The 72,089-nt window shown below is 33.6% G+C and overlaps 5 protein-coding genes and 2 long non-coding RNA genes across 11 annotated transcripts; 5 read left to right on the forward strand and 2 right to left on the reverse strand.

The window, feature by feature from the left end:
• Positions 1-6,192: 6,192 nt before the first annotated feature.
• On the forward strand, positions 6,193-11,330 carry LOC131938672 (uncharacterized). Of its 2 annotated transcripts, none has more exons than XM_059296798.1 (4): positions 6,193-6,245; positions 6,737-9,293; positions 9,711-9,800; positions 10,327-11,330. In XM_059296798.1, exons 2-4 carry the CDS (start codon positions 6,866-6,868, stop codon positions 10,455-10,457), a joined length of 2,649 nt encoding a protein of 882 aa, XP_059152781.1. In that variant the 5' UTR covers positions 6,193-6,245; positions 6,737-6,865; the 3' UTR covers positions 10,458-11,330. The 2 variants fall into 2 exon arrangements, with proteins under 2 accessions (XP_059152781.1, XP_059152780.1); XM_059296797.1 differs by lacking the exon at positions 6,193-6,245 and adding an exon at positions 6,337-6,497.
• A 1,230-nt stretch (positions 11,331-12,560) lies between these two features.
• LOC131938677 (uncharacterized) lies at positions 12,561-16,017 on the forward strand. 3 transcript variants are annotated; one of them, XM_059296805.1, is made up of 4 exons: positions 12,561-12,658; positions 14,527-14,784; positions 15,181-15,220; positions 15,354-16,017. In XM_059296805.1, exons 2-4 carry the CDS (start codon positions 14,554-14,556, stop codon positions 15,662-15,664), a joined length of 582 nt encoding a protein of 193 aa, XP_059152788.1. In that variant the 5' UTR covers positions 12,561-12,658; positions 14,527-14,553; the 3' UTR covers positions 15,665-16,017. The 3 variants fall into 3 exon arrangements, with proteins under 3 accessions (XP_059152788.1, XP_059152789.1, XP_059152790.1); XM_059296806.1 differs by lacking the exon at positions 12,561-12,658 and adding an exon at positions 13,694-13,754; XM_059296807.1 differs by lacking the exon at positions 12,561-12,658 and adding an exon at positions 13,763-13,781.
• A 1,147-nt stretch (positions 16,018-17,164) lies between these two features.
• LOC131938676 (uncharacterized) lies at positions 17,165-19,374 on the forward strand. Of its 2 annotated transcripts, none has more exons than XM_059296804.1 (2): positions 17,165-17,229; positions 18,206-19,374. In XM_059296804.1, exon 2 carries the CDS (start codon positions 18,430-18,432, stop codon positions 19,267-19,269), a length of 840 nt encoding a protein of 279 aa, XP_059152787.1. In that variant the 5' UTR covers positions 17,165-17,229; positions 18,206-18,429; the 3' UTR covers positions 19,270-19,374. The 2 variants fall into 2 exon arrangements, with proteins under 2 accessions (XP_059152787.1, XP_059152786.1); XM_059296803.1 differs by lacking the exon at positions 17,165-17,229 and adding an exon at positions 17,291-17,466.
• Positions 19,375-20,536: 1,162 nt separating this feature from the next.
• Positions 20,537-22,949, forward strand: LOC131938680 (uncharacterized). Its single transcript, XR_009386337.1, has 4 exons — positions 20,537-20,581; positions 21,284-21,348; positions 22,251-22,356; positions 22,640-22,949. It is a non-coding gene; the product is annotated as an uncharacterized LOC131938680 (long non-coding RNA).
• A 5,099-nt stretch (positions 22,950-28,048) lies between these two features.
• LOC131938678 (uncharacterized) lies at positions 28,049-30,071 on the reverse strand. The gene is made up of 2 exons (XR_009386336.1): positions 29,898-30,071; positions 28,049-29,641 (listed from the first exon to the last, which is right to left on the reverse strand). It is a non-coding gene; the product is annotated as an uncharacterized LOC131938678 (long non-coding RNA).
• Positions 30,072-30,552: 481 nt separating this feature from the next.
• LOC131938707 (uncharacterized) lies at positions 30,553-31,615 on the forward strand. Its single transcript, XM_059296837.1, has 3 exons — positions 30,553-30,783; positions 31,072-31,117; positions 31,269-31,615. The coding sequence occupies exons 1-3, from the start codon at positions 30,553-30,555 to the stop codon at positions 31,586-31,588; spliced, it is 597 nt and encodes a 198-aa protein (XP_059152820.1). The 3' UTR covers positions 31,589-31,615.
• Positions 31,616-44,409: 12,794 nt separating this feature from the next.
• Positions 44,410-53,946, reverse strand: LOC131938675 (GTPase IMAP family member 7-like). Its single transcript, XM_059296802.1, has 3 exons — positions 53,844-53,946; positions 52,516-52,597; positions 44,410-46,272 (listed from the first exon to the last, which is right to left on the reverse strand). Exon 3 carries the CDS (start codon positions 46,262-46,264, stop codon positions 44,702-44,704), a length of 1,563 nt encoding a protein of 520 aa, XP_059152785.1. The 5' UTR covers positions 46,265-46,272; positions 52,516-52,597; positions 53,844-53,946; the 3' UTR covers positions 44,410-44,701.
• Positions 53,947-72,089: the final 18,143 nt, after the last annotated feature.

Genomic DNA, 72,089 nt, shown 5'->3' on the forward strand with positions numbered 1-72,089 from the left:
ATTCCATGCTTGCCACTGCCCATGTGCCGACTTTTTTAAATATCGTTAAATGGGGAATGTTATTTTATTGAGAATGCATTTCCCTATCTGCCAATTAACATTAATTTGACATATGTAACGTTATTTTTTGTTTAGTTAATAGCTTCCTACTGTTGAGCCGGGTACTGGACGGTGGGTTACGACTTTACCCTGTGTTCAGTGGGGTGGAAGATAAGTCTGGTGAGAACCAAAGGACAGAAGCGACCGATACACGGTAATCAAACCGATATCCAAGCCAGTTAGTCGAAGTTAGCCGTGTTGAGGCTTGCCTGGCTAATGGCAAACACCTTCTGTGCCGTGGATATCCGTCAAGAAAGAAAAAAAAAGTTAACAGCTTCTAAAGAGGATTGATGTAGTCCTGTATTTATATTATTTGATTACTAAGTTTATTATTCTGGCGAAACTTGTATGTTTTTATAATAATAAATATTATTTTATATTTAAGGGTATTTATTTTAAATACAATTACAAATACAATTTATTTACCTAATCCTAATCAAATACCAAATATAGGTGGGGGGGGGGGAGTTGGTGGCTCTTTAAAAACTGGGAAATTTTGAAAATTGTAACTTTTGGCTCTTCCGTCTAAAAAGGTTGCCGACCCCTGAACTATACATATCCTCAGCCATCTCAATATCCGTATCCCCACACTTCTCCGTGTCCATCTCTGTATACCTAACACCAACACTAACTCTATAAATTACCAATTCCATAACTTACATTTAACATATCGCTATCTTGATCAATAAATGACTGGGAAGGTAAATTGACGGATAATTATAAAACATAGGCTTAGGACAAAAAACGAACATAAAAAAAGCCGACAAGGATCAAAGTCAGACATAGACAACAGACCACTACATATGAGGGCTCTATTTGTAAAAAGCTAAAGACTAACATTAAACTCCTGTTTTACATAAAGATTGATGTGTATTTGTTACTACAAGAAAACACTGTTCAAATCCTTATTGCAATATTAGATTACCCAACTTTCTCGTTTGTTATTACAAGAAATGGCTACGTAACCTTATAATTTAATGGAAATGTATTATAAGACTTTATTCACCTTGTAGCCTATACAACTAATGTGGAAGAATCAAATACAACACATGTAACGATGATTATGTGCTTACAATACTATTTCGGATTCAAAACGTTTTCCTTGTTCTTTAAAACATATTATTTGAATTTTGTTTATTAGTGTAATTTGCCTATAAATAAATCATTAAATCTAATCTTTCAAATGATGTAAACGATGTTATTGATTTTGAAAAAATTAACTTAAGATATATGATAATTAAGAGAGTTATGTTTTATTCCAGACAAAACACTATCCAGAACAAGACTCTATACACTTAATCAGAAAGCTGGCGGATCAAGGACGAATAGTTTGAACACGTTTCTCAGACGTTGATAAGTTATAATTTATAATGTTTGGGTCCACATATAAAACACATTTTTACCTGAATAAATCAGATCAATAAGAAGCAATTTTCTAGCCCCAACTGTCTTTTAACTTTTGAAATGAATAAAAAAGCGAAAGGTGTGCAAATAGCACCTGACATACAAAACCAGCTCACAAAATCTCTTACGATAAACGCTGCATCTCAGACACATAACTCTTATTCACGGTCCACAAACATTGCTACACAAACACCAAACTTTGACACTCTAACGATCAACGCAGCAACGCAAACACATCACTTTGACACAACACTAAACACACAAACACACAAGGATGACACTAGACAAGGCAAGCCACAAACCCTGAAACCCAAAGATGGTGCTGTTACACAAGCCATTGTTGAACACACACACAAAGACAACAGTATCACAAACGCCCATGACACACAAACACCACCAAACACGGAGACACAAACAACCAATACAAAGACCGACAAAAGAGACATCGTCATTCAAACAGAAAATAAGATAGTAAATACAAACAACACTACTACTAAAAAAAGAAATGTTTTCACTTCTGTCGGTAATTTTATTTTCCAAGCTAAAAACAATATAATAAAGAAAGAAAACGTAACAACGGAGACGGGGAATCAAACAATTCAAAGTGGAAACAATATTATTCTCATTGGAGTTAAGTCCATAGAATCAGGAAATAAGGTAAATAGCCGTGAAAATATATTTGAACAGAGAGACAACACAGTTATTCAAATAAACAACGCTAGTGACTCGACAGCAAATGACAACCACAAAGGTATTCTTACGGGAAAGGGTAATATTAAAGATTTGAAAAAAACATTAGTGAAATATGCAAGTGACATTGTAGAAGACGAAATTGATGAGGACAGAAGCAATGATGAAGACAAAACTGAATTTAATTTACTTTTGGAAGCACTAGAGGAATCAATAGCTCGGTCTGAAAGAGTTATAAGCGAGGAAAAGGATGACGACGATAGCGATGAAGACGAAATCAATGACGACCTGTGTGACGAAAATACGTATGTTGAAGCGGACAGTATTAAAGAATTCGTTGTGGGTGAAAATATTCACTAATGCACAATTCATTAAATTGCACTAAAGTTATTTTCAATGCATATTGTTTAAGTTTAACTAATTATTATATTTTTATGCATACTATATCGACTTTTATATAAGATATTTTGCTCTTAATGTTTTTTTCACAGTTGTTTCATTTCGATTTAAAGGTATCTCTATATTTACTTTAACAAAAATGTAGTAGATGTCTTTAATAAATCAACAAATTTAAGAAAATAGCGCTGCTTAATTCCTTCGATGATAAAAAACTACACACTATGTTTATGGTTAGTTCTTGAATGATGAACAACACAGATATACTGTGGACAAATTACTTATTTCTGTCAAAATAACAATATCTTTTAAACTTTGATATGTTAACGTATTTCGAAAAAAATAAAAATAAAATAAGGGACGCTACCTTAATAACGTTATAGAAAATGACTGACATGCTAAGTTCCCTTGCATATTTTACACATAATAGCACGACATATATAAGTTAATATTAAAACAACACTTTTGACTTGGTACCTTAATCTACCAACTTAAAATAAGTTTTTTTTTGTTATTGTTAATTTGTTAACGTATCTATCACACTATGCATAATAGAAATTATTCTGCTCAGTTGCTATGTATGATCTCCACAGCTCTAGTATTATTGCTGTGGTTTTTTTGCTCAGAAAATATATGTATGCATTTAAAAGATAGTGTGATTTGTAACTTTATTTTATAATACAACTCTTACAATTGTGTGTTTATGTGTTACGTACTGAGATGTAAGCATATATTGTTATAGTTTCCAAATGTTAAAAGAAAAAGAAAAAAACGTGTTTTTGAAAATTAATATTTAGAATAAGTTAAATACGTGTTTCGTTTATTAATGTGTGTGTATTTCGTAACATAATAAAGTTGAAAGCAAATGCATTTTAAAATACTTTTTACCGAGTCATTTACAACCACATCGTTGGATAGTTTGCTGCCATCTTCTGTATTGCCTTTAACGGATTTTAACATTAAGAATGGCAGCTAATTCGCTGTTTCTTCAACTCGCAAAGAGAATGGCAGGGTTCTACTGATGTCAATTTGTCTCTTTGTGATAAAAACTTTACAGCAATAGCACTTTATAATTACAGGCTGTGTTATTTAGCAATACATTTGGAAACAATAGCGCTGCATTCAGAAATATTGTATAAATTATTATGGTAATAGTTATAAACTTACAAGCCTTAACCTAGATATATACGTAATTTTTTAAAAGCACAATCCTTATGTGTTCCCTCTTTTTAAAATTGTGTTTTACATAAATAAAAAATATGTACTGAATTATTTCCGTTGTTCCTTTTATAAATGTTAAGGAGCGATAAAAGTGCATATTTTAAAAAAGCTAAATAATTTTTTTTTAAACTTCCAACCTCCAAAACCATATTCATTTAATAAAACGTAATATAATATTTTATGGACATAAGGTGTTATGTAATCATACTTAGCGCGGAATATAACATCGAGTAATTAAATATAACTCTTAGAAAATTTTCTTGATTAGCCTTGTTGCATGTATAATTTTACGGTTAATTTCAATAAAATATATTCGTTAAACCTAAATACAATCTGCAATTGGCTAAAGTAGTCTTAATCAGCATGAAATTAATAAGAAATGATCAATTAATATCATATCATATATATATATATATATATATATATATATATATATATATATATATATATATATATATATATATATATATATATATATATATATGCTTTCTCATCGTTTGCTTTCTCATTATGATCGATCTAAAATAAGTATAAAACAATCGTGTTTTGAGAAAAAAATTGAAACAAATCTTACCGATTGTTTAGGACTGTATATACACAATTAGGAAGCACTAATAGGTATTGCTGAAAACAATGCAGCTCACGAAAAAATACCTTAATTACATTTTGGAAACACATTAAATAATACCATCAACAAAACAAACACGTCACTAAATAAATAAACAAAATGCATTAAAACAAATTGCATTAAAAAATTCCTGTCCAACATTCAATTAAAAACGGAGCATAAGAAAGAATTTTTTTCAAATGATTACCAAACTGTGGATTATACACAGGCAGGAATTGCAGTGGTATATAGTGACATCCATTTTGCACACCTAATTCTTACTCTTTCTATTTTTAGACATGCCCCATGTAAACGAGTAATGTTTGAAATCTTGCTTCAATTAGTTTTTAACAGCTATCTAAATAATCGATTTTTAAAAATTGATTTTTTCCCTAAAGTTCCAACTAAACAAAGAAAGCTCAAATATTTATTTATTGATGAGTATTGATTATTTTGCTTGGATCAATACAGTCAATTCAATGCTTGTTGTTTTCCAAGAAATTTAGATTTGTAATGAACAATTGTGCTTTATTTTAGTTTGTTTCTGTATTTGTTTGCTTAAATAACTCAAGAAATATATGTTGTGTCGAATCTGTTAGGATATTTATTCTCTCTGATACGATGTAGAAATGTAGAGAACGACGATCTTTTAAACTGTTTACGGGTAATTTATAACGTTTGTTTACGTCAGGCGTTACCTTTAGTTTCCGGGTTATTTTATACAGAGAAACTCGTTGTATAAACTACCACCAGTTCCGCCTCTCTATACCCCCCCCCCCCCTACCGATCTCCTAAATCGATCGTTTATGCTAGGCATCACGTTACACTTTTGGTACATGTATTTCTTTGTTAATTACTTGTGTTTAACGGTCATATAATTCAAATTTGTTCAAAATTGATCTTCACTAAGTGTTATACACCATCGAAACTTTTGTGGAAAAAAATGTATGTGCTTGTGGTAAGTTTTAAAATTATAAATTATCAACGAAGAAACAAATATAAAAGAAACCGCAAATAAACAGCATACAACGTTTAAGTGTTAATAAAATACACATTAAGGCGTAAATGCTATAGCCTTTTAAATGTTGGTTTATTTCAAGTATGCCTAAATATAGAGATCAACACATACAATGTGTCGTGTTCTCGCAAGGTCTTGTTCAAACATATTCAACTGTCAGATTCTGAATAGCTTGTCAGATTGTACTTGATTTAGTTACAAGTGTCGACCCTCGTCATTTTATAATAAATAAGATATAAATAGAACATGTAATCACGTTTTATTGATTTTTTCGGCAAAGTTCTAAATGTTAATTACGATTTACTTGAGTAAATGTACACTAATCAATATTTTAATTACTTCTTTATTTTGAAACTAACTAGATAATGTTTTTAATAGGCGTTGCTCTTTAATAATATGATTTAGTCAGTAATGCGTGTCTGTGTGTCTGAAATAGCGCAAGGTCAAACAGTTTGTGTTTACTGTTAGATTTACTTACATAACATATATTAGTCTAAGGATCTATATTTAGAAACACATACGACACATAAACCAAAATTTTCCAACTAGAGCTTAAACGTTAGACTAAAATGCAATATTATTCTGCTTCTCTCTTTTTATATTTTTAACACAATTATTATTTGTGTTTATCATTTTCACCCATCACAGTTAACATATAATGCATGTAGGCGTGAAGTTGGAATGGGGCTTTATGAACATACCTGATCTATCAAAACAATTATTGATTTTTTTTTTGTTTTGTTGTATCGAGGTTGTCCTCTACTCTTCTTCAGTGACGTCACTCAGTAAACATAACGTGTTGGGACGTAGGTTCGTATAAAAACAGACGCAACTCTTCATATTTATATTTATAACTTACAACTCCATGACTGATCTGAAGAGTTTTCAATGTTAAAGCTTCCAAATCGGCGTAAGCGTCAAACGATAGAAGAGTGTTGACACAGTCGCTAGGTGTGGAAAGTTGTTTTTTTAATGGTTTTAATGTAGAGTTAAGATTAAGGATTAATGTTTTTAGTATCGATATTTCAATATAGATGATATCGTGATATTAATAATTGTTGCGTAAGTAACATTTTATTTTTGATTTTTTAGCCTAAAAGACACATTTTAAAAAAGTGAAGAATTTATATTAATCTAGCAAATAATTATCTAATAAACATAAAATTGAAAAATTCGTACTTATAATAAACAAATGCATTTTTTGGGGTATTTAATAATTATTTGAATCATAGTTGTAATTTTTTTTTCATTGTACTTGTAGCTTATGAAAATAAAATGAATCTTATTTGCTTTTTAATAAGGCAAAGTTCAGAACTTAATATAAATGGACGTTACCTTTTATGGAAGCTAAAACAAAGATCGAAATATATCCTGATGTGTATGACTAATTTATCTCACTGATACTAAACAAAACTGCGTTTATTCTGGAGATGGAAAGAAATAGCAAAGAAAGTAACCAGTCACTGCTAGGTATGACATTAAACAACCTCCTTAAGGTTTGTCTCTGGGTGTATGGTATAGCAGCATGGATGTACAACGAGATGATGCAACATAACGTTCACAATGTGCACACAGAGGATGACGCGGACCACCAAGAAGAGACAAGTTCTGACATCATACAAAGTGACGGGACTCATGCAAGAAACAGGACGAATAGAGGAGGTTTTCAAAGCAGTGGGGGTGGGTCAAGTGTAACTGACGACAGGTTTAACAGTGGGGTCAGTGTGCCAGGTGTGAGTCTAAATGTGGTTGGAGGCCGAGGAACGGGTCCTACGAAGGGGACCGCAAGCGGCTACTATGCTCAAGGCGTGAATGGTAGCCAAACGGAAAATTCTACAGAACAGGGAGATAACACATACGGACAATCTGGACATTGTGTAAATCAAACAGGAAATACTTCAAATAAGATTGACTTGGGGAATGGAATGTCGGGTGTTGCAGTCAGTCAAGAAGGGAACATTGTAAATCAAAAAGGAGACACAATCACTACAGAAGGAAATACAGTAGAACAGGAAGACAATGATGTGGAAATGTCGGGAAATTCTATCTCTCAGTCAGGGCATACGATAAACCAAATAGGAGATACTGTCAATAAGGTAGAAGGCGGGGAGGGTATGTCTGGGGCTACTGTAAATCAGAAAGGCAACACTGTAAATCAGACAGGAGATACGGTACATCAGAGAGATAATACTGTAAAGCAGAGAGGCAACAAAGTAAAGATGAAGGATAATAAGATAACTAAAACTGGACACACAATCAATCAAATTGGGGATACAACAAATGAGATTGGGGGCAGTTCGAAACAATCTGGACTGACAGTAAATCAATCAGGTGATACAATCAACCAGACAGGTAACACTGTAAAACAATCGGAAAACAATATAAATCTAACCGGAAATACGATTATTGAATCCGGAGACACACTGAATCAGACCGGAAACGATGCTAGTAAGACCGGAAGCGAAATCAACCAGACAGGGGACACGATAACACAAACGGACAACACTTTAAATCAGGCAGGTAACGAGATAAATTTAACCGGAAACACAATACACCTGTCCGGAAAATCTTCAGATCAAACCGGAACAGAGCTAAAAGTATCGGATCAAACAGTAAATCAGGTCGATAACACCGTAAATGTAACTGGACAGAAAATAAACGACTCCGGAAATGAAAACAATGTAAAAGAAAATAAACAAAAAAGTACAGAGGATAGTGTTGATATGAGCGGAGTTGGGGCTTTTTCAATTCCGGACATACCACTAGGCGCGTTCACGGCACCGACTACAGGGTACAGAATGAAGAGTTTCTTTCCTGAATCTACCCGCTGGAGACCATTTATATTTAATGACAGTGATGTCCAACCAGCGTCTGAAGGACAACTCCATTACGTTGATGTCGGTAAAGTGGCAGTTGATGGTGGAAAACATCATTACGCTGATGTCGGTAAAGTGGCAGTTGATGGTGGAAAATATCATTACGCTGATGTCAGTAAAGTAGCAGTTTATGGTGGAAATCATCATCACGCTGATGTCAGTAAAGTGGCAGTTGATGGTGGAGAACATCATTACGCTGATGTCGGTAAAGTGGCAGTCGATGGTGGAAAACATCATTACGCTGATGTCAGTAAAGTGGAGGTTGATGGTGGAAATCATCATCACGCTGATGTCAGTAAAGTGGCTGTTGATGGTGGAAATCATCATCACGCTGATGTCAGTAAAGTGGCAGTTGATGGTGGAAATCATCATCACGCTGATGTCGGTAAAGTGGAGGTTGATGGTGGAAAACATCATTACGCTGATGTCAGTAAAGTGGCAGTTGATGGTGGAAAATATCATTACGCTGATGTCGGCAAAAAAATTAAAGAAACCGTTGATGGACAGTATGTATTTTTTGTTATCAATAATGAAACGAAATCAGCCATCGACAATTTAGAGCATCAGTATGTTGAAGTCGATTCTAAAACTAAATCATCAGTGGAGAATTTATTAGTTAAAACATGGACGTTGGGAAATATGCGTCCAGTGGTTGTAAAAGTTCTGAAAATCAACAATGAAAAAATTAAACTGATGTACCAAACAAAGAGAGCAGAAATACACCAACGGCTGAGTACGTTACCACTTCACCAGCGTGTAAAACTTGGTGATGTCATGACCAGTAGACACCTTGAGACATCCATGAGAGCCCAGCTGGATGACGTCATCAACGAACATTACCTGTTCCATGGCGTCAGTTCCTGCCTGGTCGATGCCATGTCAACTAAAGGACTGGACCCAGCAATTAACACCAGCGCTAAAGACGAGTACGGTAACGCTGTGATCTGTACGGAATCTTCAACAACATCGGACAAATACACGGGTAACTGATTAGTCTATTATGATAACATTTTTCTTGTAATGATAGAATCATTGGGTAACAATTGTAAGCTCATATTACCATTGCCTTTTTTCCATTTCACTGATTATAACTATATACTGTTTGTTGAGTTATCACATATCTATGTACTGTCTTTAGAAAAAATTAAATTGCAGTTGGTTTATTTATTGCTATTACAGACTTGACTGCATTTAACGTTTTTATTTTACTGATGAAGAGCTAACTACAAAGTAAAAATTAACTTAAGAAAAACGATTTGCACTACACATTTAAATTTTACTGTTTATTGTGTAGTTTTTTTTTCTATACATATTCCCTCTAGTAGAATGTGTTCATTAGTACAATAATGCCAGTAAATAAAATAATTCTTTAATTGTATTTTTTCTAATTATTGTTTAGATTTTGGCGATGAGATCCGCACGATGTTTCTTGTCAGGGCTATACTTGGGGAAGCTTGTGAGAAAGATGGAACAATAACTTCAAGTAAAGGTGCTGACTTTAAACTATGTCTCTTTAAAATAAATATAGCTATGCTCACCTAAAATGCATCATTAAAAGTGTTTTAATTTAAAAAATTAAAAACTTAAAGTAGGCTCAAGAAAAAAAAAAACCTCAGTAAATAATACGTTTTATTTATCTGTGTATATCTAAGTTGGAGTACTTAAAGGAAAATATTTGCAAGCAACAGGGACTCATTTGAAAATATGTTTGCCATGGCAACATGGCCTTCTTAAAAAAACTTTTCATAGAATTCTAAAATTTCATACACTAACATTTATATGGGCCATATAATCATTTATCATTATTTTACTAACTAAAATACAGACAGCTGTGTAGATTTTGAAAAAAAAAAACTCTAGAAATATTTTATAATTTTAAAACATACATGGAAATTAGGTCCAGAAAAACACACACAAAATTAAATTAATTGATGTTTTATAATCAATAGTACTGTACCTACACAACAGAAGAAAAAGCCGAAATATGCAATGTATTGCACTCTTGTATCTTGCAGGGCCTGCAGATGTGCCGAGTGCGCCCCAAGGCTCCGTATTGTCAGACGGAAATGGAATTTTCCGTAAATTCGCCATCTATGATAAAAGACTGTGCTTGCCTGAGTACATCATTGCGTACAAAAGACTTTAAATGCTGATTCAAATCATTTATAAGTCTGTTGTTTTTATTTCTTCAGATATGTGTGGTATTTTTTAAATGAAATGTATCGTATTGGTATGAGTTTTATGTGAAGTATTGTTTCTAGCTTTTATACGATAATCAACTGAAAACCAACATTTAATAATTAAAAACTAAAATAAAATAAAAATTCGCTATCATTATGACTTTATTTAATGAGTTAGTCATTGTAATTATTATTATGAATTAGACTATATTTCATTCGTATGTTTTACAACAATACTTTGGTATCAAGGAATATTTAAAATTTAGCTTGACCTATTGAATTTATAACTTGTTTATACTTAGTAAACAGCCTCTGTACTTGTCATATAATCTTATCACGGTCTCCTTTTTGTGCCGCAAAAAGCTCTCACCATTTATGTTGTTTAATTTAAAATAAAATCATACTGGTTTTTAATTTGCATGGTGCATAAAAGCAAGTTACTTGCTATTTATAACATGCTATATTGTAAAGTTAAGTTAAATAATAATGCATTTTTATACATTTTCTGTAGATTAGACATTTTAAATTGAAATAATTATTAAATTAACCAACAATTACTTTGGACTAGTATTTTGTTTTGCGTTGATGACTGTATTAAAACTGAGTTCCCATTTTTTTTCTCTTCTACTGTTTCATTCACATTTAATTTCTTTTAATGTAAAAATTAAAATGGGTTAAGGTTTACATTTTCAAGACAATAATCATTCAATCATTAGCAGACTAAGTAAAGCACATATGGCTATGCATTGCTTATTAAATTCTGCTGATGTTAATGTCCAGTTAAACATACTTTGTTATGAATAAACATGAATGGGCAAACTATGATTGAAATGATCGCAATGTAGTTTTAAAAACAAAAACGAATTAAACGTCGATTTATTGGTTTCCTTTTAATATATTTTGTCTTTCATTAGTTTTTGTCATTATGTTGGATCAATATATTTGACATTCAATAAATCAATTACTACTCTCTGGAAACATGGCTAGCCAGACCATTTGTTACAGAAAAAAAGAGTACTTAATTTCTGGGTGGAATCGCTTGTAATTTCTAAACTATAAAAATGCTTTCCTGTTAGAGTCTGTTGAAAATATCTAAGTCTAGTTAGTACTGATCGTTTTCTTGACTCACGTTAAGGAAACCGACGCTAATGAGCATAGTGCAGACACAACACTTCATATGATGAGATACTTTCTATTGTATTTGTCCCATTTGTCCGATAGAGCTTTTGCTGATTTTTGTTACTAGTTTAACATATGTTTAGATTGAAGTTTTAAAGTTCGCCTTTGCTATAAATTCAATAATTTTTGCCACAAGAACATACAGGCTAATTTAGAAAAATAACACAATCACACACAAACAAGTCAGCTGATACAGTCGGGTGAGAAAATTATGCATGACTGATTTTGCAGTGTGTAATTTAATCAATAGTTCAGACTAAATCTAGCCGAGGGACGTTCGAAACTGGTTTGACGGGTAGACGCCTACAGCTAAAATGTCGGTGTTGTTGAGTGGTATGTTAAATTTATTCAACTGCCAATTCTACATGTATACAGTAGGCCAATGGTGTTCGGTCAGAACTATTTTTAGCTAACGGGAATAGAAGAAAGTCTAAGACACCTTGTAAGTGTTTGAATAATAGATTGAATTGCATGTATTAAATTTTCATTTTCCAAAATTATATTAATAATCGTCGATATGTCCATCAAACAAAATAAAAACAAATGTATCAACGTTTAAAAAAAAATTTAATTGTGTCTGAATCTTATTTACATTTAATCTTTTAGCCTCATTATTTCCCTTGACAAATTAGGAAAACATAATTGCTTCCCTTTAAAAAAAACATTACATGGGGGGGGGGGGGGGGGGGGAATTTGCTTTTTATTACTTTGTTTTGGTTTAGGAAAAAAAGAATAAGCTGGCACGGAGTTTTACGTAGAAAACAGCTAGACTTATTACAAAATGTGTAACAATTATATCTAAGAATAGAACGTGGAATCCCCCTAAAAAAACAAATATTCCTACACATTTGCTCTCATTATACATTTAATTCTATGTCCACTCCACCCTCCCGAAGCGTTGCCTGAAAGAAACTTTAAATGCGACTTTTGTCAAGTTTGAGCTTAGGTGCAAGTTTAGGGGCATGACTGACTATTGTTTCTCGATTTGGTACGTTAAAATATTTAAATGCATATAAATTTTTTTGTATTTAATTCATTGTTTTGTTTCTAGGTAAATAATGACATTAATAAATTAACCAACGTACAAAACGATTATGGTAAATATATATTTACTATAGTATTCATATATTTTATATGATTTGTTTCGCCACTGGCTCTGAGATTGGTTATGATATAGCTTGTCAATTAAATGTTTAGCCAAGACAATAGCAGTTTGCATTAGAAAAAATCACGTTGATTTCAAGCCCCGAAATGAGTTTGGACATAATTTTGTCTAGTTTGTTGTCTCAGGGTGGTTATATATTGCAACGAAACAGATTAAACTACTCATGAAATAGATTATTTAAAATTTATTGAAACAGGCTACTAATATATATATATATATATATATATATATATATATATATATATATATATATATATATATATATATATATATATATATATATATATATATATATATATATATATATATATATATATATATATATAGGGGGGCCCATTTTTTGCGGGGGAGCCTTTTTTTCTAGTTCCGCCACTGGTACCCAGAATAAAAGTACCAATATTTTCAATAGTTTAATATACATCACAGTAATACACACATTATAATGATGGTTATTTAGACAACTTAAATTTATTTAAATAATACCCAATTGACAACCACATATAAATTATTACGTAATAGATACTTTTGACTAAAACAGCAGATCTGTATTATAATACATCTCCGTTTATTCTAACGGAAATTGTATTATGTATTGTCACATGTATTTGTAAATTAATATTTTAAACGTAATGTAGTAAAATGAGCAGAAACGGAATCTTCAAAACGTCCAGTTAATTCTAAAAAAATAAACATGATTTATATATTTAGAAAAAGAACTTCTTTTTCACTGTGACGTTTCCTTTTTAAATCCCAAAAGGGGCTAAATAATTTCCAATATATATTGGTTATTTAACACAGAGTCTCGTGTTTTGGTCTTCCTTGAAATGCGGTATTTAAAATAAATCGATACTCGTTCGACTGCATTCGCTTGTACAACGTTCATGTTTTAATGATTAGTTTAGATTCACAGCCAGACACAGTAAGTAGAAATGGTGATTCTTTATTGGTATACAGAGCTATTTCTTTTATTAAATTTAATTTGATTTTACGGGCTTCTAGAAAGGGGATAAATCAATCGATTCCAAGGTAACCCACAAATTGCATAGAAACCCCAAATCGCCACTACTAATTCGAATATTGCTGTTACGTACTGTGTATGTTAAATCATGTAGATATTATTCGCTGCTACGTGGGTGTTATTTCGCTTATATCACTCGACATTCTTCATTTCGAAGTGTTAGCCAAATACTTTTTGGAATAACTATATTAATGGTTCATATTTAATGTGTGAGCTTAAGTTTTTTGAGTTGTTTTACACTAGCCATGATTACGCTATATTTCATTAGAGTTATAAGTTTAGGAATTTCCTGTATGTTATTTGCTTATTTAAATTTTTTGAGATGTTGCCAATGCAGAAGCAATATTATTTGCTTCTACAAATCCAAAATAAACGGTTTTTTAAAAAAAACAACTTATCTAATGTATTTTTAATGATTAATTAACTGCAATAGGTGATGATTAAAAAAAACAATTATAATCTTAAAAAGCAAATTTTTGAAAATATTGATATATTTATGCTTTGTTTTATAGTTTACTTAGAAGCGTGAATGTAAATGGGTATGTGTCTAATAGTTTAAATATCCACAAGAATTAAGTATATTATTTTTTATTTTCAAGAGTTAAATCTATTAGAGTTTGCATTTTTTTTTTTAAAAATTCTTGCCACTATAAAATGGTTTGTGAAATTTCAGGCTAAAAGCCTTAATTGAGGCTTTAATATGGCGGCCAACAAGTCAGTAGAAGATGAATACATGCCACGTCCGAACCAGAGAGGTCGAAACATAACACAGATAGGCAATAAGATCACAAAGAAGGGAAACACGGTGATAGAGATAGGGAACACTTCAAATGTTGCCAGTGGTGATGTGTATCAGAGAGATAATGAAATTACTGAGGAAGGGAACTTTACCTATCAATCAGGAAATGTAACAAATGAGACAGAATACGACGTAAGTTAACCAGTTATTTTATATACGTATAAGGGATACATATATGCATTTAAAACAACACACATATAATTATAGCAAAAACCCAGATACAGCTGGTTTTATGATCTCTACAATCTGTAGTTTGGTTTGGCTTGATATGTTAAAATGTATATTTGAGTAATGATTTTATAGAAGGCAAGTTTGACTAAATTTATAAAATATCCACTTGTAAATAGAAAAAAAGCTCCTGACACCACAATTAAATAATAATTTTTAAAAAAATGACATCAAATAACACACGAAGTGAAAAATTATATATATATTACCGCTTAATTTTACATTTTTCTATGTACACGTTTATCAACTTTCATACATGATTTATATTTATATATTTTTTTTTTTCTTTTTAACATCTAGGAACATCATGATGAAGCGACAGAAGCATCGGGTGTTGACGGTAAAAACAAATTCGTATCTTGGAAATGTTATATACAATATCTTAGCTCTCTCCCCTTCTTTGCATCTCTCTCACACTCTCATTCTCTCTCTCATTCTCTCTCTATATTGTTTTCTTTCTAATTTGTTGACAGATTCCACTGACCAAACTATACCCATTCGAGGAAAACTGAGAGACAAACACAGAAGTATATTAACAAAAGAGTATAAATTCTTACTTGAGGAACTCGATGCTAAGCAATTAACAGCGCACCTGTTTTCTAAATGTATCATAGACTTGGATGCTCAAAACGAAATTCTGGAACAGAAGTATAGAAAGGATCGCACACGTGTTTTACTAGATAAATTATTAGACTCTGGACCACGGAGAGCATTTCCTGAGTTCATAAATTGTTTAGAAAGTGAATACCCGCATGTTGCAAAGAAATTAAAAGACCAAATGTAAATTTCTACAGCGGATACTTAAGTTTTAAAAGCTTAGCTTTTTGTAAGCAAGTTTAATAAACCAAGGTTATTAAATAACTTATTTAGTTGGTAATGTAGGTCTATGTTTTTTTTAAATATTTTCTTTTATTTGTTTTTTATAAAAAAGATGTGCAAGATGTATTCATTATTAAACATCTACATCATTTACTTAGCTTGGTGTATATAATTTCGTTTCCTCTTGATAAGTGTATATTGTAATTCACTTATAAATAATTTTTATTCGCTTATATAATTCACAACCAGTACTTTCTTTTTTGCTCTTTAAAAAGATTAAAACTATTGAAATAGTATATATGATTTTTAGCATAAATAAAATGTGTGTTCTTTGCAAACTGTAGTCGGCCTATTATATAATACTTAATTGAAGTACTAATTTGACTTGTTGTTGTAATTCATGTTTACTTGTTGGCCTCTAATTCAAACGGAGGAATAACTACAAACTAAACAAAAATATCCCTTTTTCAAGAATGCTTACTTCATTGCGATTGATACAAACGGTAATTGCAGTGACGTTAATGCAATTAGTTATTAAGCAGATAATGTTAGCTACCTCACAAGTTAAAGATAGTTATAGGTAATTGTCTTTAACTTGTGAGGTGACTAACAATATCTGTTTTATTGAGATTACTGTAGCTAGTTTGCAGTAATTTTTACACACACTCCTCATAAGACGACAATAATATGCTGACAACACTGTATCGTCGTGCCATACAGAGTTTCTATCAGGGATCATCTCTTCAGTCGGGAATGGGTGGGGGAGTCCCAACCGAAGCAAGTATATCACACCAAGAGCGAAACTGAAGAAATATGTTTTAAAGAGATAATATACTTTACTGTAACAAGTGTTTGACTCCCTCCCCCCGAACATTTAAGTGCCCCCCCCCCCCGCCCTCAAGTTTTAAGTGCTTTCAACCGGAAAAAAAACTGAAATAAACACTGTATACAATTGAATGTGTGTTAACAACAGTCTTATTCAGCTTTAGCTAACAGTGCTAGCACAGACTTGTTGTGCAACCAGTTATAGGTGGTATACATTTATTCGTTTTTAACATGGTATATTATTGTAAAAAAAAAATCAAGTACTCTCACAAATATTCTTATACGTCATGCTTATTTCAATGACCGTTGTTTGTAAATAAGTGAGGTAAAGAATGTGGATTGTAAGTTTAAATACTCCCAGGCGCTGTAAATAATCAGTTTCTTCAGAAATCTAGACGAAATCTGAACTAAGCATATGCAACAAGTGTTATTTTTATTGTGCAAGAAAGAACAAATCACTTTATTGCAATTTATCTAATAATCATTAAAGTCATAACAGGTATTGCTGCCATAAATTGCTAAACAAACTTGTGTAAAATATTAAATCGATTTCGCTTAAATAGTACAGCGCGCTTTTAATGTATAGTTAGGATCATACTTAACATTCAAGTTATTCAATCGGTTGAAACAAAATCGATACGGCTTAGTTTACACTTACGTCTTTATTGCACCTGATCGGCGTATGTGGATACACTAGCCTGACAGGTAAAAGGTTTCAATTTATTTGGAGACTTTAATATAGGCCTACTTGCTTTTTAAAAAAATAGATTTACCTAAAGCCTTTTAGACTGATATTTCTAACGGAAATGTTACACACATTAATCGATTGGCAATCTAAATGTAGAAACTATACACTCACAAATAAGAATTATTTCGACAAAAAGCAAAACAAAATATTTCCCAGTTAAAGTAGCGAATTTACTACAGTCAGTATAATTGTATGTAAGTAAAAATAATTTTGTTTAATGATTATTTCATTATGTATGTACATTGGTTTCATTTTAATTCTTTTTCCTATAAAATGAAGTTCAAAATAATTTTAGTTGAATTTTAAGTTCCGGGGTATGTATGTAATAGTAAGCAACGAATGACAAAATGTAAATATTATGAGGTCCGATGGGACAAAAGATGAGAGACATTAATATTCACAGACAATAGGGACGAAAAATTACATTAAGAAACTATGATAATGGCATAGGTATTTCATTAAATGTAATGATGATGAATATTGATCATTTGAAAATCATATGCCAACCATTTATCTAATAAATATTGTTTGCTAAATTGTTTAAAAAAAAAACAAGTAATTATTCATCTTAGACTTAACGATCCACTCGGCAGATGAAGTAGAGGTCATATGTTTCTTGACCTCTGCATATGAATGGATGTTCCTGTCAGCACTATGCTTAGTGCATTTTTTCGTTTCGCTTTTATTTTTTAGAACTGTGCGAAACTTTACTTGATATTAAATATTGGTAAAGTGTGTTCAACGAACAGACATCAACGCACATGCCTATGGAAATCCGAAACAATGTATAGGGCGTTCTATTGATGGATTCTAACTCGAAATTTTCGGGTTGCCATTTTAGCACTCGACTGTCGTCCCACGAAATTGATAGTATGTTGTAAAATATGCAAGCTAAAATATAAATTAATGGAAATGCCTTTGTTTTACTTTTAGATTAAAGATAGTCCAGAACAAAATAAAACACCTATGCCGCTTCATTCGGGAGCTGGAAGATCGAAAACTTAAACCAAAATAAATTCATTAGACATGGACTTTATATAACCATGAAAAATATTTTTAATTATGTGTTTAAAAAAACTACGAGATTAAGTACAATTTTTAAAAAAAGACAAAGACAGTTGGATTAATTATCCTACACATTTTTCTGTATTTTCAAAATGGATACACAAAGAGAACCCGTACTACGAAACAAACAAACTGACACAGGAATTCTTACAATTAGCGTTGCGTCTCAAACGTATCTCTGTGGCACAACAACCATCAACAGGGGAACCGACACTCCAAACTTTGACATTCTAACAATAAACGTCGCCACGCAAACACATATCGATGACACGACTACCAAGATCACACACACGCAAAAAGTTCCCAGTGAAACATCACTCGACTTATATAGATCAAACGCTAAGTCTCACCAACCAAATAGTAAGATAAAATATGGAAATATTATCACTCAAAAACAAAACAGTGTAACGCGAATAAGGAATGTGGAGACAAGAACAGGAAATCGGTCAAAGCAATGTGATAACTTTGTGTTTCAATCACGAAATACAATAAAACAAGAAGGAAACGTGACTACGGAGACAGGGAACGAAACAAACCAAGTAGGAAACACTGTCATTCAGATAGGAAACAAAATCACCGAGTCAGGAAACACAATCACTAGCTGTAACAACACATTTAATGAGAGTGAAAACACAGTTATTCAAATAAGCAACTCTAGTGGGGCAACAACAAATAAAGACAAACACAGAGAAAGCCGTACGGATAAAAGTAATGTTGACTGTATACAAGAAACAGTCGAACATGCAATTGAGTTGGCGCTAAAGGCGAATGATGAGGAAAGTTGCAATGACGAAGAGAAAAACGATTTTGATTTACTGATGCAAGAACTAGAAGAATCAATTGCTCTGTCTGAGAAAGCGATACACGAGGAAAGTGATGAAGACAAAAGTGATGTAGACAAACGCGAAGAAGGCCAAACTGAAGACGACTAAAGACCAAGTAATTCGGATAAGAAAGGTTCCATGGAATCAACATATCCAAATGAGCAGAAGATATTGAAAATTTTACGGGATTACTTTGTCCTTATGCTTAGTGCTTCGTCTATTACACAATTATTGTTTTATTTTGGTTTATACGTTTGTTTTAGAATTGACACAATTTTTTTTTAGAAATCATGACACTATCTTCAATAAATACTTTATATTATTTTTTCTTGCTTTCTTCTTTCTTTTTACATTACCAATACGTAAATACAACTAATAAATAACAGCAAGTATTACTGTCTTTTTGGAGCAGTGATTGCTTTTTATTGATTAGTATCTGAAAATATCGATTATACGCTACCTGGCCTATCGATAGAAAGTATTGACCTCAAGCACGTTTATGATTTATACAGATTTGTTCATTGTGTTAATCGTAAATGTTTGTTCAATATTTGTAAATTTTAACTTGTTTTTTTTTTAATATCATGCTACTTAAAGTTAGGGACAAAAATAATGAAATATCAATCACGTTAAACTGAAAATTAAAATCTTCAATAAAAATCGAAAGCATACATTCTTTTTTGTTAGAGGTCGTTTTACATGACACAAGTTTGTCAATGATGTAGCCCAAACTAATCTTTTGTTTAAAAAATGTATTTATTTGCATGGATAAAAGTTAATTTTTGTTAAGAAACATGTAGACGGCCGGAAGTATCGTCTAATAAAAATGATATGTATGCCTTTGAGTTGAGTTGTGTGTGTATGTGTGTATTCATAATAAGTAAATTTCATACCGATATTTTTGTAAATTAATGAATGCCGCCTCCCTATCTCAAACACAAACACACACACATTGCGAGAATCCTCTTATATATATATATATATATATATATATATATATATATATATATATATATATATGCGTGAGACTTTCTGTGTACTTAAGTTTTCATGTGTTCTGAAATTTCTCTTTGCACATTTTTCTGTTTGCTTACATTCTGTCTTGGTATTTTTTCTGGGCTCTTTGTAAATTTATATCAGAGCAATTTTTTCGTAGCGTAAGTGTCACAGGCCTTTTCCCTACCTTATATAATACACACACAAAAACCACAAGTCAAGCCTTGTTCCTATTGTTTTTCATACTTTATTTTGGTTCATACAGGCATCGTGTTCATTATCAGACTACGCCATCTTCTTACTCGCCTTCTCTCCTCGTTCCTTCCTCTCGCGCATGCGCACAGTCACCCTGTCTCCCTGATCCAATATCGCCTTTCAACACACACACTCCCAACATACATTCCACTAACATTTCACCGTTACAGTAAGTATTTTGTGCTCTGTTATTAGTTGCGCATTTTTCCGTTTCATTTTTGTTTTTTAGAACTGTACGAAATTTTACTTGATATTAAATATTGGTAAAGTGTGTTCCACGGACAGACATCAGCGAACATGCCTATGTTTATCAGCGCAATACTAGACTGTATAATTGTACTCAAGGTGATCTTAACGAACTCACGTTCTGATAGTATTAAATCTATTTAATACGTTTTAAGCGCTGGTTTGAAAATCACAATAGATAGCAGACAATGTATTTAACATTGGATTACATTAAACATATTGTGAACACATTAGAGATGGTATAGTAGAACTAGAGAACACCTTCATTTGTTCCATTTCAGGAGTCACTTTTTGTTTATAAGACCTTTACATAAATAGGGTCTTACGTTCGCACACCACCATATATAAAAAAGAGACATTTTCTTTGTAAATCTACATCCATTTAAAATGCTGCTTTATTTTGTTACCTGAATATATCTAGTTATAGCGATACAAACTCAAGGCCGCTCTCATAGCTATTCTAAATGTATCGATCATATAGCCCGTGCACATTGTTACCATTGTTGTGTTATGTTATGAATGTTTCAGAACTTGTTTCGCTCGTTTGCTAGGATATTCTATTTTTAAAAGAAAATCAATTGTATGAGAGCTAACTGGTGAATAATTAAAATGGTACTTTCAAAAGGAAATCTACTAGACACATTGCTTTGCTGAATGAAACATTGCATTTGCCGATGATTTCTCCATAGTGTAAGTATAAAAATATATTGCACTAAAAAACCTAAAACATTTTATGAAAAGTTTTTATTAGTTTACAAAATAATGGTAATACTAAAATTGTTATTTTAAAAAAAATTCTCTTTGAATTTTAATTAGGATTTTTAGTACGTTGTTTATGCTCTTATATATGTTAAAAATATAAGATTTGTTTTGAATATTTAGAATTGTTAGCTATAATAAAATAAGTAACGTGTCAAAGTATATACGTATGTCTAATTATATAACTAAATATCATTAACATTTTATAAATCTTTATCACCTTCTATCATTGCTGTTAAATATTTCAATAAGTATGCTGAAAAGCTGGCATGCGCTTTGACAAAAAATAAATAAACAAACACAGAAAGGGCATAACCTCCAACAACGCAAACCCATCGATTCACTGGCTGCTTAATCGGCATGTGCGATAAAGAAAATCACTTTGAAACAATGATAAATAGTTGTATATATACCTATCATAACCTCGCTTTCAAAACACTATGTTCTTGTTATTTCAATATGTTTTAGAAGCGTTGTATAATTTACAAAAATTCGGGTCCTACTGTAGTTTACAAATCTGTATAAGCTTTAACTATATGTAACTCAAAAAAAAAATTGAAATTGAAATTAGAAGCGGCGGCGAACGGGTCATAATGTGCGGTTGGCACCCTGTGTGCACCGTCGGCTATCTTAGCACCTGACATAGGAGGTCAAAGATACTACTTGATTCAACAGAGCTAATATAGTGGTGACCACAATATCTTTTCATTGGCCTAGGTTTGAGAAAAATATTGCTAATAAGTCACGCATTTACGATTTACTTTAGAAACAACAGATCAGCGTTCATAAATAGTTTATATGTTGTTATGACGACAGTTGTAAACCTCTAACAGGCTCTGCTTAGAGAATTGAGTGTATTCGTGAATCGCGCAGTTAGACGTGTGTTCCAGCTTTATGTTCCCAGTGTTTGAATAATATTAATTGTTCGCAGCAATCTTTGTAAGTAGTACCTTAAGCAAGCACAATGACTTTCTTATGACTAGCCTATGTGCTTAAAAAATATATGTTTTTAGAATCTTAATACATATGCGTCTTTTCAAAATTGTTAAATTGCTTTTTTTTTGCTAATTAAACACCATAATAGTTACTTTATTCTAATTTGATATTAAATGCAAAGTATATTCAGCTCTGTATATAATTTTAAATAATTGAATTAAATCCGATAAGTATTTATTTGTGATATGAAGTGTTTGAAAAATATTTATTCGAGACTATTATTCAGTTTACAGTTTTAACACCCTTGTAAACCAGCAAACATTGGATAGATTAGTCTTAGTCATTACATTATAAATTGGAAAAGATTACTGAAGATGATTGTAGAAGGTCTTTGTTTCATCGCAATCATTTGCTTTGCGATCTATCTCAAAATAAAATATCAACGCAGAAAAGAGTGTGCTAACCAAATTACGAACGATAGAAACGTTATAACTAGAATAGGAAACAGAATTTGGCAAAGGGATAACAATGTAAATCAGGAAGGAAATGTTGAATACAATGTAGGAAACACAGTAAATCAGACAAACAATAGAACAAATCAGATAGGAAACAATATAAATCAGTCTGGAAACAGTTCAATCAATATTGGTAATACAACGAATGAGCATGGAAACAGCATACATCAAGAGAGAAACACGATTAATCAGGAGGGAAATAATTCTATTCGAATTGGCTCTGGTTGTAATCAGCATGGGAATGGTCCTAACATCAATGACCCAGGCATGTTTAGCAAACTGTATGCTGCAGTAGAAGGTATGGTTAAAGATACAATTAAAAAGGTTATTCCTGGCCAACCTGATGAGAGAGCCAACCAAATAAACCATAATGTTGAAGATTGCATTCCTACATATTGGTCTTGTTATATAGATGCTTCCCATAGAAGTAATTCATTGCTTTTACAACAAGGTGTAACTTACGTCGACGTTAATATGGAAACAGCTACTGCAATCAGTGAAATAATTTCCACAAGATTGGACTTTTTGCTTGACCCTGACTCAGTAGAGGTGCAACGAATCGAAAACATTCCACTTTTTATGTCGTACGACCTTCAAAGAAAGAAACAGTTACAAAAGCTAAGTCGACCATGCATGCCCGTATGTAACAATTTTCAGCTCTTTGAAATCCTGACTGATAAGAGCTTTATGACAAAAGAAATTTTCAGCGATATCAACGAGTTCTATCTTTTTTTTTGGTGCACATTCAACTGATGTTGCTACAATAGCTCAGAATGGACTGAATGAAAGTAGTTTTAACGGCCCTGACAACATGGTTGGAGGAGCCTTTTTGTGCTCTGAATCTCCAATGAAAGCATCTCAGCGCACAGGTATAGTATATATATATATATATATATATATATATATAGGTATAGTATATATATATATATATATATGTATATTATTATGTATATATATATTATAAATATATATATATATATATATATATGTATATATATATATATATATATATATATATATATATATATATATATATATATATATATATATATATATAATATATATAATATACATATACATATATATATATATATATATATATATATATATATATATATATATATATATATATACAGGGAGATTTATCATTATATAATAAATGTGGTAATCTGTTAGGTAAAATATTCCTATTTCAGCGTCAGAAGATGGCAGAAACTACTTGTTTCTGTCTAGGGTGATCCTTGGAGACGTATTTGTTTTACAAACGGAAGACCGGGAAACAGGTACAGAATGATGATTTTTTTAATTGTTTGTTTGTTTTCTAACATCAAATAGTTTGGTAATGTATAAAAATTGAAATACGTTGTGACCGTTAAAAAGTAATTACGTTTTCTTTAGAACTACAAGACATGAGTTCCGGTTCTGGAAATGGTATATGTCGCTCAGTAATGATCGAAGATGCTTCAAGTTTTCGAGACTTTGCTATTTTTGACAAAAACTTGTGCTATCCTGAATACATTATCAGGTACAGAATAATATGAATCTGTTTGCAGCCTACTAGCTTTTAAAAACGTATGTCTCACAATACATACAACTTGTCATATTTGATTTATTACCAATATGGAAATGTAAACATTTTGTTGAAACATTATTAAAACAAAACACATAATACATTGTGAAAGTGATTATATTTTTTAAACATGTTTATACACATAAACTGGAAGAAGTAATTTGAAAATGATAACAACAGAAAACCAATCAATTTGCCTAAAATGAGGTTGTATAACATTTTTAAGCATGCATTAAAAAAACTTGAATTATTGTTATATCCGTGAAAAATTAACCTTGAATCCTGATAAAGACTTTCTTTTTGCTTTTTTGGTCCGTATGAAAGAATATTAACAAAACTTACACTTATTATTTAATCGATATTCGTTTGTTTAAAGTCCTCTATATTCAATGTCTAAAATTGTAATGTTCGAACATTTTAATGTTCAAACCAGTTTGTATATATACAGTCCCGGCCAGGCTCTGCACTGACTTTTGTGAACAGACTTTGTAAAGGACCGTGACTTGTGTGTTTATTAAGCGTCAAATAGCTGGCGCTACCAGGATTTTGGGAATTTATTAAGTTTCCAATTACATGTCTATATGCAAAAATCAACGTTCAAGAAAGTAAATATATAGATATAGTTAACTTTGTAACTAACTCTCAAAACAAAGAACAACAAAAATAAACAAGTACATTAACATAGACCAACACTCACCATAACCGCAACCAAAAGATTAAACCTAAACCCTCTTCACTCCCTGCACTTCAATGCTTAAAAACAACCACATAAACAAGAGCATAAATACCAATGCAAATATAAACATAACCCTAACCAGAAATTCTCAAAAAACCTCAACTTTAAACTTAAACATTAATACAAACACATACACTAACTTAAATTTAAACATAAGCATAAACATACCAAAAAAAACATACAACAAAAAATTAAGCATAAAAGTAATGTAACCCTCACTTCAACGTTAAACACAAATAAAAACATAAGTATCAAAACTTAATAAATACAAGCTCAAACAATGAAATAAACACATACAAAAACATAAACATACACATAAAGTAACCTTCACCTAAAATAAACACAAACAAAAATAAACTTAAACATAAACCTTAAATATAGAAAAAAAATATGTATATAACCATTTACCTAACCCTAGCGATGACCTACCACAAACCTAAACATAAATGAACATAGACAGAAAGCTACTCCCCTCCTCACACTTCTACGTCTAAAAACACCCACATTAACGCAAACATAAACATGAAATTAAACATAAACCCTAACCCTCACCAAAACCTCATCCATGAACACAAACACAAACACGAACACGCACACTAACATGAACACAAACAATGAACATCAACATCAACAACGACATGAACACAAGGAAAAGCGTATAAAAACACTAACCTCAACCACAAAGATAAGCATAAAATCACCCCCTCTCCGCACTTATTCATCTAAAATAACAACCACATAAACAAAAAAGAAACACAAACTCAAATATAAACACAAAAATAAACATTAGCTTTACTAACACCTAACAACTTAAACGCAAACACGAAAACATAAACATAAGCATACTCTTAAACCAACCCTTATGCAATGTACATTGTTAATAATCTAACTGCACAGTTCTCTTCGTGTGAATAAAACTCTGAATGTGTTAGATAATGTGTCATTTTAATCTTTTTGAGTATCAACATTTCGCTTCATTAGTGTGTAGAGAATACATCTTATTAATATTGTTTTTTCTTTTGTGAAGATGCTCACGAGATACAATTCCATCTGCGTGCCTTCTTTTTAGTGTAATGTTACCATTTTTATTACATACATATTATTGAATATCTTTGCATACATATTAAAAAAAATAATAATAAAATAAACAGATTAGTTATGCAACAAATAAATGTGATAAATAAACACATTTACGCATTTTAATGTGACAGTACACATCATTTAATTCAGGATAGAAGATATGAAAGTCTTTGATAAAATTCAACTTTTAAAGTCTCAAATGTTCTTAAATATCGTAAATCGAGAATAACACAATTTCGCCATCTATTCGAAAACTTTTAAACTTCTAATGGCAACAATTATCCTTTCATCGCGATGTGAAACATGGTACCCTACCCGACATCAAATGTTTACACAATAGCAATGCATTTATCGTGTCAAAAAACTTTTCTGAGGTAAATGCATACAAAAATACACATTTTAAAAAGAAAACATATTTAGTTGTTCAATACCCCTACTGTTACATTAGGAATTTTTTTCTTTGGATGTGCATTTTTTCAACAATGTACTGTGTATTTCATACGTTTCAGCACTTTATCCTAAACGTATATTGTCTAAATAAATAAATGTGTAACGGAGAATAACGTTTAGATTTGTTATTAATTTGAATGCACCTCGTGTGAAGACAATGTGAGCTGTATATCAAATATTATTTGCACTGTATAAATGAGGCTCAAGATCTTTTATTTTTTAAGTGAATGTGTTGGACAAAGTGCTGTGATCATTTGGTTTTCGTCTTTATGAAATTGTTTCGAATTTGTGACATATATTGAATTTATCGCATTCTGTGTCATCGAATTTTAGATATATTTACTGTAAGTGATTTATTGAAGTTGCTTACATTCAACCAAACTACACCAACATAAAAAGTAAAATACTTTAATCAAAGCTCTGTTTGCCACCTATATTTAAAAGTAAAAAAAAAAATATGTTCCAAAGTTTATTTTGGGAACTATTTTTACAAACACCGGGCTAGATTACCTTTTTAGAATACGAAGAAAAAGTTATGTTTTATTAGATACTAGCCGTCTCGGCCAGGCCCTGCTCTGGCTTCTGTGAAAAACCTTTCTGTCAAAGACCATTACCTGTGTGTTTAGTAATCATCATAAACCCGGCATTGCCCACCCAAACCACAACCAACCAAAACAACAAAACGCAAACATAACGCTAACACAATTACAAATACAAACGAAAACAAAAACCTAACAACAAACCCAACCACAATCACAAACACCTATACAAACACGAAGAAAAAACAAAAAAAAAGCAAACGAAAACAAAAACCGAACAACAAACCCAACCACAACTACAAACACCAATACGAACACAAAGGAAACAACAAACGAAAAAGCAAACGAAAACAAACCAAATCCAAACGCAAAACCAACCACAAACACAAACCCAAAGAAAAAAAACACAAACGAAAAAGCAAACGAAAACAAACCAAATCCAACCGTAAAACCAACCACAAACACAAATACAAACACAAATCCAAAGAAAAAAACACAAACGAAAAAAGAAAGAACAAAAACGAACCAAATCAAAACGCAACCACCAACGCAAACCCAACCTAAACACAAAGAAAACACTAACGCGAACATAAACACAAAGTGCTCACAGTCTAGCCCAGGGCAGAATCGCCTGTTTCAGCTTAATAAACGAATATATAAAAATGTGTAGGTATACATTTGTATCATGCCAGAAAGCACATAAAAAAAAACCATAGGCCAAAACAAAGAACTGATTATGAGATTTATTTTGCTGAAGTTTCAACTTATAAATCAGCAAGACAAGAATGTACACATGAAATCATGAGACACATCAACTGTTTAATAGCATTTCAAATTTCATTTAAACAAATTAAATGTTACATCACAGACATATCGCATATTGACAGTAAAATACAAAAAGATGATTTTACACCTGATGTAATGCTTAAAACAAAATCCTACAGTTTTTTTTTAAATATGACATATAATTTGATGATATTTAAAAAAACTAATGATCATTTATTAAAATTTTATAAAAATTGAAAAAAAAATTATAATAAAAAAAATTTGATGGGTTTGAGCTGTAACGTAGGGTAATTTTTGAAAAAAGCGTCAACTGAGTTAACAGTGTAAACTTTAAAATCACGATTTATTAAGCGAAAATAATGTAACAGTCAGTGTTTTTACAAAAGGAAGTAAAGAAAATAGAAGTTATATTTCTTTTAGACGATAAATATTAGTAAAGGAAGGAAGAAGCAATATTAATCTTAAAATTACCGCTGCAACTCCGATTCCAAACCAAAAATACACTAATTGTAAACACAGCAACTATAGCTGAATACTTTGAAAAAATTAAAAAAAAAGAAATACAAGCACATAACATGTTTTAAAATTAATTACTCTGTTCTACAAAGTCTAGACGCAATAAATCTAGGTACCCACCAGAGCTGTATAGACTCTTGGACGTTCTAGCAAGCAAGCCTCATACTTGTTCATAACAGTAGTTAAAAAGTCATTTAATTTATATTTTGCGATTTGGATAATGGTAAAGATAATCCAGTAAACAACATTCCCTGTCAGATATTTAACACAGTTTAGGCAGCAAGTAATCAATGAACTGAAAAATAAGTTGCTTGATAATGAATAAATGAGAAATTGGTCATGGTCATAACAAAAATCAACGAGGGCGAACCGAGGCGTAGGAACCCTTCCCGGCGCCCGGGGACAAACTTTTCGATTTGCACACCCCCTCAAGATTTCGATTTGCAACCCCCCTCAAACTTTCGATTTGCACCCCCCTCGACCTTTCAATTTATTTTTCCCAACCCATTTTGGCGCCTCCTAAGGTCGGCGCCCGGGGACAAGTTTCCCCTACCCTCTCTTCGCTACTGAGGGCGAAAGAAACATAACATTAAACAACTAACATCAACAGGGAAATATTTCTACTCATATTTTCTAAAGCTGTAAACGACATTGGAAAAAAAAACATTTACAAACACTGTTTCGATCATGGACAGCTCAATTAAATTGTATACTTTTTATAAAATCCTGACTAAAATCTTATTAAATTATGAAAATTGTCGACGTGATTTCTCCTTGCTTCAATGGCGTCAGCCAAACGTTTTATACAGCAGTTCCTCCATATGACGCTTTCTAACGTAGCTAACTATAAAAACAATTTTTAAATATGTATTCTAAATAGGTTTCTCGTTTAGAGCTGTTGAGGGGGTCGGTATGGTAGGGCCTGAGAATACTAATGCCGATAAACACAGCCGTCCAAGTGTAGACGTCGTTGTCCAGTACAACGCCAGCAAGTGCAAGCGTCCCAATTACTGGCACTGGAATCCAGGCTAAACGAAAAAATCTCAATATCGAACCCCCTGTAGATGATGTTCAACATTTGTAGACAGCAACCCATCTAGGAAAAAAATACAAAATAAAAATATAAAAAAAAAAACTGCTAAAATGTAGTTTCTTCTCAGATGGACGAATGCAACAGTAGCATTTTCAGAAATATAATCTGACTTAAATTGGAGTCAACGAGCCAGATGTCGCATAGTATGCTGACACAAACATCTTTATTAAAAGAACGCAGAGGAAAGAATATATATATTTATAGGATTACCAAACTGTGCATACACAGGCAGCGATTGCAGTGGTATTATTTGACTTACCACTTGTCACTCATAATTCTTACCAATCCTATATTTAGACATGCTTCATGTAAACGAGAAAGGTTTGAAAATGTGCTTCATTTAATTGTTGATAAACTAGCTAAACAATAGAAACGTTTATCAACATAAAAATACTGGCTGATTTAGAAAAAACACAATCACACACAAACAAGTCAGCTGATACAGTCGGGTGAGAAATTTATGCATGACTGGTTTTGTAGTGTGTAATTTAATCAATAGTTCAGGCTAAATCTAGCCGAGGGACGTTCAAAACTGGTCCGACGGGTAGACACCAACAGGTGAAATGTAGTTCTGTGAATTGATACATTTATTCAACAGTCACTTCTACACGAATACAACAGCACAGTAGACCTTTGGTGTACGGTCTGAACTATTTTTAGCCAACAGGAATCTGTGAGTAATCTAAGACAACATGAAAGTGTTTGAAAAATAGTTTGAATTGGTTATATTAAACTTTGTAGGCCTATAGCTCCGGTTTTCTATAGGCCTGCTGTTTTCTCTATATATGTATAAATACATAAATGAAAGCACATATATATATATATATATATATATATATATATATATATATATATATATATATATATACAGCTTGTATATAAAGTGTTAAAAGCTGAGTCGCGTTGTTCCAGTTATGGCATCCAAAGAATTGTCGGAAGATCTCGAAGATGACAGATTTGTAATAGTTCAAAAAGGAAACACACTAAATCTGACCGGCAATATAACGAGCCGTGATGGAATTACAATAACACAAACAGGCAACACTTCGAATAATCGAAGCGTGCAGGTAAATAGGAGAGAGAACGATATAGCTCAGAAAGAGAAACACTACAGAGGGAATGTTACAAATGAAGCATCATGCGATGTGAGTTGTTTTTTCTTATTATTGTTTGTATCATTGGATAGTCGAATAACCTGTCACAGCCATTCGCAAAGAAAACAGCCATCGCTAGACTTATTACATAATGTATAACATTTACATCTAACATTAAAACATACAATTCCCCAAAAAAAATAATTCTAAAATTCCACCACATCTCCATTCTTTTAACACGTTTCTATTCTATTTTTGTACTAGTTTTTCCATTTGCTACGGTATAAGGTTTAAATGCATATAATTTATAATATTTTAAATTCATTGTTTTGTTTTTAGGTAAATAGTGACATAGATACATCAGCGTATGAACAAAACCTTCATGGTAATATTTATGTATTATAACACTTCTATGTAATTTATATATATATATATATATATATATATATATATATATATATATATATATATATATATATATATATATATAATCTAGCATTATATTATGTACACTGTGCATATTATTATCATTGCAGAACATGCTGAACAAACAAGACCTATTCATGGAAATTTGCAAAGTAATCATTCCCAACTTCTCCGTCGAGAAACTGAATATTTACTTGATGAAATCGATGCAGATTTTTTGACAGATCATTTGTTTGCCAAATATATTATAGGCAGGGAAGGTCAAATGAAAATTTCGCAACAAACATCCAGTAAAGAACGTACTCGTGTTTTGTTAGACATCTTACATGATAGTGGACCACAGAGAGCTTTTCCTGAGTTTATAAAATCTTTAGAAAAGGTGTACCCGCATGTTGCAAACAAACTTAAAGCTGGAACATGTGCTAAGTAAGGTACTAATTGTTCGTCGGCGTATTTAGTATTACATAAATTTTTTACTTTTTGCTGATTGAAAGTCTTGAGTTTGCACCATCAGAGGGTCGTCAGATTGGGAGAGCAAACTCCAAAATCAAACAGGAGTGGAGCCGCGTATGTGATTACCAATTCTGGTTTCCTTTCGGCAGCGTCGGCAAAACGTCTGATACCAAGCTGCTTAGGTTTGAAGCATTGGCAACATCTGGCCTTTCTCAACTAATTGCCGAAACGTTTGTGCATGGATTTCTGATTTTCAATCATCCAATGGTCTATTATGCTATGTGGCCATATTTTGAAATTCTTACTTTATTTTACTCAGAGTAGGTTCTGTCACCAGCTGTACATTATTTATAGTTGTTTTTCGCCTATCTGATAAGCATTTTTACTTACAATAACAATAAAAGCCGACCCAATGCATTATGTGTTAGCAGTCTATGTCCCAGGAAGGGCACAAGCTAACCTAAATGTATCACAAGGTTCGGATATTTAATGTGTAGATAAGTGAGGTCTTGAAGAATAACATTTGGTGGAGCAGGCTTAAAAAGTATTTTTACTTCATCCGCCTCATTGGGCGCCAGTTCAAATTGAAAACTAATAATGCTACAGCTTAAAATTTCTTTTTTTTTTCATTTTCTAATATTTAAATAAACTGGGAGTGATCTCCCCTAAACTTTCTCGAATTTTCTTATATGCAACAACAGGAGATTGGAACTCAGGTTATAGACATGATTTTAATCCATTTTAAATACTTAAACTTTTTAAAATAGAATAAAATCTCGTAGAAAAAAGAATTTTACACCAAGTGAACGCCATATAAAATGTGCATAATAGTGCGGAATATTCTTAGCACTTTATAAATTCACATGCGTTTTTTTGAGAAATCGGAAATAGCAAAAATTACTAGTTCCGGTCAACGGAAATTACTCAAAATTTCACAGAAGGTAGAAAAGTAAATACTTCACATACATTTGAAATTTCATGTATCTATTTGAAATAGTGTTTAAGTTATAGGATTTTGAAAATTACACTTTCGGTTATCGGAAATCGATGAAAAGTTGAGACAGATCTGCACATTTAATATAATAGTTATAAACAATGTATCGTGTTTACAGACACATATATACACACACACACACAGACATACGAACAGAATTGCAAAGCCCAAAGTTTAAGACGCTATTACGCATAATATGCCAAAAATTTGATAAATCTGGATTGATAATTTTTGCCCGATTAAAATAAGTCCTCTATACTCTGAGTTGTAAAACTATAAAAACTGTCAAAATTTCTACTGATTTTTGTGCACGATTACAATAATTTCTCTATACTCTGTGTAAGATAAAGTTTAAAAAAAACCTCAAAACAAATACTACACAACAACCCGCAATTACGTTGAATAAATAAGAAAATATTTTCAGCACAAGCAACATTTTAGTTGAAGAAAAGTGCATTTACTAATGATGATTCCTAATTTGTTTAAAATTTAAAAAGAATAAAAACGTTTTTAAGAACGATAAATTAGTTATTTGGGTTAAACTTCATAGTGAGAGGATAGACTTGTAAAGTTGATTCAAGAATAATGTTACCAAAAAGCACGCCAACAAAACAATCATAAAGAAAACGTTTTAATAACAAATGATTTGTGTTAAATATATTAATAACACACTACTCTTTAAATAACTAAAAAGAAAAGCGAAGGGGCAATTTATTATCTATTGGATACCTTTACTAATATTTAGTAACAACAGAGATTTTTTTCTGGAATGTATAAACGTTTATATATATATATATATATATATATATATATATATATATATATATATATATATATATATACATAGCATGTAAACTAAAAAAGTTACAAAAAATTAAAAAAGTGTTGTTTTTTTACTTTCTCGTATATACGTAGCATAGAGAAAGTATTGTAATCGTGCAAAAAAAAATCGAGATTTTTACAAATCTCGACATTTTACACCTCACTGATACGGAAAAACATAATTTTGCAATCTTGTCCGTATGTCTGTGTGTGTGTGTGTCTGTGTGTGTGTGTCTGTGTGTCCGTGTGTAAACACGATAACTTGAGTACCGTTACAGCTAGGTTGATGAAATTTCATATATAAGTATTATATCAAAATCGTAGATCCGTATCAACTTTTGAGCGATTTCCGACAACCGGAAGTGGTACTTTTTCTACTTTGAATTTTTCAAAAGCCTATAACTTGAGTATTATTTCAGATAGATAAATGAAATTTCACATGTAAGTAAAAGATCTAATTCTCTACCTTCTGTTTTATTTTGAGTAATTTCCGTTGACCGGAAGTAGTAATTTACGCTACTTCCGATTTCTCAAAAAACTAATGTAAATGTATTAAGTACTAATACTATTGCGCACTATTATACACACCTTTATTAGGCGTTCGCTTGGTGCGCAATTGTTTTTTACTGAGATTCTATTCTATTTTTAAAAGTTTCAGTATTTAAAATGGATTAAAAATCATAACTATATCCCCAGTTACCATCCCCTGTTGTTTTACATAAGAATATTCGAGAAAGTTTAGGGGAGATCACTACCGGTTTATTTTAATAAATAATACATTTTGTTGTTTAATATAAAATTGGTATATATTGGTATATATTGGTCCTAGGTGCTTTGACCACAGGTACTTTTACCATAAGGGTTTGACCATAGGGGGTTTGACCACAGCGGAGCAGCTTATTGTATCGCTTCTCAGCTGGGTAACTTGCTCCCGCGACACCAAGTCATCTAAACCACTCTATAGCACGTCAAAAAAGGTAAAAGAACTTTGTTGTATCGTGGCCATGAATTTTGGTTTCACAGCGAACGCCAGGACGGGTCACGTGTTTGGCGGTGTACGAATTTATACATGATGATTTAACATATTGTTAAATCATGTCGCAATTTAAAATATAATTTAGCAACTTTTAAAATAAATCCTTGCCATATATGTACAGCATTAGACAAACCACCTGTGATCATAGACCCTATATGGACAAAACACCTGTGATCAAAGCTGGACAGAGCGCTTGTGATCAAACACCCGTTGACAAACCGCCTGTGATCAAAGACCCTCTGATGAGAAAACACCTATTTTCACACCCACTATGGTCAAAGCACCTGTGGTCAAAGGTCCGCGCACCATATATATTATGTAGGCCTATATGTTTTATACAGATACATCGAAGTGTAAACACGGTCATTCATGGTAAGTAACATTGTTGTAGAAGAGGCAGTTAAGTGTTATCAATGAACCATTAAAAGCAGAGAAAAAAAACTTTCTATTGTGACCTCGAAACTAAGAAAGCAAATTTACCAAACTCTTGATAATATTATAAATGATATGTTTTCTGTTTGAAACATTTTATGTATTTGCGTCCTGTTGTACATAATTGATGTCTGTGACACCCTTTGTTTATCTAAGCATCATTAGGCAATAAACATATCTTATTTTCTGGCACAATAATTGTACTTTTCGATGTTGTGCTTTAAATTATTAAAAAAAATTTGGGAATTGAAAATGTTTTCAGTTTCATCTCAATATAAATTGTTTATTGAAAGTTATGTTTTTAAAAGGAGTGTTTAACATTAATTTCGGAAACCCTGCTGTTCTTCTGTTAAATGAACAATTAAAATATGAACATAACTAGGCATACTGTCTAGCTTCGCTTAGGTTTTCAAAAAAGTTGAGAAATTGAATGATTAATTAAAAGGTGATTGGCTGTTATGTTAAGTGCTTAGGGCCTAAATTTATACAAATTGGGTACTTTTATTGTGCCCATAAATTGATGGAATATTTGCAAACTTATTACTCGCAAGGTTATTTGAACTGAAAGGGCTTTCATAAAAATTATTAATCAAATATAATATTAAATTTTTCCATACGGCCCAGTCATCTATAGAGGTGTATGCAAAAGATTAGCCAGTTATACAAAGAGTTATTACCCTAAAATTTGTGTAGAAATTACACTGTTTTCCCCATAAAATACAAAGATTATATAGGGAAATACGACTGGTCAGTTTTGACCCATTTCCCGATTTTTCCCGGACATGGCGAGTTTTTTGTGACACCCCAATGTGTTCTCCTACCACCTCACAAAAGATCAAGGAAGGTCGTAGGAGGAATTTTTTTTCCGTAATAGAGCTCATATAAAGAGAATTTCACTGGCGGTCACTTTTTAGCCCTCGTCGAGGGCTTTTAGTAAAACCGATAGGTCTGCCCTACGACCAAGCCATTTACCTATAAGCACGCAAAAACTTAGCCAGATGTAAACAGGGTAAGTGCCCTAAAATCCGTTTTGAAATGACTTTCTGTTTTCCCCATAAAATACAAAGATTATATAGGGAAATACAACTGGTCAGTTTTGACCCGTTTCCCGATTTTTCCCGGACATGGCGAGTTTTTTGTGACACCCCAAGGCGTTCTCCTGCCACCTCACAAAATATCAAGGGGGTCGTCGGTGGAAATTTTTTTTCGTAATAGAGCTCATATAAAGAGAATTTCACTCGCGGTCACTTTTTAGCCCTCGTCGAGGGCTTTGAGTAAAACCGACAGCTTTGCCTAAAGGTCAAGCCATTGACCTAAGAGTATGCAAAAAATTAGCCAGATATACTGACTTTAAGTACCTTAAAGTCTGCCTTGAAATGACCCTCTGTTTTTCCCATAAAATACAAAGATTATTTAGGGAAATACAACTGGTCAGTTTTGACCCCTTTACGAAGTTTTCCCAGGTATGCCGAGTTTTTTGTGACACCCCAAGGCGTTCTCCTACCACCTCACAAAATATTAAGGGGGATCGTCGGTGGAAATTTTTTTTCGTAATAGAGCTCATATAAAGAGAATTTCACTGGCGTTCACTTTTTAGCCCTCGTCGGGGGCTTTGAGTGAAACCGACAGTTTTGCCTAAAGGTCAAGCGATTGTCCTAAGAGTATCCAAAAAATTAGCCAGATATACTGAGTTTAAGCACCCTAAAGTCTGCGTTGAAATGACCCTCTATTTTTCCCATAAAATACAAAGATTATATACGGAAATACAACTGGTCAGTTTTGACCCCTTTGCGAAGTTTTCCCAGATATGCCGAGTTTTTTTGACACCCCAAGGCGTTCTTCTACCACCTCACAAAATATCAAGGGGGGTCGTCGGAGGAAATTTTTTTTTCGTAATATAGCTCATATAAAGAGAATTTCACTGGCGGTCAACTTTTATCCCTCGTCGAGGGCTTTGAGTGAAACCGACAGTTTTCACTAAAGGTCAAGCCATTTACCTAAGAGTATGCAAAAAATTAGCCAGATATACTGACTTTAATTACCTTAAAGTCTGCGTTGAAATGACCCTCTGTTTTTCCCATAAAATACAAAGATTATATAGGGAAATACAACTGTCATTTTTTACCCCTTTACGAGGTTTTCCCAGATATGCGGAGTTTTTTGCGACACCCCTAGGCGTTCTTCTACCACCTCACAAAATTTCAAGGGGGGTCGTCGGAGGAAATTTTTTTTCGTAATATAGCCCATATAAGGGGCCGGTCAGTCAAGGTCAGTTTTTACCCCCTGCCCTTAGACTTTTCGGCAAACCTTCACCGGTCCTCGTGTTCTATCGGGAAGTGCCCTATTGGGCACCTGACCACTTTGCTTTATATATATATATAGATTATTTTATACTTTTTAGTATTAACGAGTTATAAGCATGTTAAGACAATATAGTGTAACAACAAATATATGATACACAATTTGAAAAACAGTTTTGCAGATTATAGCTAATGTTTCAGTAAAGTATTATGGAATAGCGTAGTCTAGTGGTAAAGAACTAGACTGCTGACCCGACTAAAAACCATTGCGCGCCTATTGAACGTGATGACGCGCTTTTGTCGTAGAGCCCCCCCCCCCCCCCCCCGCCTAGCTTCACGCCAAAGACGGCCGTGATGACGCGTGTGGATAGAACTGCCTACTAATTCGGTCCAAATTTTAATTAATTCATAAAAAATTAATTAGGCGACTAATTAAGTCAAATTGAATGTCACGATGCATTGTCTTTATGTCTTGACCCACGTACCAACTACGAGCTGTATCTGTCAGTTAGAAGTGCCTGCAATTTCACACGGGCGTTTCGACCTAGACAGACAGACAGACTGACGACAGAGGAAGTGAGTTAAATAAAAGCTTGTAAAAAGAATACATTGTAATCGTGTAAAAATCTTAATCGAGATTAATCTGACGTGTTATAAACTGCCTGAGCCGGAAACAATTTATTTTGCCATAGCGTCTGTCTGTGTCTGTGTATGTAAACACGATAACTTGAGTACCGCTTCACTTATGATGAGTAAATGTCATATATTACTATTATATCAAATGCGTAAAAACTCTATCAACTTTTAACCGATTTCCCTTAACCAGAAGGGATACGTTCTCTACTCCTTGATAACTTGAGTAATATTAAAGCTAGGTAGACTGAATTTCAAATATAGGTATTAGATTGTATGATACGTTTGTTTTTTTAGTCTTCTGCACGATTTCTTATAACCGAAAGTGGTGCATTACTCAATTTGCTTGGTAACATGAAAACTTAAATTCCGATTTTAGATAGGTATGCAAAATTGTAAATGTCAGTATTATATCTTAGAATTGGATTAATACCATATTTAGAGTTACCTCCTATGTCAGGAAGTGGTACTTTACACTATTTCCGATTTCATTAAATCGACGAAATGTTATTAAAATATAAAATCTCATTCTCTTTTGTGTAATTTATAGTGATTTCCATTGACCGGAATAGAAATTTTATGGTATTACTGGCTTCTCAAAAAATAACACTTCTAACCTGACTGATTTTTCAAAATATTTTCACGCAGTTCAAGACTCGATGACAATGCACTGTGACATAAAATGTGACTTATTTAGATATTTAATTCACTTTTTAAATGGATTCACGTGTCCTTATAACGAACACATTTTTTTTCTTTTACTTTCATTTCGTGTGTATTTCTTTTTTTTTTTTACTCGATTTATTGTATTTTTAATGAAGTACTTAATGTGTGTTTGCAGGAAGCGCACTGTCTGTCAACGTCTTGTTTGTCATGTAATCATTACGTTGTTGACATCATTCAATATTTACTTAATTATAGTTAATTCACAAGTAAGACAATGGGAAAGTTGATATACACATGAATATATTATTATTTTAATATGGTAGAACCTGGAACGGTGGATGGTTTAGTTAAAAAATAAAGATTAAATAACCATAAAGTATAAAGGGTCATTAACAAATAGAGTTTATATAAGTAATGTGGTAGTTTAGAATTAACGACCTGCTTCGTGAGGGAATAAGGTTAACAAATGTGAAGTAACATTTCTTAGATTAAAACGTGTTTGGTGCTATGCGTTGATTGATACGTGTTGCCATTATTTTAATTATGTGGGTTGAGTGTTTAAATTAACGACGTTGTGAAATCGCTAATGGGACAGATAATTAAAACGCTAAAATAGCGAGACCCTCAACTACAGTTTGGCATTTTGAATAGAGAAATAAGTGCTAATCTTGTTATTAGATTGTCGACCATACTCAGGACTCAGCATACAATAATAATATTCTGCAAGTGGTAGTCTGTGTCTAACCAATCATACAATCTGATAATATGCCTACCGAATCCTTCACTCCCTCGTTCTTGATTGCTAACTAGTAAGTCTTGAGTTCGAAATCGAGTTCAAGTAGACCGTCTCTGAATTCACCCAGCTCTGATGGTTACCTAACTCACATTAGGAAAAATAAGGCAGCTTGAAATAGTGCTGACCCCTCGGTATAGTGCTGACCCCGCTATTCCTTCTTATGAGATCACAGAAAAAGGTAAACTCTACTTCATTTGCCCCAAAGACCGCCAGGTTAGGAAGGTGAACCTTACTAATGTACTTGATTTTATTGTGAACAACATCATTAAATAGGCCTACACTCAACATCATGTAAAGTGTCGACACACGTGTTTAATGAAAATAAGAGACTACTAAAATTTAGTAACCGTGAGAGTTAAAATACAAAAATTTTACCACACGAACAATAGTAAAATCAGTGGCGTAGCAAAGACGGGTGTCACCCGGTGCGGCACTTAATGGTGTCACCACCCAGAGGCGTAGCGACCCTTACCGGCGCCAGGGGACAAACTTTCAATTTTCGATGTGCACCCACCCCCCTCAAACTTTCGATGTGCACCCCACCCCTCAAACTTTCGATTTGCACCCCCCCCCTTCCACCCTTGTCGGGATTTGTAAAATTTGCTCTTAAAAGACATTTTAACACTCGAATTAATCACTTAATTAAGTGGAATTATCATTTTTCTCTATATATTTTGCTATTTTTTGCATTGGTGTCACCCCCCTAAATGGTGTCACCCGGTGCGGTCCGCACCCCCCCTCGCTACGCCACTGAATAAAATACAATAATTATATAATCAAATATTTAAAATATCAATTAAAAATACATAATAAACTCAATAAAATAAAATATTATACCTTACGAACATAATAAAATATTAAATATATATATATATATATATATATATATATATATATATATATATATATATATATATATATATATATATATATATATATATATATATATATATATCAGAAGTATATAACACAAAAAAACTAACAATAGATATAATTATTAATCAAATCAAATGACGTGGGTAAAAAATGTAAATGGTAAATAAATACATTTTTTTCACCAGCTGAGATGATTGTTTGACACAGAAAATAGTATTAATTAAAAATATTTTTGAAAAATAATGTAATAATCTAATAACCTGAACAAATAGTTAATATTAATTATCTCTTAAATTAATACAACGATAATGTACTTTATACATCACTAGCCGTCCCGGTTAGGCTCTGCACTGGCTTCTGTGAAAAACCTATCTGTAAAGGACAGTAACTTGCATGCTTATTAAGCATCTTATGCCTGGCGCTACCCCGGTCTTGGGAATATATTAAATTTCCAATTAATGTTTATATTCAAATATAGAAAATATATTTAACCCTAAACCTAACTCCAAACCTAGCCCTAATTGGAGCCAACCACAACCACAAACATAAACGAACATAGACACAGACATAAATCTTTTTCTCCATCCCATTTCTAAGTCTAAAAAAAAAACACATACGCACAAACAAATATCAACATAAACACTAAAATAAACATAAACACTAACCGTCATCACAACCTCAACCACAGACATCACAATAAACCCTCTCCCCTTCTTGCACTTCTTCGACTAAAAAAAAACAACCTTATAAACCAAAACATAAACATAAACTAAAACACAAACATAAACGTAAACTCTCACTCTCATAAAAACCTCAGAACATTAATTTAAACACAAACACACAAAAGCAAACATAAATATAAGCATAAAAATAAACATAAACCAACTCTCTAAACCACACTCTTTAAAACCTACATCAACGCCCACACATATTCTTAGGCATATACATATATCTAAACCCATACCTATACCTAACCGATCTCTAAATGGTCTACGATCAATCCCTCAAACACATTTGCTTGAATGCCGATTTCCAGAATGCCGTATTCCCGAATACTACCAATCGGTAACATTGACACAAATAACATTCATGTATTTTTGAACCGAAATACCAAACCAAGTATAATTATAAAGACATTTTAAAATTAAATAACACTTATATAATACCAATCTAAACAGTATTAAACCCATATAAACAGACCTAAACTCTATCATAGCAGGACCATATATGACGTATCTTAACACCAACCTCATTGAATTAATCTATTTCATCAAATATTTTGAAATTATATTTCTAGTCACCCAAAGTGGTTATTAAATAAATAATAACATGTAAACAATGCTGCTTTGTTGAGCTATTAAACAAAAAATAAACCGGGAGTGATCTCCCCTAAACTTTCTCGAATATTCTTTTATGAAACAACAGGGGATGGCAACTCGCGATATAGACATGATTTTTAATCCATTTTAAATACTTAAACTTTTTAAAATAGAGTAAAATCTCGAAGAGAAAAGAATTGCACACCAAGTGAATGCCAAATAAACTGTGCATATTAGTGCGGAATATTATTCGTACTTTATAAATTCACATGTGTTTTTTTTTTTAAGAAATTGAAAATAGCAAAAATTACTACTTCCATCAACGGAAATTACTCAAAATTTGACAGAAGGCAGTGAATTTGATCTTTTACTTACGTGTGAAATGTCATTTATCTATCTGAAATAGTACACAAGTTGTAGGCTTTTGAAAAATTCTAAGTAGAAAAAGTTCCACTTCCGGTTATCAGAAATCGCTGAAAAGTTTATACAGATGTACGTTTCTGATATAATACTTATATATGAAATTTCATCAACCTAGCTGTAACGGTGCTCAAGTTATCGTGTTTACACCCACACATACAAACACACAGACATACGAACAAGATTGCAAAACTATGTTTTTCCAAGACAGAAAAGAGGACCAGAAAACAAAAAGCTCTAGACGTCGAGATTTGCAAAAATTTCGATTTTCTTTTTGCACGATTACAAGACTTTCTCTATACTTCTCTATACTTCAAATATACGAGAAATATACGAGAAAGTAATAAAAGTAAAATCTGTTTTATAACTATTACAGCTTTTTAATGTTATTATAGCCTCAACCCCTTTTCTATTATTCAAAATTAATAAATATATACAAAATAGGAAAATACAAAAGTGTATAAAAAAGAAATTAAATAGCACCGGCTTTAAAGGCAGCACAAACTATTATGGTCGCCGGTTAATGACCAGAGTTTCTTCCAGGCATCTCTTCTGGGGCAAGCCCCCCCCCCCCCCCCCCCCCCGAATTTTTTTTACCGCCCCCCCCCCCCCCCGAACGAAATGAAATTTATATAATTTATATAGAAAATATATACTTTTAACAGTGTCCGCCCCCCCCCCGAAGAAAGTCTACCGCCCCTCCCCCCCCCCACGAAAATTTCAAGTGCCCCCCCCCCCGAGAAAAAAGTCTGGAAGAAACACTGCTAATGACATTTACAAATATTTGAAGACATTAAAATTTAGATAGAAAGTGCCCACAAACACTTCTAGGTTTATAATGCACCAGTGTGGTTTAAAACGAACCCGATCCGCTTAGGCTTTTTGATTTCTATAAAAAAAAACAACGCCCGCCGCAGACATACATTTTAATTTATATTGATATTGATAAGTAACAAACAATTATTTGAAACGGAACAATATATTTTTTCTCTTATTAGCTTAGTTGCTTATAATATAAAATTAATTAGCAGTATTTGGATCGCCTTGTTGGATGTAAAGAATACATTTTATCCTCGATCTTCACCGTCAAAAAATCACGGAAAGTTTGTGTCGAGGCTTGGAGTTACAATTAGTTCTCTTGGACAAAATTATTCGGCCACAAGATGGGCAGCCCCAGTTGGTCTTGCCACGGTTTTCCTGCCTTACTGGACATGAGAGTCATGTCAAGCGGGCTGAAAGTTTTGCACCAAAGCAATTAAAAAATAATAACCAGTACCATTGAGACTATGACGCCACGAAAATTACATCAAACTAATCATTTTACTTTTGCACATTTAAATAAAGGGGGTGGGGTTAGCTCCCCTAAGCTTTCTAATATATTCTTAAATATAATTAGATTGTTATGGTGCAATGTGGCTATAGACAAATAACCGCTCGTGTTTCAAGAAAACACTTAGATGTGAAACGTTCGTATAATGTGATATATGAGAATATGATATAAAAATTATCAATTTCTGAAAGCTTTTTTGAAAACGGAAACAAATTGACTCACATATTACGGTTACCTGAAATCTAAGTATGGGAGGTATTACCAGTATATAAAATATTAACCACCTCACTGAAAAAGTATTATAGAAACCGTAAATATAGTATCGTACATCTTTTTGTTATTTGAGGTCACTCAACAATTATAAATAGTCTAAGCAAAAGATGTTTTACTTATATATGAAGTTTTGTGAACCTGACTTTAACAGTATTCAAGTTATCTTTTTCTTGTTGAAGTAGAGATTAGTACCACTTTTGGTTACCTAAAAACGTTAAACAATCTCTAGAAACTTTTGCATATCAGATAACAGGCTCTTTAGATGTAACATTTTCTCTCAACTTACTGAATGGATACTCGTTATTTGTTTTTAGAACCCAAAGAAGAGTGTGTACCATTTTCGCTTAACGGGAATTGCTTAAAAGTTGACAGAAAACAACAATTTAAATAATATAATATGTATATGAAATTTCTTCAACCTAACTTATAAAATACTCAGGTGATCGTGTTCACATACACAGTATTGTAAAACTCAATTTCTTGACTTAGGGTTACATTACTTTCTGTATAGTTCGGATACAATAAAAAATAAATAAAAACGTAAGCAAAAACATGCTTGAAATGAAAACAATATGCTAGCGTAACATAAAATAACATATTTTTGAAAAATATACCATAAAATAAACTAAAATAAGTACTTTCGATTATAAATAAGATAGTAGCATTGTGCAAAACAAAAAAGAGATCACAAAATATTTGAATTTAAATTTTAGAAAGTTACAAAATCTCTATGATTTGTTTCTTTAATATATATATATATATATATATATATATATATATATATATATATATATATATATATATATATATATATATATTGTCTTTATTTGATTAATTATCAAAAATAGATTCATATAAAAAATATAGCAAACAATTAATATTGAAATGTAAAGCTATCATTTATGAAAATGACTGCAGAGTAGACAATGTAGATTTCACCTGTTTCTGTGATCTCTGATTAATGAGAAAATATGGCAAAGTATAACTCGTATGACGTGAGTCTGCAAATAAGAGCTAGCTGGAGTTCACCCGAAATGCAAACCCCACTTTCTCGTTAGCAGTCGTTGATTCTACCGCATATGGCAATACAAATTTAAAATAATTAAAACTCTTATCTAGCAAATTATAGTACAAGTTATTATAAAAAAAACAAAATTATTCTTTACACAGATTAAAAAGGGTAATGAATTTTACTACCAAGGCCAAAGTTTAGAAACAGCCGAACCTATAAAACTAGCGGCTTTCTGCAGAATACCAGGTTCATCTTGGGTTTTTCGCATTTCTTGATATCTTCTTTCAGCTTCTTCAAATCTTTTTTTGTTTTGTTCTTCTATTTCATGTATTCTGCGGATTCTCTCTACCTCTAGCTTTGCTAACTCTTGCTTCTGTTTACGACAATCTTCCTCTGCTTGTCTCATGCGACGTTTTTCCTCTTCCTCTCTTTCAAGCGCCTTTTGTTTCTCTAGTTGTAGTTGTTTTCTTTCTTCAGCTTCTTTTTCTGCCAGCATTTGTTTAATTTTTTGCATTTCCAACAGCTGTTCCTCAAGCTTTTCCCTTGCTTTTCTATTCTCTTCATCTTTTTGTCGGATACGTTCTTCTTCTAGTTGACGTTTAAGCTCTTCTTCTTTCTTACGAAACTTCTCTGCTTCTTCTTGACGCTTGCGCTCTTCTTCATTACGACGAATACGTTCTTCCTCCTCTTCCTTTTTTTTCTTTAACTCATATTCTTTTTGTTCTCTTTCACGTTTTGCCAGCAATTCCTCCATTACCTTTCGGGCACGATCTTCTTTCTCTTTTTCTATTCGTATTTTCTCAACCTCATCGATTCTTTCTTGTATTGACATCTGCAAACGTTCTGCAACTTTTAAGGCAACGTCTAAAGCTTTTGTTTTCTGGTCCTCCTCTTCGATAGTACCGTAAACGTTGTCTGCTTTGTTTCGCAATTGTTGTAAACTCATCAAAGTTTCATCTATATTCATTGGATTTGTTTTAATTTTTCCCAGCTGTTGAGTAATAATACTGATTGTCTTCATATGATCATCTTTAAGATATGGCCTGTTTAAGGTTTTAATTAGTCGGTCTCTTTCTTTTTTAGCTTTTTCAAAACTTTCACTAGTGTACCTTTTTCCGTCTCTTGTAAGCCCATCAATCATTGTTATTAACTTTTCTATTTGGCCTTGTTTAAGATTTTCATCATCTGACATATTGTTAAATAAAATTGTGCGGGATCCACATTCTTTTATAATATCTTGCAAGTGTTTTTCTTTTTGTTTGGCCACCCACATGTCAAAGGTAAGTTGCCCAGCACGAACATCTCGGAGATTTTCAAAAATGTCACCGCCAGTAAACAGGAGTATTCCGTGATACCGCATAAAATCTTTCCCGAATATTTTTTTAAGAATTTCGATCGCGTTTACGTCATCTGCAGTGAAGCGATTTCCAAACTTAACGATAAATAGTATGGCATGGTAACCTTCAGGATTCAATACCATAGCTTCTGACATTTCTTTGACAGCATTTTTTGTATCCTCTTTATTATTAAGTCTTGTGTCACCAAGTCCTGGAGTGTCAACTACTGTAAGTTCCCTTCCATTAAATGACGAGTAATCTTTTTTAGAATGAAATGTTTCAGAATCAACATCGTTTGAGCTTTTAAATGATTCCCTTTGAAGTAAAAGATTACCCGTCTCGCTTTTTCCGGCTCCTGTTTTGCCAACAAGTAAAATGTCAATTCCCTTAATTATGTCGGAAGCCATTCTCTTTTCTGTATAGAATAGAGAAAAAAATATATATTTATAAACAGCAAAAAAGTGTAGCATATTTTTAATATTACTATTTTGTTTACTGTTTTTGTCACTGTTGCATTACTTAAACAGACACAGTTCTCTGAGCTAAGGAGTCATCCATAAATGACGTCACGCTGTTTTTGACGTCGTCACAAAAAGCCAGACCCCCCTAAAATGACGTCACACCTCAGCCTACTACCCCCCCCCCCCCCAAAAAAAAAATTGCAATTCCAAAATCTTGTGTGAACTCTGTCAAAATAGAGTATTTTAATTAATCAATTCCTATTACAATCTATTAAAACAGTTTTCTATAACAGGAAATAACGTCTAAAAATCGTTTTCTAACATTGCTTACTTATCTATATATCTATCTATCTATATATATAAAGCAATGTATGTGTGTCTGTGTGTCTGTGTGCCTGTGTGTGCGTCTTTTATGAATTACCACACCTCTTATCACATCGCCGTTGAACTTTGGGAAGTTGTTAAGAACATTCCTGGGGAGGTTTTTGCGGGGAAAAAAAATTCAAATTCGCAGGGGTGGCGCCCCGGCAGGGCGCGATTTGTTTTTTCTCTATATACGGTATACACAAAATAAGAGTCGATTGCAGATTCACACTGTTCATCCAATCGCCGTCAAACTTTGGGGAGTTGATTAGAGCGATTCAGGGAAGGGTTCTGTAAAAAAAACATTAATTTCGCAAGGGCGGCGCCACGGGAGGTTGCGATTTTTCTCTATGTACGGTTTATAAAAATAAAACTCAGATGCGGTTCATCCGAGTGCCTTGAAACTTTGGAAAGTAGATGAGAATACTCCCGAGAATATTTCTGTGAAAAAAATGTCGAGAGTCCTGCATATCTAGTAAGGGGTACTACTATATTCAGCGGTAAAACTACAACAGGCTTCTAAAAATAACTTTGTAACGCGAAGGAAATCCTTCTGTCCGATTTCGTCACCTTGCGACAGATGAAACAATAACTTTTTGAGAGCCTACTGTACAGTTTCGTAACTTTGTGAATGATGCAATAAGCATCTATTTGTAGACGATCCAATCAGAAATTGAGATCGAGCATCTAATAATACACCATTAGTAACGATAACATATTGCATCATTCACACTGATGTTTAAAACACGTCAAATACTTTTTTACGTGCTAAAGAAAATAATCCTGTTAATAGGTGGTCACCGAAGTGTGTCCTACCTGATTATTTCGGTGAGTGATTAAAGTACACATAAGGTTTTCACGCGGTAGTGTAGGTAAACCCGTGTCGCGGTATTTATGATCCAAGCGCAGGCATTGTTTACATTTAAATAATTCACTTTTAGAAAACACGGTCACGCGTCTAAGAATATAGGATTGGTAACGTATGGATGAAACCCTTCTTCTATTCCCCCGGCAACGCGCGGGGACGGGTACGCTAGTCTATCTATATAAAAAGCAATACATGTGTGTCTGTTTGTCCTTTATGCATTACTACACCTCTCATCACATCGCCGTGAAACTTTGGGACGTTGTTGAGAATATTCCTGGGGAGGTTTCTGTGAAAAGAAAATTTCAAATTCGCAGGGGTGGCGCCCCGGCAGGGTGCGATTTGTTTTTCTCTATATACGGTATATAAAAATACAGGTCGATTTTGGTTTGACAGCGTTCACCAAATAGCCATGAGACTTTAGAAAGTTGAATAGAATACCCTAGGGAAGGGTTCTGTACAAAAACCATTTTTAATTTCGCAAGGGCGGCGCCAAGGGAGGGTGCGGTTTTTCTCTATATCCGGTATATAAAAATAATAAAAGTGAATTGCAGTGACACCGTTTATCTGATAGGCATGAAACTTTGGGGAGTTTATTATAAAACTCGAAGGAAGGGTTCTGTGAAAATCATTTTTAATTTCGCAAGGGCGGCGCCACGAAAGGGTGCGATTTTTCTCTATAGACGGTATATACAAAAATAAAAGTCGATTTTGGTGTGACACCGTTATCTGGTAGCCATGAGACTTTGGGGGAGTTGGTTGGGACACTCTGGGGCAGGATTTTGTAAAAAAAAAATCATTTTTAATTTCGCAAGGGCGGCGCTACGTGAGGGTGCGTTTTTTCTCTATACAGTATATAAAAATAATAAAAGTGACACCGTTAACACGATCGCCATGAAACTTTGGGAAGATGTTGAGAATATTTCTGGGGAGGTTTCTGTACTAAAAACATTTTCAAATTCGCACGGGTGGCGCCCTGGCAGGGTGCGATTTGTTTTCTCTCTATATATGGTATATAAAAATAAAAGCTATTTCGGTTTCACACCGTTCATGCGTGTACCATGAAACTTTGGGAGATGATCAGATCACTCGATGGTAGGGTTCTGCAAAAAAATATTTTTCAATATTGCAAGGGCGGCGCCCCCGAGGGGAGTGATTTTTTTTCTCTTTACACTGTATATAAAAAATAAAAATCGGATGCGGTTAATCTGAGTGCCATCAAACTTTTAGGGAGTAGATGAGAATACTCCCGAGAATATTTCTGCGAAAAAGAAAACTAAAGTTTCATGTAGGGTACAATTTTCGTCAATAAACGGTTTGGCGCCCAGAGTTTTAGAGCGACGATGTTGGCACTTGGCATCCGTTAATCGAGCGTCCTGCATAAAGAGTAAGGGGTGCTACTATATTCAGCCGTAAAACTACAAAAGGCTTCTAAAAAATGCAACGTGAGGAAATCCTTCTGTACAGTTTCGTCAACTTGGCATCCGTTAATCGAGCGTCCTGCATAAAGAGTAAGGGGTGCTACTATATTCAGCCGTAAAACTACAAAAGGCTTCTAAAAAATGCAACGTGAGGAAATCCTTCTGTACAGTTTCGTCAACTTACGAAAGATGAAAAAATATTTGTTTGAATATGAGGAGCCTACTGTAGAGTTTCGTCACTTTGCGAATGATGCAATAAGCATCTATTTTTAGACGATCCAGTCAGAAATTGAGATCGAGCATCTAATAATAGACCATTTGTAACGCTAGCATATTGCATAAGTTACACTTATGTTTAAAACACGTCAAATAATTATTTTACGTGTTAAAGAAAAAAAAATCCTGTTCATTTGTGTCACTTTAGCGAATGACGAAATCTGCATCAATGTTAACAGTATGCCATTTGGCACTCTGGGTTATCCTATGAGCACGATGGCGCTTGTTATTTTTAAGGAGCCAGGGACTGTACGCTGCGCCTATGCTGTAATGTGATCGGGGGGGGGGCTCCTGAGAGCGCCCCTCTACGTACCTGACACATGGGTGGTAACCGAAGTGTGTTCTACCTCATTATTTCGGTAAGTTATTAATGTACACTCAAGGTTTTCATGCGGTAGTGTAGGTAAACCCGTGTCCCGATATATATGATCCAAGCGCAGGCATTGTTTACATTTAAATAACTCACTTTTAAAAAACAAGGTCACGAGTCTAAGAACACAGGATTGGTAACGCAGGGATGAAACCCTTCTTATATATTTCGTCTTACTTTATTCTATTCCCGCGGCAACGCGCAGGGATGGGTACGCTAGTTTTGAATATTTTCAACAACTTCCCAAAGTTTTACGGCGATGTGATGAAAGGTGTAAAAGACAGACACACACACACACACACACACGACACACCAAGTGCAGCATCAGCATGTGTGGCATTCTTTGTTAGGTCTTGTGCGACCTCTTCCTCACGGCACCCAAATGCGACAGAGGCGTGTACAACCCCCTGTCTGTAGGTGTTTGCCCGCGGCTTAGGAAATCCCACCTCTAGGCCGAGGACACCTCATTTAGTACCGATCCACCCACCTTATATAAAGCAGCACACTCTGCCCGCTGGTTCAATATTACTTCACTTTATTCCTTCATGAATAATCAGTTCGTATAATTAGGTGAATCTCAACAGACCTCCACTGTCACAGGTACACACACGGTATCACTTCTTAACTCACGACCTAATAACACTTGTCTATGCATTCAATCTATTCTCTATCTCTCGGCCTTTCTGCCTCCGATGGTTCCATTTTCTCGCTCTACTTTCTGCGCTCACATCTTCGATCTCCGGTCGTTCCCCCTTTTCCCTCTCCCATACCCAAAAGTATCACTCATTATATATACAAAAAGACACACTTAGCTGTACATCCGGTGTTGTCAACAATGTCAAACTATTCTATTTCGGTACCACCTATTGCATAGTCTCTATTATTATTAATAGAATGCCCATTTGTCTTCAAGTTTATAAGTCAAATTCTATTTTACTAACACCAGCTACGTCACAACAGTTTCATAATAACTATAAATAACTCAGTTCAGTTTAGGACTTTACCTTGTCCTTATTAACAATAACTCTTTTTTACTTTCTCGTATATACGAAGTATAGAGAAAGTATTGTAATCGTGCACAAAAATCACTTGAAATTTTAACAATTTTCACCGTATTACACCTCAGTCCTTCATCACGTCCGAAGTATAGAGGACTTATTTTAATCGGGCAAAAATTATCAATCCAGATTTATCAAAATTAAGAGGTTTTATGCGTAATCCGGTCTGAAAAACTGGGCTTTGCAATTCTGTCAGTATGTCTGTGTGTCTGTCTGTGTGTCTGTGTGTCTGTGTGTGTGCAAACACGATAACTTGACTACCGTTACAGCTAGGTTGATGAAATTTCATATATAAGTATTTTATCAAAATCGTAGATCCGTATCAACTTTTGAGCGATTTCCAATAACCGGAAGTGGTACTTTTCCTACTTTGAATTTTTCAAAAGCCTATAACTAGAGTACTATTTGAGATAGATACCTTAAATTTCAAATGTAAGTAAAAGATCTAATTCTCTACCTTCTGTTAAATTTTGAGTAATTTCCGTTGACTGGAAGTAGTAATTTACGCTACTTCCGATTTCTCAAAAAACTAATGTAAATTTTTAAAGTACTAATAATATTGCGCACTATTATGCACTTTTTACTTTCTCGTATATACGAAGTATAGAGAAAGTCTTGTAATCGTGCAAAAAAAAAAAGATTTTTGCAAATCTCGACGTTTTACACCTCACTGATACGGAAAAACAAAATTTTGCAATCGTGTCCGTATATCTGTGTGTCTGTGTGTGTGTGTGTGTGTGTGTGTGTGTGTGTCCGTGTGTAAACACGATAACTTGAGTACCGTTACAGCTAGGTTGATGAAATTTCATAATATAAGTATTTTATCAAAATCGTAGATCCGTATTAACTTTTGAGCGATTTCCGATAACCGGAAGTGGTACTTTTTTCTACTTTGAATTGTTCAATAGCCTATAACTTAAGTACTATTTCAGATAGATGAATGAAATTTGATATGTGAGTAAAAGATCTAATTTTCTACCTTCTGTCGAATTGTGAGTAATTTCCGTTGACCGGAAGTACTTATTTACCCTATTTCCGATTTCTCAAAAAAACGTATGTAAATTTATAAAGTACTAATAATATAGCGCACTATTATGCACATCTTTATTTAGCGTTCACTTGGTGTGCATTTCTTTTTTTCTACAAGATTTTATTCTATTTCTAAAAATTTGAGTAATTAAAATGGATTAAAAATCATGTCTAGAAGTCTATATCCCGAGTTGCCATCCCCCGTAGTGTTATATTAGAATATTCGAGAAAGTTTAGGGGAGATCACTCCCGGTTTATTTATTTGGCGTTCACTTGGTGTGCAATTCTTTTGTCTACGAGATTTTATTCTATTTTTAAAACTTTAAGTATTTAACATGGATTAAAAATCATGTCTATAGCCCGAGTTACCATCCCCTGTTGTTTTATATAAGAATATTCGAGAAAGTTTAGGGGAGATCACTCCCGGTTTATTTTTAACTACACTATATATATATATATACTTTTAATGTTCGGCAAATACATTTGGTAAATGTTTTGGTTTTTAATTAAAAAATACTATAATCATAAAGCTGTGTTTACTCTATACATTTTTTTTTTCAGAATAATGTTTTTACCATACCTTTGAAGCCAACACATTTATAATCAAAACATGTACTAAAATTAATTAGAATTAATATATTAATTTCGATACCTTTTATAGCATTTGTTCAAATTTACGAAGATACGCCCAATATTTATGACTGAAAAATAACTATTATTCTAAATCAGTTATTCAAGTATTTGATTCTATTTATATAATTTTAGTAATAGCAACATTATGAACATAAAAATAGTGAAATTATTTTTAATGTTACCTTTATAGATTACACTGATGTTGTTGGTTTATGTTGTCCGAACCGCAGTGTTCCCCACAGTTTCAATGGCGAAATAAAACGGCTGTTGATATAATTATATAGTAACATAATCCAGATGTTCTCTAATTGTTTATCAACTTCAAACAATTATTATTTATCTATGAGAAAACATTGATAATTTGTATGTAACAATGTGTTATAATTAACATTTTGATTGTTAATTTTTATTTCCTCAATTCTGCTATAAGCCCTATAAACATTATGTAATCAAATTAACAACAAGCATAATATCAAACTATTTCATCTCAGAAACTTAGAACCTCTGCCCTCAGCGTAATGTTTACGTTGCTCTGGGATACAAAGGAAACATTTCGAGGGGTGGAGAACCGCGTGATATAGGGCAGCTTTAAAAAAAAAACATTGACGGCGCAGCTGTTGTGCGCACAGGTAGTTCTTCGATTCTCAGAGAATATTTATATATATATATATATATATATATATATATATATATATATATATATATATATATATATATAAATATATATATATAGGCCCTACGTTCATTTTTAATTTATTGAAAAAATAATTGATCTTCAGTTATTGATTATATAAAAGCGTGTTATCAAGTGCTATATTTTTATCTTAATATAATCATCGTTTTAACTTCGAACAGTTGCTTTAAATGAAATTGCAAATGTTTTGTGCAATTGCGCGAAATGAAAATAAATTACATAGCATTATTCAATTATTTCTTAAACATTCATAAAACATTGCAAAGTCAAATTGTATGTCTCATCGTCCCTAATCTAATATGTCCAGAAGTGTAACGAGAGAGAAGCGAGGAATGATGACCGCACCTTGTGACACCATTTAGGGGGGGGGGGGATAAACACACCGTGGCAAAAAATTGCAAAATATACAGAAGAAAAATGCTTTTTGACAGTTCCATTTATATTACATTAAAGTTAAATAGCCTTTTAAGTACGAATCGAAAATTATTCTAAGAGAGTGGGGGTGACATTATGACGTAAACATGCTAACTATAAAAAAACAACAACATCGAACTATATTATAAACAGACTAAATATCTTTACTATTAAGTCAGCAGTGATTAAAGCTTATACACGTACATGTACTCGTTTGCGGCATATATTTAAATTATATACCTTTGCAGGCACACACACATACACACGGATATGTATATATATATATATATATATATATATATATATATATATATATATATATATATATATATATATATATATATATATATATATATAAAAAAATATCCTTACCTTGCCTTACCTTACCTAATGTTATCTTACCTTAGCTTACTTAAAGCAATGGTTGATCAATGCATTTCACTCATAAAGAACTGAAAATGTTTAAGACAGAATGTCGAAATTTGTTTCGCCAAGTACAAGGTCGTCTAGCGTTTTTACACCTACGTTTTGTCGGTAGGCATTGGGGAATCCCCATAGCGAATTGATTTATTGAAAAGACCGGCTGGAGTTTTTCAGGAAAATATAAACCAGTCAGGTTTTCTTAATAAGCCAAAACCTTCCGACTTATTAAGAAAACCTGACTGGTTTATATACATTGTTTATTAAGTCGATATATTGTATCTCATGCCTCCGGAAAATGGAAGAAAAAGCAAATAAATCAACAACTAAAGTAAAATAATCATCTTTTATATCTTCTTCTTCTATATATAGTTCTATATATAATAATCAATATAAAAATATAAAGCATGGCTGTGCCTCGCTTTGTCCTTTATAGAGATCTAATCGCATAAACGGATCGGGTTCATTTTTACTACACTGGTGCATTATAACACTCGAAAGGTTTGTGCGCCCTTTCTGGCTAAATTCTATTTTTTTAAACATATAAATAATATTATTAGTTATAACATCCTATGATTTTAAAGGTATTGACACAAATTGTCCTTTTTACTTTCTCGTATATACGAAGTGTAGAGAAAGTCTTGTAATCGTGCAAAAATGAATAAACCGGGTGTGATCTCAGCTAAACTTTCTCGAATACTCTTAAATAAAACAACAGGGGATGGTAACTCGGGATATAAACATGATTTTTAACCATTTTTTAATTAAACTTTAAAAAATAGAATTGTACACCAAATGAACGCAAAACAAAATGTATATGATAGTGCGGAATATTATTAGTAGGCTACTATGTAAATTTACATGCGTTTTTGAAAAATCGGAAATAGCAACAATTTCTACTTAAGGTCAACGGAAATTACTCAAAATTTTAAAGAAGGTAGAAGAAGAAGTTCGTTTACTTACATTTGAAATTTCTTTTATCTATCTGAAATAATACTCAATTTAGAGACATTTGAAAACTTGAAAGTAGAAAAAGTTCCACTTCCGGTTATCGAAAATCGCTCAAAAGTTGACACGATCTATGATTTAGATATAATACTTATATCTGAAATTTCATCAACCTAGTTGTAACGGTACTCAAGTTATTGTATTTACACACACATACACACAAACGCACAGACTGACAGACACACACATACACACACACAAACATACAAATAAGATTGCAAAACTATGTTTTTCCAACTCAGGGAGCCCTAAAACGTCGAGATCAGCAAAAATTTAGATTTTTTTTTTGGCACGATTACAAGACTTTCTCTATACTTCCTATATACGAGAAAGTAAAAAAGGGAAACCCCCTAACATACGTTGTTTTCTTGAAAAGACTGGCTTTGGTATTTCAGGAAAGTGAGCCAGTAATAAATACCTACGGCATAATTGTGCTACAGTGGATCCCGGGTCACTGCCAGATACAAAGAAATGAGATCGCGGACCAGCTGGCAAACATTGGAGGAAAAAAAACCCACCAGAAATATCGCTACATCCAAAAGAAATCAAAAGAACCATAAAAAACAAACAAATACAAATGTGGTCTGACACACACCCTCAATACAAAAAAAGACGATTTATATTTCAATTTGACACGAAAACAACAATACATAATCTTTAGACTCAGAATAGGCCGCAACAGACAAAAACAGCACATGCATAAAAAACTAAAAATTGGGTGTGGCAAATACGGAGCACGTCCTTTAAGAATGTTCAATATATAGCCAAGCGCAATTCAAACACTGGTCCCTACACACCCCACTCAAGGAAAAACTGTATGGAGCACCCGCTCATCTGGAGACCACATTCCAGTTCATACACGAAGTTGGGCTTGTTGTTTAAATCCTCTACCATATACTTAATTAAGAACGAAGAAGAAGAAGAACCAGTACTCGTCTTTGTTCAGTTTCTTCAAGTGTATGACAACATGACACTGTTTCTCAACATAATGTCACATATACCCGAGAATGGAAATAAATAGAAGCAAAATACACCATTAAAATAAACAATTATGCATTTTATAAACTATCTTCTTCTCTACACGAATTGAAAACCATACATTTATTAAATGACCATAATTACCAAGTAATCCTAGCACGAAATAGCCAATAAAGACAAATTACCTATATATTGTTGAACATAAAAAAACAATGCATTCCGCATCGTCATTGTATTACACATAGAGGAAAGTACAGAACGATGACTCAAACATGCCCTTACAATAAACTTACCGAGATTTTACGAACGTTGACACTTAGATGTTTAAATTCTAAATCTCAGGAGATTATTTTGGAGTCGAATCATGTTCAATCATGCCACACTATTCTATGTTTATAAATGTATTTCTATGACATTTTTGGTAGGAGCTTCAAATATTATTATCTGTTATAATCATGCTTAGCTTTTGAGTGCTTGAACTGAAAGCCACAGACTAACCGTTACATAACATAAAGTTACAATAAACAATAAACAGACAGTATCAATTATAACTAAATAATCGCGAATACTGCTATAATAATCTTATAGATTTAAGTAACTGAAGCAACTAATGGGTAGGTTTAACGATTCTTGAAAATTGGGCGTGATGTATGTGAGATGATACTGTGTTACTCATTTCACTTATTCTTTTGTGGCCTCTGGGTAGCAATGGTCTACGACATAACCCCTTCATTTCCGTCAATTACCCCGGGGCTTTTACCCATTTAACACCCCCCCCCTAAGTTATTACACCCATGTGAATTACCCCCCCCCCCCCAATCACACACCCACCTCCTAAGAAAACTTTAACCCAAACCTCAATCACAAACATATAACTAACACTAAACCCAACATCAATAATAACCCAAACTATAAAACTACATCTAACACTAATCCTGGCTCCAATACTAGCTCTAACACTCACCCTATCCCTGATCCTAACTGGGGGTGGTAATTGACAGCGGGGTTATTTATGTACTTTAATATTGGCTTAGTCCAAGGGAACTGTTAGTACACATCATCTCCCCCCTCCCGCCCACCACACATCTTTTTGCCAAACTGCACTCCAGTGCATAAATTATACACATTAAAAAAATATTTTGAACTACCATCTTCATGAACATTAATATTTTTTTTCTTCAAATCAGAATCAAGCAACATTAATCTAGATTTATTGGTAGAGGGGTGGTTTGCAGCGATTTACTAGCAAATAACTCCACAACTATAACATAACACAAATACCAAAAAGTTCCATGATGAATGATCTAAGGTCATATTATCTTAGGACTAATTAAATCGCAATAAAGACTCCCCTACCGACCACACCCACCATACAAAATATCAAATGCAAGCCTTACCTGAATAGAACCGCTAACGTTACTACCACCCCAGGCAAGCTGTAAACATTTACGTATTCAATTGTACCAACCAGTTTTTCAACTGGCAGTCGTTTCATAAAAGCCAATACACGACACGCTTGACACAATCTAATAACTATAAAATCTTTAATGATGACATGGTCTTTGTAAGAATAGAAGCTCTACTGCGTATTTTTATAATTCTTAGTTTCATGTTAATACCTTAAAAAGCTCTGCAATGTTTACATACCTTCAAGTGGTTTATTTTATTATTTTTATAGAACATTTAATTTTAAAATATGAAACGTATTTTTATTTTGAACTATTATATCTTCAGGAATATTTGTATTTTGTTTTCTTGAATTCAACATCAACCAATATATAAATTATATCAGGATTAATTGTAGGGAGGGATGATTTGCAGCGATCGACAAGCAAATAACCAAAAAAATAATACATACTAGATAATCCTAACAGTTCCATGGTGAATGATCACAGGTCAAAGTATCTTAGAACTAAATGCCCAAGTCTAAATATATCAATATATATTTTACGAAGCGTTCGACTAAGGTACATAATGCTAAAAAAATAATAAAAAAAAATGTTTACCACGCTGTGTTATCTCCTCTTACATAATATCAAATTTGTAGAATTATTTAAAGGTAAAATATATCAATAAGAACTGCAAGTTGTAATAATTATTTTGCTCCCGCAAGTTCGAGTAATCTCAAGTAAAATTTAAGAATTTTACTTTCATTTTATAAATATTCCAGGCTCTAGAAAAGAGAAATTACCTTTTCTTAAACAATAAAACCGTGTTCGGCAACGACAGTATTAGTAGTTACACAATTGCCAGCACAATATAATAGAAAGCCTAAACCTAGACACACTAGTAAAAAAAGCGTTTTGATATGGCATTTGATTTTTATTTTTATATAGAATGGTGCTACAGACGTAGAGGATAGATTTGTAGAAAGAGAATTTGATTTATGGAATTTAATGAATGGCACTCGTAAAAAGTGAATTAAAAAATCCATGTCTAAAATAGTTATTACAAAAAAAGTAATATGTTAAATCACCATGAAAACTATTTTTTAAAACAAATACAAGGTCGTTGGTTAAACGAGACAAATACTTGCCAAATAAAGAGCTTGCGGAGGAATGTAAGTATAATGACTACCATAGACACAAATGAAATGGAACAATTGTCTTAGGGTTAATAGAAATTTGTAAGTAATAATCAACGCTATTGCAATTAATACACTTGATTGTATAATACCGATAGAGCTGGGACTACACTAGCAAGAATGCACATCGTGATTATGTTAGCGCTAGAGCAAAAGTTGATTATGTTAGTACTAGAGCAAAAGGTGACTGAGTTAGTACTAGAGCAAAAGATGACTTTGTTAGTACTATAGCAAATGGTGATTATGTTAGTAATAGAGCAAATGGTGACTATGTTAGTACTAGAGCAAATGGTGACTATGCTAGTACTAGAGCAGATGTTTTAGTGACCATTTTGTTCAGATTGTGACCATTTAGTGCAGAAGTCGACTATTTAAGTGCAGATACACACGTTGAGTATTATAATGATGACGAATCTGAGGAGATTAAAGAAACAGTGCTAACTATTTCATGACAAAATCCGATACAGCAATGTTAAAAAGTTAAAAGTATATGTTTTCTATATTATTTCAACCCCGAAGAGAGCCATGCCTGGAAGAAACTCCGCCTTTCGCCCCTCAACATCTATATGAATTTCCCATAATGCATTTTAATCAATTATATATATATATATATATATATATATATATATATATATATATATATATATATATATATATAATTTATGTATAGTATAAAATATGCAATTATAGGGAAAGAGTTATTTACCTATGAGAGGCTTGACAAGGGACAATACCCTTGACCGAAACAAAAATAGTAACGCCCTTGCGACATGTGCCAAACAGCAGACATTACACTGTGTACTTATAACTTATTTTCATTGCAATCGATTCACAGAGGCCAACCTTCGATACGCCTTGATCACTTCGGTCGATTCTGTGGTCTATACATGTGTTACCGGCAGAAGAACAATAGCGTCTACTATGTATTTCCATGTTCTCGGTTTCGGTTCCAATTCCAGGAAATGCTGACGTAACAACTAGAATACCTGGAGGCGTTTTCATTACCTGACATGATCGATGGAGTTTAGAATACTGAAATGTCAATTCTGGCATAGTTGCCAGGAGAGGTGACATGTATTAGCTATAAGGATAACTAAATGCAATCTAAATTATCTACCAAATAAACGTATTAGAGAATCGGAAATCCACATTTGTTCTGTAAGTATTTATTACATATTTTATTTGTCACATAAAAAACAAACAATCAGACTTTTTTATTGACTATATTGTGTCCATTTTATATAAACGTGTCTCAAACAAATATGTATTTATATATTATCAATAAGGTAAACAAGCACACTGTCTCCATTTCTTTATTGAGTATAGATGTTCATAACGTCTATCACATCATGTGGCTAATGTAGGCCTATCCTTCGTTTGATTTTTTTGGCTTTAACCAAACATAAAAGACTAGAGGACAATACATCTACATTTTTACATTTATATTGCTGCCTGCTTTTTAATATTTTTTTTTAAATTCAAGAGGCAGTCTTTCATTATTCACGCTATTTCATTTTTTAACGTTAAAATTAAACATATTATGAACATTTAATAACTATCAAGTACAAATATTTGAAATTTTGGTTTAGCATTATTTACATTACAATTAATCCTGATATAAAAAATCTACCATAACTACAAGTTACGTATATTGTAAAAAAACTCTTTTACCTTCGAAAATGATGTTTTTATTAAATTGCATTAGCTCTATACGTTTTTTTAATAATTTTTTTAGTCAACGAAATAAACATGGCGGCTTACATGCCATGCCCTAAAGAAAACAACATCGGCCGGTCTTCTAATGACTCCTCAGCTTACAGACCAGACAACTGGCAGTGTCCGAGGTCCAACGGGTCTGGTCAGGTCAATCCCAGAGATTGGCCAGCCTACAGACCAGACAACTGGCAAAATCCCAGACCACAGTCGCACCGTGGGCGGGGAAACAGACGTTGGAGACGCAGGCGGCCTCAGAGAAACAACACACAACAGGCTAATGTCAGTTACAGTCTCCCAGTTAACAACAATCAGTGTCCCTGGCAGAATCAGACAAACTCGGGTAACAGAGAAAATAATTATCATCAACCCCAGAATCCTCATGGGAACAGTAATGTTGCTGGAAACTCACAAAACCAACAGCAACAAAGAAATAGGGGCAATAATTCGAGTTATCATATACAAGGAAATATGAGCGGTCATTCAAATTATGAGACTAATTTTGCTCAAAGAAATAAGGGCAGTGATTCGAATTATGTTCAAGGAAATATTAGAAGCAACCAGGGCGGACAACCCACTGCAATTATAGGAACTTACGCTACGGCTTCAATGCTTCAGACAACTACAACTACTGCAACTAATTCGTGGCGTGCTCCAAATGTTGCTGGAACTAACCCATGTCAAAGACAACCTCTCTTTACAAGTTCAGGAACGAACACAAATCTCACTGCAGCAGTGTCGAGTCTAAATTCGACTAATATCATAGCAAATTCAAATCCGCCAATCGTTTATCCTGACGAGAGAACTCTTAATCAGATGTTTCTAAATTTATCTACAACTGATACTAACTTAAATCCTACTGCTGATAGTTCAACATTAGCCTCTTCAGCCTCAACAAACTCAAATGTGTCTACTACAGCAGCAACTGATCCTCCTAATTTAACCACACATACCAATTTCAATCGAGGTGTTTATATGTCAATGATAAAAAATATTAACGAAACTAAAAGTGCTTCTACAACAGCTACAGTAGATTGCAACTCGCAACAATCTGGTACAAGTTTAATCACTGATGCTACTAGCTCAGATCTGTCGCTCACTAAATCGATAACAAATTTGACAAATTCAAATTCGATTGTTAGTTTAACTTCAAATCAAACTGCTACTATTTTACAAGTTAGCGCGTTAGAAGTAAAACCAACTGAAGTCAACACTTTTAAAGATGAAAATTCTACAATAGCTGAAGGGTTAAAGATTAATATATCGTTTACAGCAATAGATGAACAGGTAGAGTTTCAAACTTATGTAGATCGGAATCTTCCATCCTACTGGGTATGCAGGAGTGAGATTACGTCAAATAATATTGTACGAAACGCGAATCTTTTCTTAAAGGTGGATAATAGAACAAGGGAAGCAATCACAAGCCTGGTGACATCAACATGGGATAGGGGTCATGTTGGCTTGGGACGGGACGCTAGGGGTCTCAAGCATCGCTCCATACAGGTGGTCAGCGTTCAGAGAGTTGAAAACAAAAACCTGTTCTACGCTTACGACTTTGAGAGAAAGAGGATGCGGTCGTTTGGTGCTGTATGTACTCCTATAGGTCAAGTTCAAAGGTCAAAGGGCGACGTTTTGACAAGAAGATACCTGGCACCCTTTATGAGAGACCAGCTGTATGACGACATCAACGAACACTACCTGTTCCACGCCACTGATCCAAGTCTGGTTGATGCCATAGCCTCTAATGGGCTGGACCCAAGAATTTCTAACTGTGAAAATATGCTGGGTACAGCCATACATTTTGCCGAATCTTCAACAAAGTCAGATCAATATACCGGTACGTTTTCTTTAGAAATAGCATTAACATAGTTTACATATAAATATGTTTTATTATTGATACATTGATTTATTGAGTTATCTGTAACCTAAGCATATAAAATAATAGACTCTTCAATCTGCTACACCAGCTAGATATTTTAATATTAAAAATGTATGCACTCTAACACTTACACGTTTATCTTAGATAAGTATGTTAACGCTTTATTTTTCAAATGTTCGAAACCAAAAGATATACGTTCTGACCGTTACGCAACATAAAGTTATATTTACCAGGAAACGTGTCTGACTTTTTGTTTTAATTTTTTTACAGATAGACAAAATAGTCGACGAAGCAACACAGAGATACACACAATGTTTCTGGTGAGGGTTTTACTGGGGCAGGTCTTCAGGCTAGACAATAATCACGAAACTTTAAAGCAAGGTACAGACCAGTTTACTGTCGACTATGTGACCAAAAGCTATATGAGTTTATAACATATAATAATAGAACATATAATATAGGACATAGAACATGTGTTAATAATTTAATTTAAACGATGATTTCATGTTACCGCGCAGCACACCAGATTCGGTGTATTCTCGATTACAAACCCATTTGAATACGGACTTTTGCATGAAAATGTATTGGTATGTATGTGGAAAATTATGTTTTTGGGCGCAAACCGATTTGCGAACTTGTATCTGAATCGGTATTATTTAAATTATAGTACACGTACTCGTATGCAAAGATAATTTCCCAGAATGTATATAAGTAAAAGTGTGGGTAAAAAATCCCGATTCTATGTCAGAATAGATATGACACAGTAATTTGAACGTTCATTTTTTTTTTTGCAGGAAACAAAAGACTTGTTAGACCCCCGTGCATCGTCTGCTTAAAAGACTTCTGCGACTGCCCTAATCAGCAGCTCTATGGCTCTGTGATGGCTGACGGGCATTGGATTTTCAGGGAATTCGGTATCTACGACAAGAACATGTGCTACCCAGAGTACCTTATAGAGTACAGACGTGTTTAGAGACTGTGAAAACTATTCAGCGATTATTTTAAATTAATTTTTTTTTTTTTTTTTTGGAGTTAAAGTATACTAGGTATACATCATGATCACGACAAGAAGGAAGTGGAATCAACTTAGCCAGGAGAGTAACAAAGCTATAATGCCAAATATGTTGTCACATAACCAGCCAATATATGTCTAACGTTTTAAACATAAACAGACACTTACTTTTCAAAAATAAGTAAAATAAAAAATTAAACACAATAACGTAGAGCATAGTTTTAAAAGCAGCTTTATCAGAAAAAAAGTACTAATATTTACAAGGAGATTCAATAGTAAAAATAAAATATTAAAATTTATTTTTTATTTAATAATTAAAAAAACGTATAGGCCTATATTCAAAAAATTTTATATTCGATTTGATCTACCCGTATGTTAAGCAAGTCAAAAGTATAATAACAATTATAATTTATGCTAAGTGATTTTGTTATAATCAGAAAATGAGTAGAGCGTGGTTATAACTATAGCGAATGTACGTATTATATATATATATATATATATATATATATATATATATATATATATATATATATATATATATATATATATATATATATCAGGGTAGAGAGATAAAGTATTACATATATATATATATATATATATATATATATATATATATATATACCGTATTGTGTATATGGGGGATAGACGCTTCTTTTGTGAATCCTTTCCATAATTATTCAGTGGGAAACGTGTCTACATGACACAACTGACACAGTTCAAATTGCATTGTTTATTAACACATACACAATTAATCTATTCCTAATCCCAACTCTACTGTCCTATACTTTACTATCTCAACTGTCTCCTAACTCCTAACTGCCTAACTCCACACTGAGCTGCACTTGACTTCTACAACCTCAACTATAGTTCAGTCCCGACAAGATCTATATCCAGCTGCTTTCAAACGCTCGACAAACCAACTCGGCTGTTGTTGACCACTTGTACTAACACACACTGACTGCTAACTACACTGTGCACAGGCCAACTCCAACACCCTCGAGTGACCAACTGCTAACTACCGTATCATGTAGTTGTCATCATCTCCCATCTCATTGGTTTCCTACTATTCTCCACTGCTTGACCGTAGGCTATATCCTAACTTCAACTTTTTCTCCTTTCTGTTTGACCTATTTTTGTCAGCTGGCCGTCTCATGTGACCGGTCATCACATCACATGACATTGGTACATTGGTTCCGAACTATTCTCCATTGCTTGACCGTAGGCTATTTCCTAACTTCTGCATTTTCTCCCTTCTGTTTGACCTATTTATAACTAGCTTAATTTGTGTCATAACAAACACTATCCCTTCACGTGCAGAGGTCACAGAAACATATGCACTCTACTTCTTCTGACCAATGGACCCTCAGGTTCCGAAAGGAAACTTTACTACCGTCCACCACTACGGCACCTACAGTCCAGACTGCCCTCCACACACACCACATTTAATATCGCAATACAGTCCACACTGCCGACAACATCCACCACACTTTATATCACAATAAAGACCCTGTCAGCCACACACCACACTTTATATTGCAATAAAGACCATGTCAGCCACACACCGCACTTTATATCACAATAAAGACTCTCCTAACGACCACACCCACTACACAATATATCACATGCAAGACGCACCTAAATAAAACCGCTAACGTGACACGCAAGTTGTGACACCACTACTACCTGAGGCAAGCTGAAAACGTTTACCTTTACGCTTGTACCAGCCATTCTTTCAACTACATTTGCACCAACCATTTCAACAGGCAGTCATTCCATAAAATCGAACACGACACGCTTGACAGATTCTAATCAATTTAAAATCGCTATTGATGCAATGACCTGGGTATTTTTATAATTCTAAGTTGCAGTTCAATAACCTGAAAAGCTTATATAACGGTTACATACCTGGAAATAGTTTGTTTCATTATCAAAATGGAACAGTTAATTTCAAAACATGCAACATATCAATATGTGTAGCTGTAAGGACAGGATTGCTGTTGATTATTGAAATCAATACATGCAATTTTAATTGTACATATTTTAAATCCAGAAGTTCGATGTAAGTTACCATATTTTATTTTCATGCGGGATAATTTACCAATAGTTTTCTTAATCGTATATTTGCTTACATTTTCAATACAGATATTTATAAATGGTGTTTTATATCTACACAGAGCTAAGCGTACACATACATACACATATTCGCATGTACAAGTACATACACACATGTTACAATTGTATGTTTTCGAGTGATTTTTTCGGTAACAGCTTGTAAATCGCATACCGATTATTATGTTGTAAACAGTTCTCTAAGGACATTTTATTCAAAGTTACAAAAACAATTCAATAGATAAACAATTGAACCACGATACTCAATTCTCACGTGTTGAGCAATTTAATATTTTTTACAGTAAAGACTTGATATTTTCTTGTATAATTGTCTTTTTATCAAAGGCATTAGACTAGTGATCAGCAACTATTTATATTTAGAAGTGTAAAATATCTTGCTATCGTCAGGCTTGGTAAAATTACATTTAAATTCTTTTTATAAGAAATTAAAAAGTTAACATTTAACCAGTCTCCAGTGTGATAAAGCATAGCCCATACTCATTTCTTTTTTTTTTCACAATTATTTTAAATATGTTTCAGTTAAAATAAAGTTGTGTCATTGAGATAAATATGGCAGCCTTCAGATACGACGACTGGCAATGTCAGGGAGATAATTATGAGGGCTGGTTTGATGTTAACCCCTTTGATACGGCGTCTTACAGACAAGACAACCGGCAATATCCAAGATCCAACAGATCCGTTGGGCCAAATGCGACCCCCAGACCGCAACACCACCGTGGCAGGAGAAACAGACGTCCTCAAAGTCACAGCAACACACAGAACTCGAGATTGCATTCTCAACCACCTAAGTCAGGGTTTCAGTCTCAACCACCTGACTCGTGGTTTAACCCACAAGCACCTGACTCGTGGTTTAACCCACAACCACCTGACTCGTGGTTTAACCCACAACCACCTGACTCGTGGTTTAACCCACAACCACCTGACTCGTGGTTTAACCCTCCATCAGCTGGCTCAAGGTTTCGTGCTCAAGCACCTTTTGATCCTGTATGGTGTGAGTGGCAGAATGAACCAGATGAAATGTATACAGAAAATAACTTTCATCAAACCCAGAATTATTCCAGTTATGAAGCAAACTATGTACAAGGAGGTAGGGGTCGTAATTTGAGGTCTCAAACCAATAGTCTACAAGGAGGTAGGGGTCGTAATTTGAGGTCTGAAACCAATTATCTACAAGGAGGTAGGGGTCGTAATTTAAGGTCTGAAACCAATCATGAACAAGGAGGTAGGGGTCGTAATTTAAGGTCTGAAACCAATAGACTACAAGGAGGTAGGGGTCGTAATTTGAGGTCTGAAACCAATCATGAACAAGGAGGTAGGGGTCGTAATTTGAGGTCTGAAACCAATTATCTACAAGGAGGTAGGGGTCGTAATTTGAGGTCTGAAACCAATTATGCTCAAGGAAATATGGGCAGTAATACGAGTAATGAAAGCAGATCTGTACAAGCTTTCTCAGAAGCATATTCAAAATTAGAAACCAATGTACAAAAAAATACTAGGAGTAACGGATCCAATCAACCCACACATGTAGCTAGTGAAGTAACTGGCTCCTTCGGTGCAAACTTGAGTGAATCTAGTCTAGGTGTTATTGTTAGTCCATCAATGTTAGTAAGCCAACTCTCAGCCCCGAACCCAGCGGCGCTCGTTCTAAATGTGGCCAGAGATAACCAGGTATCCGTTCAACAGGTGATAAATGTCACTGCAGGTAAACAAAGCTTAGCTGGAACTGTGCCTCCTGTGTCTGAAGCTAGCGCTAACATTTCAAGACATAGGGTCGCAGTGGCTAAAACAAGCTCTAAATACGTTGAACCTGACACATGTAAGTTTGATACTAAACTTCAACTTCAACTATTTGTTAACGCTAACTCTGAACTTGATGGATCTGAAACAAGTATGCCTGAAGCTATCCCTGATCTAGCAGGAACCTTTCCCACTAGGACTGAAGGTAGACTAGATTCAGAAGGACATGTGCCATCTAGGACTGAAAATAAATCATATTTTGAAGGACCTCTACTTACAGATACTGAAGCTAGAACAGACTTAGAAGGAGATTTTTCCACAAAGACTAAAGTTAGATCAAATTATGAAGGCCCTCTACTCACAGATACTAAAGCTATACCATACTTAGCAGGACCTTTTTCCATAAAGACTAAAGCTAGTTCAAATTTTGAGGGAGATCTACTCACAGATACTGAAACTAGACCAGATTTGGAAGGACCTTTTTCCACAAAGACTAAAGTTAGATCAAATTTTGAAGGACCTCTACTTACAGATACTGAAGCTAGATCAGACTTAGAAGGAGATTTTTCCACAAAGATTAAAGCTAGATCAGATTTTGAAGGACCTCTACTCACAGATACTAAAGCTAGACCAGACTTAGAAGGAGATTTTCCCACAAAGACTAAAGCTAGATCAGATTTTGAAGGACCTCTACTTACAGATACTGAAGCTAGATCAGACTTAGAAGGAGATTTTTCCACAAAGACTAAAGCTAGATCAAATTTTGAAGGACCTCTACTTACAGATACTGAAGCTAGATCAGACTTAGAAGGAGATTTTTCCACAAAGACTAAAGCTAGATCAAATTTTGAAGGACCTATGGGCCTACTCACAGATACTGAAACTAGACAAGATTTTGCAGGGCCTGTGGCCACAAAAAGTGAAGCTAGCCCAAATCATGTAGAATTAAACAATGTTATCATTACTGAAGCCAGCCAAAAGCTAGTAGCAACTGTTCCAGCTCTGACAAAAGTTGATCAAAACCTTCCACATCTTGTGCCAAATATGACTGGAACTGGTACAAACCTGGTAGATAATGAAACCCACACTAATCCATTTAATTCCACCTTTAACTCAGTTTCAGCAAGCACCCTAGCCAATGAGCCAACTGTTAACCAAACCGGTTCTACTATCACTAACGTAAATACTGATCTAGATGCAACAAAACTTAATCAAGAACTAGATAATCAAGCGATAATTGATAATCAGAATGGCTCGAAAATTCTTACTTCGCCAAACGTAACTGCAACACTTACTCTTCCTACCTCTTCTATGATTCCCACAACAGTTTTTGATTCCAATTCGGCTACTGCTATTTCTACAACGAATACAACTACTAAAACTACGACTTTTTCTAATTCAACAAATATCATTAGCTCAAAATCCACTGATACCAATTTAACACACACACCATCTACCACTACTCAATCTGTGATTTATCCAACATTCACTAAAGTAAATTCAAATACAAATCCAGCGCAGTTAGCTACGTCTGTGGTCACTCCAAATCAAACAAAAATTCAAACTGCAAGAATTTCACCGGACCATAAAGAGATCGGTATTGCTGACAAATTTCTAAGCAGAAATACAGTCGATCAAAGAAAATTTGAGTTTCAGAGATACGTGGAGAGTAGTCTCCCATCTTATTGGACCTGTAGCAATGAAACCACACAAAAAAGAACAGAAAAAGGAAATGTTGCTCGTGGAGAAGGAAGTCGGTCAACCAGATTTGTAGAAGTGGATATTGCAACAAGGGAAGCAATCGCACACTTGGCAACATCGACATGGGACTTTGAACGTGTTGGTTTGGGAGTTGACGCTCGAGGTCTTACACACAGGTCAATCCAGGTGGTCAGCGTTCAGAGAGTTGAAAACAAAAACCTGTTCTACGCTTACGACTTTGAGAGAAAGAGAATGTGGTCGTTGGGTGGTCCATGTACCCCTGTAGGTCAAGTTCAAGGTTCAAAGGGCAACGTCTTAACAAGTCGTTATCTGGCACCTTGTATGAGAGACCAGCTGTATGACGACATCAACGAACACTACCTGTTCCACGGCACTGATCCAAGTCGGGTTGATGCCATAGCCTCAAATGGGCTGGACCCGAGAATTTCTCACCGTCGAAATATGCTGGGTATAGCCATACATTTTGCCGAATCTTCAACAAAGTCTGATCAATACACTGGTAAGATTACTTTTAAGAAATTAAATTGATCTATGTATAAAATTATTTGTGAGCACTAAATTATTAAGATATTTATAAATTTAAGATAATTCACATGGTATTTATTTTCATTTATTTAGATCATTTCTCTTAAATAATGTACCTTATACAAAAAGAAATCATCGCACTTGATTAGTCCCCACAATATATTATGAATGTTTACAGAGACATAAGAACTTTACAAATAACACATTAGTCAAAGAGTTGATGTTTGTATGTATAGATTTTTGTTACATTGCAGACAGGTTTGTCGGTCGACGAAGAAACACGGACACACAAACCATGTTCCTAGTCAGAGTTTTACTGGGCAACGTGTTTCTAATCAATGAAAAACACGAAAGTGTTCGCAGCAAAGGTATGGGGCTTTTTATTTTTTACACAACGATCTTAAGAATATTTTTCTATTGAAAGTAAGGATAGCAAATGATCATTTAGATACAATTTCGAAACTATACGAAAAGACGATGTTTGTTTAACCAACTTTAACAAGACATTCAAACACTATTTATATGAGAACAGTTGACGCCAACAGTTTAAATATTGTTTCAATGGTGCCAGTGGATCACTGCACAACAAAGATTGTATTTGAAGTATGTTTGAAAAGACAAACGTTTAGGATTGCACTGTCTATATTATTTTCATCTTTTTGTGCTGACGTTTAATACAGACTATGTATGTATACATTTAATTTTTTTTAGTTGGGTGAATAATTGTCAACTCCTTTTTAATTTAAAGATGCTTACAAATTGTCAAGGCCACCATGTATCGTCTGGTCTGCTTACAAGATTTCTGCAACTGCTCTGACCAGCAGCTTTATGGTTGTGTGATGGCTGACGGGAAATGGATTTTCAGGGAATTCGCTCTCTACGACAAGAACTTATGCTATCCAGAGTACCTCATCCAGTACAGAAGATTGTAGTCTGTCGAGCAGCTATAAAAATAATACATGTTCCAACTTTACAGCTGGAGTGTAAGATGTAACTTGTAGGGCTGAACGACCAAAGTGTGCGATTATTAAAAGTTGATGTCAGTAAGCTTTTGTATGACGACAAAAATCAATTCTTAACATACACGATAATATTAGTATTATTCATTTAAGTTGTAAAATATGTGTGACTATATATATGTATGTATATATATATATATATATATATATATATATATATATATATATATATATATATATATATATATATATATATATATATATATATATATATATATATATAAAGCAAAGTGGTCAGGTGCCCAATGGGGCACTTCCCGGCGTCGCAGGCGCGAAACATTTGGAACGCTGATGCCTTGGGGCGATAGAACACGAGAGCCGGTGACGGTTTGCCGAAAAGTATTAAGAAAGGGGGTGTAAAAATTGACCTCGACTGGCCGGTGCCTTATATGGGATATATTACGAAAAAAAATTTCCTCCCACGATCCCCCTTGAAATTTCGTGAGGTGTTAGGAGAACGCCTTGGGGTGTCACAAAAAACTCGCCATGTCCGGGAAAATTCGGTAAGTGGGTAAAAACTGACACGTCGTATTTCCCTATATAATCTTTGTATTTTATGGGAAAAACAGAGGGTAATTTGGAAACGGAATTTAGGGCACTAACCCTCTTTACATCTGGCTAATTTTTTGGATGTTTATAGGTAAATGGCTTGGCCGTATGGCAGACCTGTCGGTTTCACTCAAAGCCCTCGACGAGGGCTAAAAAGTGACCGCGAGTAAAATACTCTTTATATGAGCTCTATTACGAAAAAAAATTTCCGACGACGACCACCCTTGAAATTTCGTAAGGTGGTAAGAGAACGGCTTGGGGTGTCACAAAAAACTCGCCATGTCCGGGAAAATTCGGTAAATGGGTCAAAAATGACGTCGTATTTCCCTATATAATCTTTGAATTTATGGGAAAAACAGAGGGTAATTTCAAAACGAATTTTAGGGCACTAACCCTCTTTACATCTGGCTAATTTTTGGCATGCTTATAGGTAAATGGCTTGGCAGTAGGGCAAACCTGTCGGTTTCACTCAAAGCCCTCGACGAGGGCTAAAAAGTGACCGCGAGTGAAATTCTCTTTATATGAGCTCTATTACGAAACAAAATTTCCTCCGACGAGCCCCCTTGATATTTTGTGAGGTGGTAGGAGAACACCCCAGGGTGTCACAAAAAACTCGGCATATCTGGGAAAACTTCGTAAAGGGGTCAAACTGACCAGTCGTATTTCCTTATATAATCTTTGTATTTTATGGGAAAAACAGAAGGTATTTTCAAAACGGATTTTAGGGCACTGACCCTCTTTACATCTGGCAATTTTTTTGTATACACCTCTATAGATGACTAGGCCGTATGGAAAACCTGTTGGCCAGACTCAAAGTCCTCGAAGAGGGCTAAAAATGACCGCGAGTGAAATTCTCATTATACGAGATTTGGTCATTTGGTCTATGAACAAGGGAGGTAACTTTTTAATGTAATAATTTTTAAATATTTTGTATACTCTTTTTAAGAAAAACAACAAAAATCACAAAGTATAGCATTGTTTTAAATAGATATTTTTTTTATAAATTAAGATTTGCGTTGTACTGAAATTGTAAAAATTAATTGCGAAAGTTATTTAATATAATATTTGATTGATACTATTAAGAAAGACCTTGCAGTTCTAATAACCGCGCGAGTAATAAGTTTGCGAATATTCCATCAATATTTGAGTGACATGAAATAACTCCACTATATCAATTTAGGCCCTAAGTATTAATACTAATAGTTTCGCTGTCTGTCTATCTATCTATCTGACAAGAACGCTCTAGAGAAAACACAAGGAAAATAAAAACATGCATAGTAATTCGAAACACGAAGTATCACGTCGACACATTTAGCACAGAGTAGAAAATAATCTCAAGCCGGATAGTGCACACATTAATATGACGTCA

Source organism: Physella acuta, unplaced genomic scaffold, assembly GCF_028476545.2.
Source record: "Physella acuta isolate Inbredline_101_S28 unplaced genomic scaffold, ASM2847654v3 ptg000255l, whole genome shotgun sequence".
NCBI lineage: Eukaryota > Metazoa > Mollusca > Gastropoda > Physidae > Physella > Physella acuta.

What these genes read in the sequence shown, in the direction of transcription:
- LOC131938677 (XM_059296805.1), top strand. Translation starts at nt 14,554, where the DNA reads ATGGCGGCCAACAAGTCAGTAGAAGATGAATACATGCCACGTCCGAAC. An exon ending in CAAATGAGACAGAATACGAC is followed by an intron (nt 14,785 to 15,180) that starts GTAAGTTAACCA and finishes TTTAACATCTAG; the next exon opens with GAACATCATGATGAAGCGAC. An exon ending in AGAAGCATCGGGTGTTGACG is followed by an intron (nt 15,221 to 15,353) that starts GTAAAAACAAAT and finishes ATTTGTTGACAG; the next exon opens with ATTCCACTGACCAAACTATA.
- LOC131938672 (XM_059296798.1), top strand. Translation starts at nt 6,866, where the DNA reads ATGGAAAGAAATAGCAAAGAAAGTAACCAGTCACTGCTAGGTATGACA. An exon ending in AACATCGGACAAATACACGG is followed by an intron (nt 9,294 to 9,710) that starts GTAACTGATTAG and finishes ATTATTGTTTAG; the next exon opens with ATTTTGGCGATGAGATCCGC. An exon ending in AACAATAACTTCAAGTAAAG is followed by an intron (nt 9,801 to 10,326) that starts GTGCTGACTTTA and finishes TGTATCTTGCAG; the next exon opens with GGCCTGCAGATGTGCCGAGT.
- LOC131938707 (XM_059296837.1), top strand. Translation starts at nt 30,553, where the DNA reads ATGGCATCCAAAGAATTGTCGGAAGATCTCGAAGATGACAGATTTGTA. An exon ending in CAAATGAAGCATCATGCGAT is followed by an intron (nt 30,784 to 31,071) that starts GTGAGTTGTTTT and finishes TTTTGTTTTTAG; the next exon opens with GTAAATAGTGACATAGATAC. An exon ending in GTATGAACAAAACCTTCATG is followed by an intron (nt 31,118 to 31,268) that starts GTAATATTTATG and finishes TTATCATTGCAG; the next exon opens with AACATGCTGAACAAACAAGA.
- LOC131938676 (XM_059296804.1), top strand. Translation starts at nt 18,430, where the DNA reads ATGGATACACAAAGAGAACCCGTACTACGAAACAAACAAACTGACACA.
- LOC131938675 (XM_059296802.1), bottom strand. Translation starts at nt 46,264, where the DNA reads ATGGCTTCCGACATAATTAAGGGAATTGACATTTTACTTGTTGGCAAA.